This window comes from Lissotriton vulgaris, chromosome 12 (assembly GCF_964263255.1).
Source record: "Lissotriton vulgaris chromosome 12, aLisVul1.2, whole genome shotgun sequence".
Lineage (NCBI taxonomy): Eukaryota > Metazoa > Chordata > Amphibia > Caudata > Salamandridae > Lissotriton > Lissotriton vulgaris.
Window position 1 is genome coordinate 213327958 of NC_141700.1, and position 72089 is coordinate 213400046.

Consider the following 72089-nt stretch of genomic DNA (forward strand, 5'->3'; position numbering starts at 1 on the left):
CTTTCACTCTCTCTAGGAGGACTAAAACCAACACCTCCTCCATAACGTATCCTTCTTTTCCGGATCATCACAATCTTTGTGTTGTCCAGTGTTTGAAGGATTACGAGGTGAGTACCGCTTCTTTACGCGCTGACATGCAGGGTCAGTTGTTGATCGCCTTACAGAAGCCTTTCCGTCCTGTTGCACCGGCTACTTTAGCTCGCTGGGTGCGCTGGCTCATGTCCGAGGCGGGCATTGATGTTTCTGTGTTTGGTGCACATTCTGCTAGAGGCGCAATGGCCTCAAAAGCTTATTCCATGGGTGCTACTTTGTTTGACATCATGAAAGCTGCAGACTGGTCTTCAGACTCTGTTTTCAAGCAATTTTACTATAAACCAATTGTTACTGTTGCATCTGTTGTGGTGGACGAGCTTTAAACAAGCATAATCGGAGCCTCCTGTCCTGACATAGAATTCAAAATTTGCAAACATTCGTGACAAGAATTTTCAATTCTATTAAGGACTAGGAGGCGAGGATTATCCCACCCTGATTATCACTAAGTTGCATTTTATGTACTGTTTAATCATTTGCATACTGTTGCAGTTAGATATTTTTCCTTGTTTTTTCCCCCCCCTGTATTGCTTTAATTTCTCCATTATTGGGATATTACGGCTCTGTATCTTTTACAGGTTCAGACCAGAAATGATGTGGTTGCTGTGCCTCGAGAGTCTTCTCTGTCTCCTTGCGCCCGGATCCAGGATACCTCAATCTTCTGTTACAAGATCCTTTGGATTTCGGCGGCTTGCTTGGAACTTTTGCTGTTACTCTACATGGGATTGTTTTTTGATGTGGATCTGCTTACCCAAAGAAAGAGGAGGAAGGACTAGTATTTGGACCTTATATAGTGTTTCCTCTAAGGGTCATCCCAAGTGTTCATGGGATTTGTAGTTTTGTTTTTGATTGGCTGCTGAGCATTTCATTAAAGAAATGAGAAAGCATAATCCTCGCCTCCTAGTCCTTAATAGAATTGAAAATTCTTGTCACGAATGTTTGCAAATTTTGAATTCTACAGCTGTACTAACCTCAGGGACGAGGAAGATTCCACCCGTGCAGGAGAAGCCTGAGAAAGCGCCGAAGTCGGACAGAGCGGAGAAACCCGCAGCTAAAGTCACGGCGGTGAGTGCTAAGAAGGCGAGCATGGCAAAGGGAAAATTCACAGATGAAGTGCAGCCCCCATGTGTTACAAATGACGAGATTAGGAGTAAAGACTCTGGAAAGTCGGGTATTGCTCCGCAGATGGTTGATGGCTCTGTGCGGGGGAAAATAGTTACTGTCCTAGGGATGTTTACTGGGAAAGCTGCAGCCATTAAAACTTCAACTCAAACCTCGCTCGGTGGTAGCAAAGCTACCGGCACCCTTAAAAATAGCGAAGTGCCAGAAAAAGAAAGTGATGGGGGAGAAATGAATAATGGTGGGGCTGTGAAGCCCAAAATAGATAGTGGTGTCAAGACTGGGAACAATCTAACTGTGACACCTGAGGTCCTACCGATAGAATGTGCTGGCACAGAAGGGGCCGAAGGTGATTATGAGAAATCACCTCAAAGTGTGGAGATCGATTTTGGTAACACCCCTGCCTTTCAAACTCCTGTTGGAGGGAAACTTGATACAGGATCAGGCACCGGCAGTATACCTGATACCCAGGATGGCGATAGCTTCTTTTCCTTCGCTGAGGAGTCAGATATAGAATCTACTGTGGACTCTGATAGTGAATATCTTATCTCGGGCGAAGACAGTGGAAGCCCCCCCAACAACGGGTGACACTCTGAAAAGGGCTACACCCCGCCATAATAGATCCGGGAAGATACCCTTACATGCTTTAAGGAAATCTGAGAGCGAAGGCACTGAGGCAAGTAACAAACTTCAGTGGGATTATTCGTTGGCTACTACCCTCCTTGCAGGCGCAGGATGGGTAAGAGCTCAAGAAGGAGACTTGGGGGGGGGGGGCTGGCGATTAAACCAACCCAGCTCCCTTAAATACCCTGATTTATGCCATGCTCAAGTCCATTCAAAGCGAGGCTCGCCAGGAACATAAGAGAGCCCAGTTGGCTACGATGAAGATACAAGGGGCTAGTCGGAAAAATACCAAGGCATGCTCAGAGGTTATAGCCAGGACAGCAGCCTTAGAGGAACGAATTGTAGGACTCGAGGCTGGATTACAAAACACCAAAATAAAAACTACGGCTAATGATGAAAAGCTCGCAGATATAATGTGGAAGTTGGAGGACTCTGAAAATAGACTTCGGAGGAACAATTTACGACTTCTAGGGATTGAGGAGAAGGCTGAGGGACAGGATATTACAGGGTTTGTTTTGAAGTTATTCAAAACTGCAATTCCAGGACTCTCGCACTGGTGTTCGTAAACCGAGATACAGAGGGTGCATCAGTTTCCCATTATGCTAAAAAAAAATGCTGGCCCGAATTCAAACCCTGGGCTATATTGATATTTTTGGCAACTTTCTGCTGAGGCAACCTATTTTTGAAAAAGCCCGTCCGTATGCAAAAAGATCTGCAGAGGGCCACACATTTTTTGTGCGCCCAGACTTTTGCCATGCAACAGTGGAACGGAGGTGGCGGCTCCGGCTGCTGATCACCCCCTTTTAAAAAAAGAGGTGTGAGGTTTTTGTGGATGAATCCTGCACGGTTAAAGGTTATCTGTCGTGGCAAGATACAGGTTTTTTCTTCAGAAATCCAAGCTGAAAACTACTTGAAGGAACTTACCGATGGTTAATGGACCTTAGTTTTAGCCTGGAAATGTCCTTGTGGAGGTTTTCTTATATGGCTTCAAGCTGTTTTCTGTATTCTCTCCTCTTTTTTTGCTAAGGTCTTTTTCCTATTTTCTTTTTCTTAGGTTGTTTACATGGACAGGGAGTGGCCAGGGGACACTCGGGAAGTGGGAGGCATCACAAGGGTCTGAGTACCTTTTTGCCAGCTTGTTGGGTTGAGGGGGGTAGGGGGGTTGGGGCGGCCAGGGTGTGGGATACGCTACATGGAAAAGGAAGGCATGGATCGGGGTGTGGTTTTGGGAATAGACTAGTTCTGCCAGGATGGGCACAATTATTTAGTTGGTTATGTATTAGGAATGTTTTTTTAATGGCATGGCTAACATTAGGATAGCATCCATAAATATATGCGGGCTAAATGACCCAGTTAAACTGCGTCGGATTAGAGAGGATGTGCGTTTTTTGCGGGCAGATATAATTTGCCTCCAAGAAACTCACATCGAAGCCAGTCGGTAAAAACTTCTGGAGTTTGAGGGTTTTCAGCTAGCTTCATGGACTAAATTAGAGGCAAAAAACAAAGGAGTTGCCATTCTAGTTGGACGGGGAAGGGTCAATATAATTTGTTCCTCTCCTGATGTTTATGGTCGCTGGATCATTATACATGGCAAATTTCAGAAAAAAAAACCTTACATTATGCTCAGTATATGGTCCGGTATTAGATGACCCAGAACTATTTAGGTGGTTAAATACGGAGCTGGTCGGTTGGCCAGCTCCGTTTATAATATGTGATGGTTTTAATATAAATATTGAGTCTGAACTTATCCATCTATCGGGGGTAGTATATACTGGTAGAAAACCTAAGGCTTATAGGGCTCTACGGCAAATGATCAATCTTCATGGTTTGATCGATGCTTGGGCTTCTTTTAGAAGCAATGACCCTGGATTCACTTTTTTTTCCGCACCACACAAAACACACTCTAGGCTCGATTATTTTTTTATCTCTCCAATTCTGGCTCAAGGTTCTAGCATTACTAGATATCCGAGAGTAATGTCGGATCACAATTCGCTAGTACTCGAGGTCAAGATACAATCTAATATTAGTAAACCAGATGCATAGACGTTTAACCATGGCCTGTTAAGAGACAGCAAGTATATTGAATCTATGGCTTTATGGATAACAAGATTTCTAAATGAAAATATAGGTAGCACTTGTATACAGAATATGTGGGATACACTAAAAGCCGGGAAAGAGGAGAGACTAACCGTTTTGGGTGGGAAAGTCAGAAAAAGGAAAAAGTGAAATTACAGACACTATATAGAGATCTAGAAGAGGCTAAGATGAATCTGGCCAGGGTTGTATTGGGTGGTGGCGATAGTGACTTTGCTCAAACACAGATTATAATTGCTAAGTAAGCCATAACAGAAATATCACAGGCTAAGGCAGCAAGTACATTTTTAGCTTGGCGGTCGAAAACATTTGAGAATAGTGAAAGAGCGGGACATATGTTAGCTTCCAGAATTGGAGAAAGAGAATCTGCCACGCGTATTAAAAGTATTCTTGATCCAGAAGTAGGGTTAGTTACAGAAGAAGGTGCTATAGCTCTAGCTTTTCAGAAGTTTTATCAAAACCTTTATAATGAAGATATTAGCGAGAATGAGGCAGTTGAGGCTGAAATCCAAAGATATCTTAAGGAAATTGAGGTAGGGGGCCTATCATCAGAAGAGATGGATATGTTAGATGCGGAAATTAAAATAGAAGAGCTCTGGTTAGCTATAGACCCGCTCTCTAGTGGCAAGGCAGTTGGTCCAGATTTTTTACGGAGGGGAATTTTATACATTTTTTCTATCCCAGCTTAGTTCTGTTATGTTAGAGACGTTTCGTAGGGTTCAAAATGGGGATATGCCTCCTGAATCTTGGCGAAGAGCAAGAATTGTCACATTTCTAAAGAAGGGCAAGTTACCATCAGATACTGGGTCCTATTGACCAATAACTCTTATTAATAGTGATATTAAAATCTATTCCAAGATTCTTGCAAATCGGTTGTCAGGGGTGATTAAGAAGCTTGTGTCACCACAACAACATGGCTTTGTGCCTGGCCGCGAAACTATTGAACATATACACCGCACAATCGCGTTGTTTGATTATACTAAGGTTTCAGGAGACCCTATGGCTTTAATCCTGCTTGATGCGGAGAAAGCTTTCAATAGGATCTCCTGTCCTTTTTTATGGGCTGCATTAAGGCATTATGGTCTCGGGGAGAGATTTATTTGGGTGATCCAGAGCATGTATATACATCCTACTGCTCAAATCTCGGTTATGGGAATTCAATCGGATACAATCAACATACTGAGAGGAACAAGGCAGGGGTGCCCCTGCTCCCCTTTATTATTTGCAATTTATATTGACCCTCTGATTAAAAATATCTTTTCAGATGTACTAATACGTCCGGTGCGGGCTAAAGGTGGGGATACCAAAATCCTCGGCTACCCTGATGATTTGGCTATTCTGACAGATTCCCCACAGGTAGCACTACAAGAAATACAAACTATTACATCACAGTTTGGTACGATTTCTGGTTATCATTTGAATGAAGCCAAAACCCAAATAATATGTAATGACAAAATTATGTTGATGGATCCACGGGTTGTCTGTAAGGCTAAATATTTAGGAATAGAGATTAGCTCTAAACCTGAAGAGATAGTGGAGATCAATTTAAATCCTCTGATATGCAAAATAGAGGCCGATGCTCGTCGAATTAATAACCTTCAGTTAACACTGATGGGTAGATGTAATGTTGTAAAAATGATCTTCTTACCCAAGATTTTATATTTTCTCAGAGCCATTCCCTTATTGATTGACCAAATCTGGTTTAAAAAACTAGAACAGATTACTTCCTGGTTTGTAAATGTAAATAAATATAAATGTTTTGTACTTGTATAGCGCACAGCTACCCGTACCGGGTCTCCCGGCGCTTGTACTCATACCGCTAAGGAACCCTTCCTGGCTTTTCCCTGTGAAATGTCCCCTCCTGGGCATCCTCAAGGTGAAGCCAGGCATCCCAGCGCTGTTGGGGCCGTTGTGGAGATTAAGCAAGCTATTGCCCAGAGTTGCAACGTGGGACCCATGATCAGAATAGGCACCGAGGCGAGAAATCAGGTCCGAGCAATTTAGAGCTCAAGACCCCGCCAAGACCAGCCGAGGCGGGAATTGAACCCTGGTCCCAGGCCAGACCTCTGCATCAGGGTCTGACGCTCTAACCATTGAGCCACACTTCTCCACCTGGTTTCTATGGGCCGGTAAACGTCCTCGACGGGCCATGAAATATATGACTCTTCCAAGAGAGAGGGGGGGCTGGACGCTACCAAACTTTCAGGTTTATTATTGGTCGATAACATTAAGACATATCGCTGGATTGTTAGATGTAGAAGAGGAAGATCGCTCTTACATTTCAATCTATCATTTAATTTATGGGGAAGAAGCTAAGGGACTATTATTCATCCATATTGATTTTGCATATTTCAAACGTGTGAGGTTCAAGGTTCTGCTGGGGGCTTTGAAAGTCTGGGCGATAGTTCGGAAAATGTTTAATATTGGGAGAATCCACCTTTATTCCCCTTTTGCAGGGAACACTCTCCTCCCGGAAATTTTTCGGGATGGTTACTTTAAAGAGTGGACAGCGCAAGGGGTCATTGTAGTAGGGGATATTGTTTCTGAATCGGGGGTATTGACTTTTTAATCCATCAAACATAAATTTGGAATAGGTAATAGGCAATTTTTAAAATTTTTACAGATTCAAGACTTTTTTTCTAAAAAAACTGTTAGTTGGATTTGTATTCCGTTAGTGGATGCGATCAAGGGGAACCAATCGTCTATTTCTACTATTTATAAATTGGTTAACGCGAAAAGGAGTGATGATTTAACTAAGCATTTTAGTCGCTGGCAGACTGGGCTACACGCGGAACAAAGTGTGTGTGAAGATTCATTAGCTTATTGTCAATCTGCCAACAGTATCTACTATTCTTCAGGTTCAATGCTTCAAGACATGGCTTAACTTGTATATAACTCCTCATCGTATACATCAATGGGGCGGGGTGGTGGGGTAAAATGTCCCCGTTGTGGGGAGCTTGCGGCGGACAGTATTCATATGTTCGCATCTTGTCCCTGCCTAACCCCATTGCTTAGTAAAATAGAACAACCTTTAGAACAAGTTTTTGGGTATTTGATATTATTGACACCTCAGGTTATAATGCTGGGCATAGCTGAACAAAATATGATTGAATCGGAGAGGAAGCTACTTTTTGTTGCTATGGCGGTCTTGAGACTCTGTCTTGCAATAGTTTGGATAGACCCCCCCCCCCGACTGCACATGAATGGTTTAGCAAATTTCTAAATGTGTGCAAATAGGAATTATCTGTATTTAGGAGAAGAGGACCAAGGGCTCGGAGGGAGGGTGAACTGATCTGGGAGCCCTTAACTAATTGGCTGAACTTTGAACATTAAGGTTTAGGGCAACCCGGTAAAATTTGAATTCTTGTTTATGCTTTTGCACTTTTTCCTTTCTCTCTTTTTTATTTTATTTTTTATTCTTTTTCTTTTTCCCGATCTACCCTGTAGCAATCCATTGGGGGTGGGCGGGATGGGTGGGGGGGGGGCAGTACATTGAAAACAAGACCTATGACATAGATGTTTTATATGCTATCTTTTTTTTCCAGTATGATTTTATATTCATGTCATATCTCTAATAAAAAGTTGAAATAAAAAAAAAAAGAAAAGAAAATCAAGATGAACAAGTACTAGCTCTGTCATATAAGGAAAGTGAAACCATTCCTTCAAAAAACGACTTATGATTTCTGTCCCAGTCTTTGTTCTGGACGGTGGCAGTGCCCTGCTTCACAGCCTGTCCAGACTTCACAGTAGCTCTCCCAAAAGTCATTAAACAAAGCTTAACACACCTCAGCAGAGGCCTGAAGAAAGAAATATGACCACATCAACCCTCCCCAAATGGGACTCCACTGGATCTTTATGCAAGCCAAAACCAGTTGAATTACTGGCAAAGCCACCACCTCACCTATCTTGCAGACAAGTACACCTCCACTTACATGCTCTTGACACACCTGCAACCAGGAAACCATCAGATCTAAGAGGAAGACGTACATAAAAGTGAAACAATGCAACAGGCCAAGCCTATTTTTACATCAAGGATCTGGATGCCTCTGTATCCAACATTACTGTCTGATCAGTGCACAAATTTAAGAACGAGTTGAAGACACACACTTTAAATAACACCATGTGGCAATAAAGTACTATATCACCTCCACTCTCAGAGCCCAACTACTTCTTCAATAAACCATTGACTGTATCTTTCACCTTTGACCTTGTACAGCACTCTCCTGCCTTTCGGCTTGGTTTGCACTACACAAGTGCCACATACATACATAAAACATTGATGTGAAGATTGTTTAATCGCAGGGTTTACTATACTATTCAAATTGGCTGTAAGCAACACAACATAGGTTCCTGGAAACCTCTGCATGGTGCAGCTGGAAACATGTTGCTATTAGGGAAAAAGAGTTCACACTGCATGCAGCAGCTGCAACATCTTTTTAGTTTGTTGGAGGAACATCACATAGTCAGTCAGACAATCAGTGATGCTAGATGCCATCAGATCGGCACACTATAATATAAAATGACTTACATAGTCAAAAAAGAGGACAACATATCATCTAAGAAGAAAAAATATCGAACTGTGTAAAACCACCACAAAACTGTGAACTTACTTCACAGGTGTCAGACCCCAGGTGAGGAGGCAGGAGGGGGTCACTGGGAAGGCAGGGGTTACTGGGCCACAAAAGTGGGGATTGGGGTCATTTTCTCTGGTGTGTTCGGGTACTTGGCCACATACACCCTTTCTTAACTCTCGGGTAGAAAGGTGAGCATTAAAAGGCTTCTTGGTGAGGTATGGTGAGGGTAAAGAACAAAGAATGCAACTGTAAGCCAAAAGACACTATAATATGCTTTCCAGACCAGCATTCATCTTAGAAAAAGAGAAGCACTTTAAAAGCAAATCAAAATATAACAATGAATATAGAAATATAGCCCAGTTACAGGGTTCCCCAATGCTAAGGGTTTAGAGCCAACATGTATCCACTTGCAATCTTACAAGGTTTCTGTATGGGGTACACCAGTTTCTGCCTCACTAATGTTCTTTTGGGCCATGGCTGTAGCTCCCATCCATCTAGGCCAACTCACTACTGCGGGGACATTTAGGATTCAAATAGACTCAGGTGTGAGTACACTACTTGGCTGTTGTAGGTGATTGCCAAAGAGCAGACTTCTACAACAGTTCAATTCATATCTTACTCTAGAGTTCATAGGGTCACTCACGCCTCAGTTTAAGAAGCAGTTCGAATGCAAGACATAGACATGAAGTCTCTCAAACATGATTTAGTATTTTACCTGTCTGTGCAGGGTGCAGCTCGTACTGCAAAGATGGTGAAGTAACCTTCGTGTGTACACAGCAGTGCATCTAACAACTGGAGTAGTGTTGTGGTCGTGCCACTCAGGTCACATTGTCGCAGGTATGGCAGGACTGGATCTGGGGTCATTCTAGATTGGCATTTGTGGCCTTCAAGCTGTTCCAGAGTCTGCTGTTGCAAAAAAACAGTTTGTGTATTCTTTTTACCTTTTTGTATCTTTTTGAGGTCATGTATCTTTCACAATTCCCTGTACCTCAGCCTTAGGCTTGACTTGCAGTTCTGAGGGATAAGTAACTAAAGTGTCTCAATCTATGGAGGTACCTATTTTCAAAACGACTTTAGGTAGTTCATGCCCAGGGGTGTGCTGCATTACAGTAGCAAATGTAAAAACCACAGTTGATGGACAGAATACAGAACAATGTCATACATTCACCCCAGTACGGAGATCTGGGCCTAAATCCGTTTTTTTTGCACTCCACACCACCCCAGTTCAGACATGGCCATATGCAAATCAGTCTGACCCTGTGCCTCATGGGAACAGTCCAGCCCGAACTGCCAAGCCATGCCTTCCCTAGACCGGAAACAAGCTTCTGAGGACCGGTTTCTGGCATTCCAGCCGTCTTCAGCCTGGCTTGCTTGAATCCAGTGGTGTGGAGAGCATGGGACTCACGTCTGAGCATACCCATCCCACTCGGGGTGACAAATACAAAAACCACAGTTGGGCCCAGATCTCTGTACTGGGGTGAATGTATGACATTGTTCTGCATTCTGTCCATCACCTGTGGTTTTTGCATTACAGTACCAAGGCACTCGTTTTTTACCCATATTGTTGCATTCCTCAAAATTTTGCTAAAAGCATTGACGAGAGACCACATCAAAGTTTCCCATCATTTTCATACAAAATCAACCACTGGAGCAGCTCCATGCTCATTTTGCATGTTTTAGAACATCTGAAAATACCAATATTGAAAGTGTACCATGTATGATGATATATATGCTAGGAAATATCCATCTGCAGGTACACCAAGAGGACAACACATAGGGACTTATTTACATCACGGTGGATAGAATATGAAATCACAAACATGATGGATATCCTGTCTGTCACAGGATATAGTGGAATCATGATGTGGCGGACGGATGTATGACGTTACAACGCACACTTTTACAAAGCCTACCTTTACAACGCATTTTTTACAACGCAACATCCATTACAACGCATTCCATTACAACGCATACATTTACAACGAATTTTAAAAAACTACCTTTACAACGCATTCCATTACATCGCATACTACCTTTACAACGCATAACATTACATTGCATATTAGGTAAGTATTGGAAAGTGTAGGGGTAAAAAGTACTATTCTAACTCCAGGGGGGTGCAACAGTAGGGTAAGTGTTGGATAGTGTAGGGGTAAAAATTACTATTCTAACTCCAGGGGGGTGCAACAGTAGGGTAAGTGTTGGATAGTGTAGGGGTAAAAATTACTATTCTAACTCCAGGGGGTGCAACAGTAGGGTAAGTATTGCATAGTGTAGGGGTAAGAATTACTATTCTAACTCCAGGGGGTGCAACAGTAGGGTAAGTGTTGGATAGTGTAGGGGTACTATGTGTTGTGGTAGGGTGTTGAAATATCGATTACAAAAACATAGTTGACATAAATATAGTTGTAAAAATATCGTTTACAAAAATATCGACACCCTATACTTAAGCAGGTAAGTACATAAATATCTACTCAAAAATATCGTTGTAATAAATATAGATGTAAAAAATATCGACTTTTTAAATTAATTAAATTTACATTAAATAATAAATAAATATAAGTAGTATTAACAAAATACATTACATTACTTTTATTTTTAAACTATTGAAAACAAATTAACTACACTTTTTCATTATAAACTTAATAAATGTGTATATATACATATATTTAACACATTACTTTATATAACAACAATAATACATACATATAATTAAAATATACAATATATTATTAGTTAAAACATTTGATAGCGTAGGTGTAAAAATTACTATTCCCACTCCAGAGGGTGCAACAGTAGGGAAAGCGTTGGATTGCGTAGGGGTAAAAATTACTATTCCCACTCCAGAGGGTGCAACAGTAAGGAAAGCGTTGGATAGCATAGGGGTAAAAATTACTATTCCCACTCCAGAGGGTGCAACAGTAGGGAAAGCGTTGGATAGCGTAGGGGTAAAAATTACTATTCACACTCCAGAGGGTGCAACAGTAGGGAAAGCGTTGGATAGCGTAGGGGTAAAAATAACTATTCACACTCCAGAGGGTGCAACAGTAGGGAAACCGTTGGATAGCGTAGGGGTAAAAATTACTATTCCCACTCCAGAGGGTGCAACAGTAGGAAAAACGTTGGATAGCGTAGGGGTAAATATTAGTATTCCCACTCCAGAGGGTGCAACAGTAGGGAAAGCGTTGGATAGCGTAGGGGTAAAAATTACTATTTCCACTCCAGAAGATGCAACAGTAGAGAAAGCGTTGGATAGTGTAGGTGTAAACATTACTAAATGTATTTACTCATTTATAAAATAACAAATCGTTTTTTTTTATTTAATTATTCTTTAATTAAATAATTATTCAATTAAAATGTAATTAATTCACTACATTTTCACTAAAAAATTCCAGTACACACACCTAAAATTAATTAAACAATTAACATAATTAATTACATAATTATTTATCAATTAACTAATTGAAATTAATTAACTAATATTTATTACACTATTTATAATCATTTAAAACATTAATTAATCTATTATTTTATTATATTTAAATTACTTGCCATCCTACTCCCCTATAAACCCACAACCCACTACGGAACTATTAACACTAAATTCAACATAAAATACATTATTAACTAATAAAATACTACAAAAAATACTACTTTGACAACAAATACTCATTAAAAACACTACATTACTTATAATTATTTAAAAAACGATATTTTTGTAAACTATGTTTTTGTAAACGACATTTATTACAACTATATTAATGTTATCGATATTACTTACCTGTCTGTCGATATTCTGGTCAAACTATATTTTTGTCATCGATATTTCTTCCTGTAGATATTTTTGCGGCGATATTTAGGTTAGTCGATATTTTTACGACGATATTCCTGCTCTGTACCATGTGTTGTAATGCTATGCTTTGTAATGGTATGCGTTGTTTTGACTGCATTGTAATGACATGCTTTGTAGTGGTGTGCGTTGTAGTGTCATGCGTTGTAATGGTTGCGTTGTAAATGCACGCGTTGTAATGGATGTTGCGTTGTAAAAGTTTTGTTGTAATGGTAGTGCGTTGTAAAAGTTGGATTGTAAAGGTTGTTTCCCGTGGCGGACGGGATATCCTCCACCAAGATCTGAATCAGGCCCATAGTTTGTACCCTTTGCCTTTCTTGAGGGGGTTTATGAGGATAGAACTAATCTCAACTGATTACATTTGCAAGCAATCCAAAATTTTATTTCACCACACTTTTTAGGCATGTTGTCCATTATTACATTTATAGTTTGCAGACTTATCGTCTGTGGAGGCAGTCCATATGTTAAAATTAGAGTCCTAGTATAAGTCATTTCCTACCAGTGATATGTGCTGCCTAAGTCAATAGGTCTATAGTTCTAATGATCACTGTCTTAACTGATCTGCAGTCAGATTTTGTGTATCGTCTTGACTACGGGGTAATTGATGAATAATGACTTCTAATGCCTGAGAACACGATGAGCAAATTCACATATGCTCAATATAAGAGGCTCCAAATAGACATGTAAAGAAAAAAGATATGACCCTTTCACCTCTCATAGTCTTTCCTCAGTTTCACCTCTCCTCCATTTCACTCATCTATTCAATTCCCAGTCTCAGTCGTCGTGTTTGTTAGGGATCCACTCAGCGCCATGATACTCCTCGGAGTGATTGTTTGCACTTTACAAATTCATTTTAACATAACATTTCACCCTAATCCTCTTCTCCAATCATCATCTTCTGTCTTTTTATTTCACCGCCATGGCTCATCTTGCTATTTCTCTGCTTTTTCAACATAGACTTTTACACCTTGCCCTACCACTTTTCCACTCTCCTTCATAGATTGCCTACCTCCTTTTATGCCTTTCTAGTTGCTGTCCTGATCTCTATGATTTCCCTCTCCGTTGCCTTCCTCCCTTTTGTTCTCCTCTTTTGCCTTCCTTCTTTTCGTCTTCAGTTTTATATGTCCTCCTTTTCTCACCCAGTATTGTCTTTCTTATCATGAGACCAATGTCTCCTAGTGCTTGCTTAGGGCCATTCTTGCTTTCTCTAACAGCGACCCTTCACTTAACCCTCAGGAAGAGTCAACACAAAGCAGGCCACAGAGAGGTACTCATAAAAGAATACTGAGCAGCATCGTAAATAAATCCCAGCTGTTTCAGCGCATACCGGAGCCCGTCTCCTGAATTAGCTAAGGTGCCACTTCACTGTAAGGGCTACTGACTGCTGTGCAAGCAGACATATTGGCTTTGCCATTTGTTATTGCGTAAGGTACCTGAACACATATGAGAGGATTTCAACTTGTTTATTTCAAACATATGGGTGACGGTAGAAAAAATATTTCGACCTCTTAGCTTTTTCATTTTTCTACTTATACTATCAGTGTTGCTGAAGCAGTTTTCAGGGTGAGTGTGCTGGCCAACGGTGTCAGCTCAGGACAATTTTTCACTCTAAAAAATACCATTGTGCCACTGAGTGAGCAAGTGCAGTAAATAAACCAAACCTCTTAGCAGGGGATTGTGAAGAATGGCATCATCAAGATCAAGTTAGTAGAATTGTCCACTTACTTTATTTTCAAGAGCATATTTCTAGATAAATGGGCAAAACGTGAAATACATGGGGTAAGGCAGGATATGGCTATTCTTAGTGATCACACTCTAAATAAATATCACCATTGGGTGATAGCCACGTTTGAATTGTTTTTCTAACTTGATGAGCATTTTAGTAGATTGATCTGATAAGCTTTTCGGATTTATTTATGAGCTTTAACAAGCATTGGCAAAGTCAACAGGTCTCGCCAGCCATTGCTGTAGTGTAGCATCTGCAGGCAACAGTGATGCCCATCCCTGTACACCTCGGCCACTATTCAGGGAGAGCAGAGAATGCAATGCTCCCCCAGATAGGCTCAAGCATTCCCAGCAGCACCCCTCCTCCCCAACATACCCTTCCACCTGGCACCAACCCTTTGCACCTCTTAAGAGCATGTGAGAAATATTAGCTTTTTTGTTAAAATAGGGAACAAAACTGCACAGTAAGGAACCTGTTAAATCTGACTCCATATAGTTTCTCCCATTTGGGTTAAAAATTCATGATGCCAAAATTTGTTGTGTAGATATTGCCCACTGACCTAGATTCTGACTCTGGTATCTCTGTACAAAGTTCCATCCAACTCATGATCAAAAACCTGTATGTCACTTTAATCCCAATGTTTCATCCTTGTTACCTATAAACATTTAGACAAATACTGAATATTGGCATATTCATAAACATGTTCAAGTAAGAATTGTCTTTTTTGGATTGGCCTGTTCATTTCTTCCAATCTTGCCCAGATGCAATGATCAGTCAGCAAGTTTCAGCACTCTGTATATAAACCACGCCCCTTCCATTAAATGCTGCAATCACTTTATTCTTGTTAATACGCAGATTCACTGATGGATCTGCTCGTGAAACTGCTAAGACGCACTAGAAGTACTGTTCTACATTGCCCAGTGTTCATGCAGCTTAGCTCTAGGTAATGCCAAGGATGGCTTAGAACTCTGTTCTTGCTAATATCAAGATGGGCACAGACCGCAATCCTTAAGAACTCTGTTTTGTTTAAATCTTGACTTACTCAACACTCTATTCTACATAAAAACAGACTTGCACAATAGTCTGCTCATGATACATCATAATTCGGCTTATTTTGTGGCGAGACATTACCTAAGACCTTTTGATTTTCCTAAAATTGTAGATATTATACACTTATTCAAATGGGCTTCCAGCCAGCCCTCTTTATCCATTTTCCATTGTTGTTGTCACATTCATTTATTCTGTCACTGCAGCATACAGAAGGGGATAATGATCATCCCACTTCAGCCACTGACTAACTTCACTTGGAGTGACAGTTTTCCAACATTTGTTAAGAAGCATATCCACACACAAGGTAGTTCCCTTCAATACCAACGACTACTATGGTAATGTGTACTTTTGAAATGAAAAAATATATTTTTGCTTTTAGCCACTGTTTTTTTTTATGATAGATGAGTTGCAGGCAGCTTCCAGAACAAAAAACCTTTGCAAACACTATGATAAATTAAAACAAAGACAAAGCCAAAAGGTTGACAGCCAAAGCCAGGCCTATTGTCTTTGCTAATGCTTGTTAAGTATTTCACGGAGGCAGACCTAGTTCCAATGAACAGCTAAACCAACAGTTATATTGTACCTGCAGCATCTAAATGATGAACACACTATGGCATGTTCAAGTTTCAGTTGTGACTGTTGTTTTTTATTTGTGAACCTTTGGACATTTTGTGTGTTTATTCTCTGGTGCTGTTCCTTAACCTCATAGGAGCGTCGAATGTTCAGCGCCCAGTGCTGAACGTTCGAAGAACGAATGCTGGCCCGTCGGCCAACGGTCGTGCGCAGCACTGGCAAGGTAGTGCTCGCGACGACCGTTGGCCGACGGCAGCACTTAAGGGGTTATATACAGTTTATATATGGGGATATCGCCCTGTGTGATTCAAAGTGTACCAGTATTCCTAGACATAACATTACTGGGTGCGAGAGTATCTGACACAATATTAGCAGAATCAGAAATGTGTCCAGTAATAGCACCAGGGCTTTGGGGCAGGCAGAGGGCAAAGGTGCAGTCCGGTCTGGACCATCTTACTTCACGGGGAAATTCCATCATTCCCCACCCAATACAACAGCACCTGACACCTGAACCTGCCCCCACACCATTCCATCCTCATGGCCCTCCCAGAGAAACCCACTATGCACCCTCCTTTAGCACAGTTATTAAATCCAACAGAATAGTCCCTGGAAAATGTGTGTTTCTTTACCCGGTAATTCTCCATTTATGGGGAGTAAAACTTTTAATAGTTGGAAAGTCATGGAGTCGGAGTCCCACAGGGCTTAGTGTTGAGCCCGACTCTTTTTAACATCTTTATGACCCCTCTGGGGGCACTGTCGGAATCTTTCGGGGCCCAGATCGTTTCCTATGCCGATGTTACCCAGCTCCTCTTTACCTGCGGGAAAGGAGCAGATTTTGACGGAGAGAGTATCCGGGGTTGCCTTGGGGCTGTTTTTAATTGGTTCCAGTTTAACAGCCTCAAGTGCACCTCGGATAAATTGGAGGTACTCTTCTTCGGCTGCAGATTGGACCCAGATTGGCAGGAATGGTGACCGGCTAATATGTTTCCCCCTGCAGGCTCTTCCCAGTTAGCCAAGAACCTGGGGATTAAGATCGATAATGGTCTGACGCTGAGATCCCAGATTCTTGGTCTCACTGGCACCTGCTTCGGCCTCCTAAGGATGCTCCGCAAGTTTCTTCCTATGCTCCCGGAGGATCACAGGAAGATAACGGTTCAGGCTATAATCGGCTCGAGAATGGATTATTTGAATATCCTTTATCTCGGCCTGCCGCAGTATTTGTTGCAACGACTGCAGGTGGTCCAGAATTCGGCAGCACGGGCCATCTTTGGACTACCCGGCCGAGTTAGAACCTCGGGCCTCCTGCAGTCACTCCATTGGCTGCCCATCCGGAAGCGGATAGTCTTCAAGGCCTTGACCCTGGCCCATAAAGCTCTACATGCTTCAGGAGCAAAATATCTCCAAAAAAGGCTAGCTTTTTACCATCCTGCACGGTCCCTGAGATCGGAGTCTCTGTTTCTCACCGTGGTCCCTTGCATAAAAAGGGCACATATAGGGGGTCGATCTTTCAGACTGCTGGCTCCGCAGCTCTGGAATACTTTACCATTGACACAGCGCAGTACCTCCAATCTGTTGGCGTTCAGGAAGGGCCTAAAACCTGGCTTTTTACTCTTTAGATATGTGTCTTGACTTTTAGTTCAGGGACTTCTCATTTTCTGCTTTTTTTCTCTGTTATGTTTTTGGTACAGGTTTGCAGTAAAGCGCCGGGACACTCTCTGAGTAGCCGTGCACTATACAAGACAAATATAACATAACATAACATAACATAAAATACTGGCTCTAATTGTTAAGGCCGGACTTGGTGTCTCCCCACAATGTTTATGTTCAACTCTGCAATAAGGACAAAGTAGAAGCACTATTTCATAAAGGGCGCTGAATAAACCTAAATAATTCGAAAATAAATCAAAAAAGATGTTTGGTATGAAATAAAGCACTTATCCAAATATGATACTAAATGTATCACTAGGCCTGATTTAGATCTCGACGGGCAGGTTACTCTGTGACAACGGTGATGGATATCTCGTCGGCTGAAATATAAATCCCATAGGATATAATGGGATTTATATTTTGCTGGACGGGATATCCTTCACCGTTGTGACCGAGTAACCGGTTAGCCGAGATCTAAATCAGACCCTTTATGTGCATCGAAGCCTCCCCAATACCACCTCAGACTATGCACAACACCTGAAGGTATAAACATTGCCAGCTAACTGTTAGGTATACCCAAGGGATACAAGTTTATCAGATTGGACAGACCATTAAACATGGGGGGCGACATTGCTATTGTACAAAAAGACCGCATTAATGTTACTACGCTGGATCAGTGTTGCAATGCTGTTATGGAAGTTCTAGTCTTCAGGATAAACATCTCCTCTCAAGTTAGCTGGAAGGGGGCCCAAGTCTATCGACCTCCAGGGCACCTAGCCGAATTTTCTCTACAACTTACCGAATTACTAGCTCCCCACGTGATTACATGCAGCATCTTTCTACTACTAGGTGATTTTAATATTCACAGCAAATGCCCCTCCAATGCTGATGCACAGATACTTCTGGCAGACCTAGCCCTCTTGGGCTTATTTAAGCTTAATGAAGGCCCGACCCACATAGCTGGCCACACACTAGACATAGTTTTCTCTAACTCTTCCAGTATTCAGTGTGAACTCCCCCAACAATTAACCTGTACTGATCATTTGTCAATCGAATTTTTTATCCAGGGTCCAATGGAGTTGAAGAAACCCAAACCGGTCACATTCCACACTCGTAGGCAGACAGCTTTCAAACCTCTTTTTAAATGTCTTGGAATATTGCATCTGACAATATAGAGGAAGCCTTGGCTATATATACTTCCACTGTTTCTATGGCTATTGACCATCTTGCACCACTAAAATCATTCCCAAGCCATCCCATATCCCCACAGGCAGCCTGGTTCTCTCGTCAGCTGCGAGTACAAAAACAACTCTGCAGGAAATATGAGAGAAACTGGTGCATTACTCAAGACGATAAGGACACACATTGGTTTCTCACCACCCTGTCCAGCTATCATAAAAATATAAAAATTGCTCAGAAAACTCACATAGCATCATCATTACCCAGGCGAGTAATGCCCCTAAAACTCTACATCATATTCTCCAGTTTTTATTAACGCCATTTCCTGTGAAAATTCCGAGGTACCCACATAAACGCTTTAAAATCGTTATTGTTCTATACATTTCGCAGAAAATAGAGCTTATCTATGAAAAAAAAAATTCGCCGGGAAATCAGCCTCTGGTCCCAATGGCATCTGACCAACCAGAATAGACAACTCCTCAGTTCTTAGAATGTTGACAACTACAGAGGTGGAATTATTGATTCATAAGATTAAATCAGGGTCCCCCCTGGACCTTATCCCGGCCAAAGTTGTCACTTCCTTGGCCAACCAATTGTCTCCCTCGTTTGAATCTCTCCTTTACCTTTCTCTGAGAGAAGGCCATGTACCGTCAGAATGAAAAGCAGCACAGGTCAGGCCCAGCCATACGAACACTAAAATCCCTTTGATGGATCTTTCCAATTTCCTCCCGATTTCACTTCTTCCGTTTCTGAGCAAATAACTGCAGAAAAATATTAACACTCATCTCCCCAAACATGTCAAACTTACTGGTTGTTTAGACTCTTCCCAGTCCGGCTTCAGGCCCAAATACTGCACCGAATCAGCTCTGCTAGCGGGCACGGATAACATCAGGATGACCCTAGATAAAGGCCATTCTACGATCTTGATGCTGTTGGACCTATCTGCAGCGTTCGACACGTGTCACATCAGATATTGCTCAGAAGACTAGAGGAAATTGAACTAAGGAAATCTGCCCTGGGGTGGATGATGAGCTTTCTATCTGCTCGCTCCCAAACCGTTAATTTAGGTCCGTATCGTTCGGCACCTATGGAACTGTCCAAGGGAGTACCTCAGGGCTCATGTCTGAGCCCTACACTGTTTAACATCTATGTCACTCCCTTGGCCAATCTCCTTAGGACGCATGGGTTAATTCCTATATCCTATGCCGACGATACTCAGTTGCTCTTTCCATTTGACAAATTTACTCCATTTGTACAGTCGGCCTTCTCTTCGGGTATGAGAGCTATCTCACACAGGATGAGGAGTAGTTTTCTTTAGGTAACTTTGAAGTCTCCACAGCACGATTTGGGCCATTTCCTGTTGCAGCCACTATGTCTACCTACACAAGTGAGGTACCATTTTTATTAGGGGACCTGTGGAAACGCTGGGTGGTAGGACATTTGTGGATCCACCGAGATTTCAGAACTTTCCCACACAAAAATGTGTGAAGAAAGTAATTTTTTCAGCTAAATTTGAGGTGTGCAGGGGATTCTGGGTAGGAAAGCATTGGGGGATCCACGCAAGCTATACCTCCCTGGAATCCCGTGGGTGTCTAGTTTTCAGAAACATGTGGGTTTGGTAGGTTTCTCCATCGTCCCCCAGGGGGGCAGAAAGGCTGTAATGGTGGGGGCATTGGCGTGCCTGTTTCAGGCAGCCCCCACACTAAAAACAAATGTGCAAAAAGAATCCCTGGCATTTAGTGGGCTTTCTGCCCCCAGGGGGGCAGATTGGGGGCCACTGCCCCCTAGGGGGTCAGAAAGGCTGTAATGGTGGTGGGGGGTGGGGGCATTGGCATGCCCATTTTGGGAAGCCCCCACCCTAAAACAAATGCAGCAAAAAAATCCCTGTTGTTTAGTAGGCTTTCTACCCCCGGGGGGTAAATTGGGGGCTGCTGCCCCATCTGCCCCCTAGGGGGGGCAGAAAGACTGAATTATGCCCATTAGTTTATGGGGGGAACGAAGGCCCTTGCCCAAAGGGACGCTCCGCTCTCCCTGGTGTCTAGTGGGTGGATCCCTGCTTGGGGATCACCCTCCTGGGGCTATCCCAAGCAGGGAACTACTGGAGAGGGCTACCATTAGAAAGGGGAGATTCTCCCTTTTCCAATGAATTCTCTCCCATCTTTTTACGTTCTCAGGGGGCTGAGATAGCCCCCTGAGTACGTAGAAAGTGAAACTGAAATCACTTTCGGTTTCTGTGAAATGACGTCAGCATGATGTGCGTGCTGATCGTCAGTTCACAGAAATGGCGGGGGCCTCAGGAGCTGGGGAAGCTCTTCCCCAGCTCCCAAGGCTTTGGGGGAAAAGAGGAAATCCCTCTGCTGTCTGCAGAGGGATTTCGTACCCATGTCCTCATGACCCAATGGTTCCATTATGAGCACAGGAGCACCGATGCTCATGACGGAACCATTCCGCCATGAGCATCGAAGGGGTTAAAGGTCAGGTAGATAAACTAAAAGCAGCATGAACATATGCACACAACATTTTCAGGTGATCTCATAAAATCATAAAGTCACAATGTGCTAGGATAGCTCACAGTTGTGATATGTTCATACCCTGGCTAGCAGCCTTGCCCAAGAGCTAGGGTGGGGTTTTTATTCCCTGATTGTCACTGAGCCTTGCTGTTCACGTTTTCTAGGTTGCAATGTTTTTTGTATTTTAGCATACTCCACTGTCTGCCCTGTGGGCTGATTTCAGGCTTTCCCTCAATTTTTTAGGTCTTGCCTATTCTTTCCCAAGGGATTGATAGGCGAGATTATAGTAAGCGGTCCGAAAAGTCCACCTAGCTGTGGATCGCGTACAGTTCATGTGAGCCAGGCGCGTGCACATTATCGCCAGCCACGTCACACATCACACACCACCATTTGTCTGTGCCTCGGCATCAGACTTCAAAGGCTGCCGCTCCCCCGCCCGCATCAGACTTGATAGGAATGCACTCCCCCGCCCCCGGCTCAGCAATGCCTGCTCCTGTAAATATATTCCTTGTTTTAATTTGAAGATCTCTCACAGTAGGATAGTGTTTCGCTAACCTCTGTTTTTGTGTGAGCTTAGGTTCCATACTGCAGAGTTGTGCGTTTTTCAATGTATATCAGTTGTAAGTCCCCCATTTACGAATAATCTGCTTTCGTTGTATTAGTCAATTGATTCGATCCCTGATCAGTTCTTTCTAAGCCTGCTCGTCACCCCTCCCTCGCCAGTTCTCACCTTCTCCAGCTGCAATAACATGTCCTTGTCCAATGCCAGACCCCCCCCGCAGCCAAAGTAAACTGCACTTTCCCGGTGCCACCAGTCGCCTTCACTCCATCCAGCTCGTTTCTCTTCGCCACTCCCCACCGCTTTCTGTCTCCCGCCTTCTCTCTCTTTCAGTCTCTCTACAGTCCCCTACCCCCACTACCTTTTCATCTCTTTCCTGTCTCCCACATTCATCTCTCTTCCCCCCTTACTCGTTATCATTCAATGTTTTCGGTACCCCGTCCTTTTAGGTCTCCTCCCCTCCCCCTTCCTCTCCCGCCCTTTCCTGCTCCATCTCACCCGCCCAGGCCTCCTCACAAACGCTGCCCCTGTGTTCGTTGGCAGCTGCTGTGTCCAGGAATGTCGGTTCTTTCAGGCCCTGCTATGAAACAAATGGGCCTTTTGGATGTGGCCAAGGGCGGGGGCCGCAATGCCTCCCAGCATCCTGTGTATGCTGCATGCAGGCAAAGGGCCAGATTCCAAAAGTGATATTGCCAAGGAGACGTGATGTCGAATCAATTATACATCCAATGAAAGCGAAGCTCCAGTTACAGCGCACTAGTTAGCTTACAAAGTATCTGTTTACAAACACACACCTGCTGCCTTGCACGTAATAATTACCAGACCAGTGTTGTCAGGTATTCCTGAATGACACAGCAAAATAATGTGCCTTCATGTTTCAACGCATGCCATTGCAACAGTTTGTTTTTCTTATCTGTTGGAGGCCTGCATGTATTATCAACAGAACACAGGCCAAGATTCTATACCTGCGAAAACTGCTGTTCGTGCAGGAATCAAAATTCTGACCTGTACGATAACTACATCACCTCAGCTGTTTCTGCTGGTGAATTTCAGCAGGTCAAACCTACTAAAATATACTCAGTTAAAACATGCTGTGTATTTTGAGAAGTACAAGTTCTCATGGAAGACACCACATTCCATATGTAGTATCTCATCATTATATTGATAGCAATTCCTAGTAGGAGGTATTTAGCACTCCCAGTAAGCATTGCACACAGCAGGGTTATCATTTATGGGGTGCAATAAAGGAAACCACTTGGAGTATTGGCTGGTCTGTATAAAAACATGTAATGCCCATCCAGCCATTTTTGTGGTTTTTGGGGGCTTTTGAGCCTCTCAGCATTTGACCTGGTGAACATCGAACGGGGCTGAGAGCCTCTCTCCACACTCACACTTCAAAGAAATTCTCAAACTTCAAAGGAATTTGCTCCCCCACCCCCCTCCGCGCAATTTCGAGAGCTTGTTGTTTACACACAACACCCCAGCTGCTTTTGATCCGGAATAAACGTAAAATCTGTAGTGTGATTGAACAGGCCACTGATCTGTGGAGAAGCGTGGCTCAGTGGTTAGAGGCGGCAGACCCAGAAGCTGAGATCGGCCGTGGACCAGGGTTCGATTCCCCGCCTCGGCGGGTCTCGGGCTCAAAATTCCACAGAGTCGACAATTCTCGCTCCGGTGCCTACTCGACTCACGGGGTCACACTCTGCGACTCTGGGCAATAGCTTGCTTAATCTCCACTACGGCCCCTCGCGGCGGGATGCCTGGCTCTCACCTTGTGGATACCCGGCCGGGGTATCTCACAGGGGAATACCAGGACAGGTTCCCTAAGCAAGCGCCTTGAGACCCCTGGGTTAAAGTGTTGCGCTATATAAATCGAAACACATTTACATTTACACATTTACATCTGTTTACACTTTGTTGCAAGCACATACTTTAAGATGTTTTCAATGTATGGTAATGTGAAGATATATTCTCGCATTTTCTTGGTGAATTAAGGAAGTGTAATGAATAAGTCGTCTTAGATAAAGGACCTCCTTAACTCTCTCTATACCCCTCTCTCTAGACCCCCTCTCTCTACACCCCCTCTCTCTACACCCCTCTCTCTGCACCCCTCTCTCTATACCCCTCTCTCTCTATACCCCTCTCTCTCTACACCCCCTCTCTCTACACCCACCTCTCTACACCCCCTCTCTCTACACCTCTCTCTCTACACCCCTCTCTCTCTACACCCCCTCACTCTACACCCCTCTCTCGACACCCCCCTCTCTACACCCCCCTCTCTACACCCCTCTCACTCTACACCCCTCTCACTCTACACCCCTCTCACTCTACACCCCTCTCTCTCTGTACCCCTCTCTCTGTACCCCTCTCTCTATACCCCCTCTCTCTACACCCCCTCTCTCTACACCCCCTCTCTACACCCCTCTCTCTACAGCCCTCTCTACATCCGTCTCTCTACACATCCTCTCTACAACCCCCCCTCTACAACCCCCTCTCTACACCCCTCTCTCTACACCCCTCTCTCTCTACACCCCTCTCTCTACACCCCCTCGCTCTCTACCCCACTCTCTCTACATCCCTCTCTCTACACCCCCTCTCTCTCTACACCCCCTCGCTCTTTACCCCACTCTCTACACCCCTCTCTCTACACCCCTCTCTATACACCCCCTCTCTCTACACCTCTCTCTCTACACCCCTCTCTCTCTACACCCCTCTCTCTCTACACCCCCTCGCTCTCTACCCCACTCTCTCTACACCCCTCTCTCTACACCCCCACGCTCTCTACACCCCCCTCGCTCTACACCCCTCTCTCTACACCCCTCTCTGTACATCCCCCTCTCTACACCCCTCTCTCTCCACATCCCCTCTCTCTCCACATCCCCTCTCTCTCCACATCCCCTCTCTCTACACCCCCCTCTCTCTACACCCCCTCTCTACACCTCCCTCTCTACACCCCCCTCTCTAAACCGACCTCTCTACACCCCCCCACCCCCCCTCTCTGCATCCCCTTCTCTACACCCCCTCTCTAGATCCCTCTCTCTACACCCCTCTCTATACTCCCCTCTCTCTCTATACCCCCCTCTCTCTAGACACCCCTCTTTCTACACACCCCTCTTTCTACACACCCCTCTTTCTACACACCCTCTCTCTACACCTCTCTCTCTACACCTCTCTCTCTACACCCCTCTCTCTCTACACCCCTCTCTCTCTACACCCCTCTCTCTCTACACCCCTCTCTCTCTACACCCCTCTCTCTCTACACCCCCTCTCTACACCCCCTCTCTACATCCCTCTCTCTACACCCCTCTCTCTACTCCCCTCTCTCTCTACACCTCTCTCTAGACACCCCTCTTTCTACACCCCTCTTTCTACACCCCTCTCTCTACACCCCTCTCTCTACACTCCTCTCTCTACACTCCTCTCTCTACACCCCTCTCTCTCTACACCCCCCTCTCTCTACACCCCCCTCTCTCTACACCCCACTCTCTCTACACCCCTCTCTCTGCCCCTCTCTCTACACCTCCATCTATCTATCGCCCTCACTCTATCTATCTATCTATCTATCTATCTAATCTAGCTATCTATCTATCTATCTTTCTATCGCTCTCACTCTATCGCCCTCACTCTATCGCCCTCACTCTATCGCCCTCACTCTATCACCCTCACTCTATCGCCCTCACTCTATCGCCCTCACTCTATCGCCCTCACTCTATCGCCCTCACTCTATCTATCGCCATAACTCTATCTATCTATCGCCATAACTCTATCTATCTATCGCCCTCACTCTATCTATCTATCGCCCTCACTCTATCTATCTATCGCCCTCACTCTATCTATCTATCGCCCTCACTCTATCTATCTATCGCCCTCACTCTATCACATCACCACAGCATCACTCAGCACCACCACAGCATCACTCAGGGGCACCACAACATCACTATGCGCTACCACAGCATCACTCATCGCCACCACAACATCACTCAGCGCGACCACAGCATCAATCTGTGCAACCATTCAACAACTGCTTCAAATATGTTCTCTCAATGTTTCAAGCTTTATTACAAATGTCACAATAAAATACACTGAGCATAATCTTCACAAAAGTTATTTACAGAAGTTTAAGCTATTGCCATTATAAATTACAATAACTTTTATTTAACCTCTTTTAAGTTTTGCCGATTCAATGTCAGAAAGATGAGTTTCCTGCAAGAAAGCTACATCAACATTCAGCTTAGCCAAGTGGGACAAAATCCGCTGGCGCTTGATTGCAGAATTAATACCCTTAACATTCCATGAAATTATATTCAATGACATGTCATACAAGATAACCTATAATAAACACAGTAGCAAAAATAGAGAAAAAACCCATGAGAAAAAGCAAAAGTACAGGAAAAAAGTACTCCTAAGAAGCGAAGAAAAGGAAATGAAGGGAAGAGGCAATAAACAGAGAATAAAGAGAGGGAAGGAGAAGCAAGTAAAAGATGAAGAGAGGTATAAAACGCCATAGAGTGAAGACAGTAAAGATAAAAGAAGGAGCAAATCCTGAGGGAAAGAAGTCATCACCCGTACACGGAAAGGGAAGAAAAAACATAAGAGGAAGAATACATAGAAGGAAGGAACAAAAGAACAACATACCTGCAAAAGGAGAGAATGAGAAGGAACTGAGGGGGGATGGGGCCACACGGGTAAGGCAACACATCCGATGTCAGCTGGGAGGGAAGCCGGGGAGACATCAGCGGACAGGGAAGGGTTCCTGCGGAGGAAAAGAAGGAGAACAAGGAAGTAAGAAACAGACAAAAATGGGATCGTAAGCGTAGACAACAGTGAACGTCAATACAACGTAAAGAAGGCTAGATTCTAAGTTCTAGGACATTTTAGAAAACAGAGAAGCAAAATGCAACAACATTAGAAATACTAAGATGAATACAGCTCAGCCAGTGAAGGAAGACAAAGGTCCGGATGAATCCATGGCAGAGGTTTTATGCTCGTTGATGAAACTCTGCAAACAGATCGGGTGTTCATAGGTGGTAGTCTTGTTATTATAGGTGACTTTAAACAAGCAAGGATGATAGAGGCCATATCTTGCTCCCATCGAACGAAGGTCTTCTCTCATGCCTAAGAAGGCCTTACGACGGTTAGCCGTAGCTTTGGCGTAGTCCTGGGCGAAGAACAAAGAAGAACCAGACCATGTCAATTTTGGAGAAGATTTGGCAGCTGTCAGGACTTTCAGAAGATCAGTGTACTCTAAAAAGTATAAAATGACGCCTCTAGGTCTCTGTGTAGGAGAAGCAGAAGCAGATGGGCGACCCAGTCGGTCCGCTAGCTGAATGTTGAGATTCGTGCCCTCCGGCAAACTGAGTCATTTGGGGAGGAACGATTTGAAAGAGGAAAGTGAGTCTGAGCCTTCAAGTTCCTCTGCAAGACCATATATGCGAAGATTGTTCCGCCTATTTCTGTTTTCCAATTCCTCCACCTGCCGCTGGAGAGCAGACACCTGAGAGTTCAAATTAGATACTGTGGAGCAGGTTTCCTGAGGAGACGTGACGGAATGCTCGACTGAGGACACCCTCGTTTCCATCTGTGACCAATTGTCTGTTAGAGCCTGAAGGACAAAGGGATCAAATTTCCTCTAAGAAAGGATGAAAGGATCTGATTTCATCCAGCAATAACTCCATAGAGACAGGTGTAGATGATTTGAGAGGCGAATGGGATCCTTCTTCAGTCTTTTGGTATTAGCTTTCCCTGACGTAGGGTGAGATGATTCCATTGTCGTATCCGAACCAGACGAAGTGAGGGAGTCCTCTAGTTTGGAGAAGGCAGAGAAGATTTTAGAGTTTTTAATTAATTTAGTCTTTGTTGTGAGAGGTAGATGGGACACAGACTTGAGCCTTTCCATAAAACACGTGAGATAATGTAACAATCATGCAATGTGCGTAAGACACACAAAGGAGTGAGTGGTTCCACAAGGAACATTTCAACTTAAACAGGGAGAGCAACTTGAGTGAAAGGAGAATCAAATGTAGTACTGATGCAGTTTAAACATTACAAAAGGTGCCAAATGTACATAGCAGACAAGGCAAGCATTGTAAGATATATTAAAAAGGAAAGTGTGATTCATGTCCTACAACTGAATAAAGGAGAGTAAGTAGGGAACAAAAACACAGAGAGGAACATCTCACAGCTGACACAGAAGGCCACAGAATAACTAAACTGTTTGACCTTTGGATTTCAACATGCAATGTTCCCTTGGCGGCAAGTAAAACGGCTGCAGTCCAAAAGGTACTCCCTACTATATGAAGAAGGCATCCATGCTTAAATAACAATAAGGCAGATGCGTGATGAGTTGTTGAAGAACAATGTCGTAAATCACAAAGTCGACAACAAGTCAGAGACCTCACTAGCCAGCTTTGAAAAGGTAGGGAGACAACTTCCTGTGTCCAAGAGCTGCATGGGCCTTCAAAGAGGAGATAGTGAAAAGACAGTTGAGGTACCTCAAAATGGTGGCCACAGTAATGATGGAGTAGCAAGTAATCTGCAACAATCACATGGAGGAGGGGATATGCACATAGCTATGAGGCGCTGACAAGGAAGAGTTCCATGAGGCAATATATGGGCCAAGCAGAGAGCGGACTGAGTTGTGGAAAAGTTCCCTATGCCGGTTAAAAGAATAAAAGAGGGAAATGCGTCAGCTGACGCAAAATGGCGGTCGTGCTAACAGCAGAACTGCTAAAAACTCACTGTGTCAAGGTGCTCATTTGGTGAGATGTGAAAAAGATCTCCATACGCCGCCAAGCCATCTGGGATTATCTTGGCAGATGTATGAGTCCATGCGCCTGTGAGGGGAGAAGGACGCGTCAGCTGGCAGGACGACACAAGAGCGCAAAATGGTGGACGCGATGTCAGCGAGGCCGCAGAGACTCACTGCTTCTAAATGCTCCATCTGGCGGGCAAGAGAAGAGCTTCCAGGCGTCGCAGGTTCATCAGAAGGTGTCCCGGTGCAGTGGCATCACCTCGTATCAGGAAGAGACGGTCTCCAACCAGTGAAGCTCCCGGAGCCGCAGCGGAGCCTCACTCTGACGCCGCCATCAGCCTCGGGCGCCAACCCACGCCCCCCTCAAAGGATCTAATCTTAATCAGGGGCACAACAGTGTTCTGGAGTAGTAATTCAGGCAATACTGGACTGAAACTCGGTCACTAGACTAAAGAGTAGCTCGCGTGTAGACCTATAATATGCTAAGAGATTTAAAGATTTATATATTCTTGATTGTTGGACACTTGTTGCTGCTGTGCCAAGACTCGCAACTATAAACCATTACACCTGGTAGAAGGTACACAAATTCACATTTTGGAAGAAATCCTTATTAAACCACTTTTCGTTTACTACTGGATTCCAAGGAGCTCAACCCATATCAAAATGCTCCAGTGATTACGGCTTTCAGCACAAAACAATGAGGGACCTCGCTAAGAAAGTAATTAGTAACTTTTTAAATATTGCCATCTATGTAGCATTTTCTCAGCCCTTACAATCCACAGATGTTAGATTTATACTTATGACTTTTGCAAGACCCAAACTACAAAGCAGCAGAGTTTCTGAGATGAAGAAACTGCTTGTCCTACACTGACAAGCACTTTTCTGCTAAACTTCAGTCCACCCTATTGCCTCTCTCCTTCATTATTGAAATTCAACACTGTCATCCCCTCTTCAAAATATCTCACATGAGAAAATTTTGGCATTTTCGTTCAGTGAGATAAAATACTTTGAAAAGCATTTGTCTAACATTACGTGGGATTGCAGCAGTAAAAGTGAAAGTCTGACCTCAGTAAAAATTCAGAGGCCAAGATTTACCATTATTTTGAACCAGTGCGACACTATGCAACATAAAGCAGGTGAAATGGCAGCGTTGAGCAGCTTTGTTGTGCAAATGTTTTTAACGGTGAAAAGTTAACCTCCTCCATGCATCGGACGGATCCCGGCCGTCCGACGTCTGCTCACGCATCAAATTCCACGGCGCCCGGCAGACTTTGCGCTGTGGCGAAGCGGTTAGTGCGCACAAACCCAAAAATTGCTTTGCATTCTGTAGCATCAAATCCCTGGTAATACACCTAGGGGACGTAACAATGCAGGAGCCAAGAAAAGCCAGAGGTACTAATGTGGTACGAACTGGCTCTGGGAGAACTCCTAGTCCCATATAAAAGCAGGAGTAACCAAAAAGGAACAGAAATATAATTTTCCTATCTCAAATACATGTATTTTTAGTTTTAAATTACACATAACCGTGCCCTTTGAATAATAATAATAATGAACGAGAAATGGAATCATTAGTTTTCAGGAAACCTTGTTTACAACACAACAATTACTGAGAATGGAAAGTTTGTTACTTATGTCTGAAAAAAACAACATATGCAGGTTAAACAAAAGTGATATCTAGAAAGGAAAAACAGGATAATTATGAACGTGATTTACTCATTAGCTGTTGTGTACATGTTCAAATTTGTACAACAAGGTGTCCCTTGAATACATATCTCTAACACAACACCAGTTTCTCACATTTGCTCTAGGCCCAGGCGGAAAACTCCACTTCACTTGTGGACTTTTCGAATTCAGGCACTATGCGCTCTGTGACGGAGCACGGAGTTTCCTGCATTTTGCCTTCCCGGAGCGAAGCAGCTATTTTTTTTCTGTGTGCATGCTCAAGATTTGTTTTGGCACTCCATCTTGAGTGCCACGATATTCTCCGGCCGCTAGCAAACGCGTGTGAGACTTTGCGTCCGCTTGCATGGCTTCCGACCCGAAGGCGCCAATGTAGTGACACTCGCAATTGCACCACTTGATTAGCTTTTGGGATTAAAAAGTGGCTAAATCTACAATAAGAGGTTTTGAGTGGATTTTCTTTTCCTATGGACCGTTTGTGTTGTTTTTTGTGCGAGAAACCTTTTTTTAAGCTTTTTGTTTTTCGAACAGGAAGGAAGTGCTCCAAAGACTCCAACTTCCTGTTCCTGTCCTGTAGTCTCCTCAGAGTGCTTTGTCCATCTTCTGGGCACTGTTTATTTGGATTTGGAGCTGGAAGGATCATTCTTTTTTTGTCTGGTGCATATATACCATTGGATTTAAGTCCTTTGTATTTAAGATTAAACATTTAAGATAAAAAATCTTGTATAAGGGTGATGTTTGTTTGAAAGAGTGCAAGCACCAGTATTTTTCTGAATTTTCAAATGTATTTGTGGAGCGTGGCCTGCAGTTTCAGTAGGGGCCTAGTTATTTATGCATTACATTTCTCTTCTATTGTAAAGGAACATTTTTGTTCAGTTCAGAACATTTTCTCCATGTTTCTTACATTTGCAATCTTTAATTATTTTACTATGTGGTCTAGTCTGCCAAGGAGCCATCCAATCAGTAGGCCCAAGCCAGTGTTAGTCATCGGTGCATGAAACAACTGTTTCTGTGGTATATGTTTTAAAACATCATTTAGGACTGGGATGGCATTGGATTAAATCACAAATGTCACTTTTTTTTTAAATACAAAAAGTGTATATGTGGGGTAATATTTGATACCTTGGGAGGATGTGTGTTATAAAATTTTTATAACTCAGTTAATTTTGTTTTCTGCAATTGTTGAAATAATAGTAGTGTTTTATTCAGTGTTACCATGCCTCTTTTAACTGACCACTGAATGTGCTTGCATAGGCCACCATTTGTCTTTGTTCAGGGGCCATTTTGTGGAGTCTGTGTCCGTAGCAGTGGTTACTTTGTAAAAAAAAATAAGTGCCTGTGCTCTCATCAGGAGGAAGCTTCCTCCAGCACATTTTTCCTGTTAGCACTGCCTAAAACAAAATCAACTACTAACCATGAAACCCTAAAAGTGGGGAGATGATGTGGCGTAATGGCCAGAGCTGCCAACTTTGGAGCTGGGGAACCTGGTTTGAGTCGCGGAGTCGACTCAACATACTGTGATTCTGGGCAAATCACTTCATCTCCCTGTGCCTCTCAAAAATGAATGTGTCCTTCTTGGTGCTCCAGCGCCAGTGTTGATGATTAAGTGCAGGTGCAGAACACCGGAAACCACAGGCTCAAATTAAGCACTGGAGCTCTCAGATGGTAGTGGCACTAAGCTGCAATCAATCAATCAATCAATCAATCATTTGTAAAGCGCACTACATACCCGCAAGGGTCTCAAGGAGCTGGGGGGGCTACTGATCGAACAGCCAGGTCTTGAGTATCCTCCTGAAGGTCAGCAGGTCTTGGGTCTGTCGTAGGCTCAGTGGGAGGGTGTTCCATGTCTTGGCGGTGAGGTGGGAGAAGGATCTCCCACCGGTGGTTGTTCTTTGGATGCGCGGGACGGTGGCAGGTGAGAGGTTGGCGGAGCGTAGCTGGCGGTTGGGGATGTAGAAGGAGAGCCGTCTGATGAGGTAGGCTGGGCCGGTCTTGCGGAGCGCCTTGTGTGCGTGGGTGAGGAGCTTGAAGGATATCCTCTTGTTGACTGAGAACCAGTGTAGGTTTCTCAGGTGGGGGGTGATGTGGCCGTGGCGTGGTACCTCGAGGATCAGTCGTGCTGAGGTGTTTTGGATGTGTTGTAGTCGTTTGATGAGCTTGGTCGGGGCTCCCGCGTGGAGGGCATTTCCGTAGTCGAGTCTGCTGCTGACGAGGGCCAGTTCTTGAGGTCTTAGGTTTTTTGAGTAGGGCGGTGATCCCGGCGTGTTTCCAGATCTCTGGGAAGGTTGCGGTCTCGAGGGAGAGATTGATGACGTTGCGCAGGTGGGGTGCGATGGAGCTGCTTGCTCTGTTGAAGACGTGGTGCGGGAAGGGGTCTGACGGAGAGCTGAGATGGCTTGTGCGTATGGTCTTGATCGTGTCATCGATGCTCATGCTGGCCCAGGCTAGCAGGGGGTCATGGTCTATGGTCTGTTGTGTTGCTGTCTGTTGGAGCTGTCTGGGTGTTGAAGCTGTCGTGGATGTCTGCTATCTTGCGGTGGAAGAAGGTGGCGAGGGAATGGCACAGGGCTTGCGACAGCAGGATGTCGTTGGTGTTGGAGCTGGGGTTGGAGAGTTCCTTCATGATGTTGAAGAGCTCCTTGCTATTGTGTGCATTGTTGTCGAGGCTGTCTTTGAAGGAGACCCTCTTGGCCTCCCTGATGAGGTGGTGGTTGCCGATGGCTTTCTTGTGTGCTGCGTGTCTGTCCGGATATTGTTCACTGTGCCATTTCTTCTATAGTTTCCGGCAGGCTTGCTTGGAGGCTAGGAGTTCTAGGGTAAACCAGCTGGCCCTCTTGCGGATGCCTCTGTGGGGGGGTTTCTTCAGCGGGCGAGGGTGTTGGTGCAGTCATCTATTCAGCGTCTGAGGCTGTGGGTAGCGTCGTCGGTGTTGGAGGGTTCGGTGGGTAGGCTGAGAGCAAGGTTTGCGTGTAGTTGGTCTTCGGTGATTTTTCTCCTGCAGCGGCGGGGGATCTGTTGGGTGCGGTGGTGTGTGGTGGGCTTGTGGAAGGTGAAGAGGATGCAGCGGTGGTCGGTCCAGAGGAGTTTGGTGGTGTGGCTGATGGAGACGTGCAGGCTTGAGGAGAAGACGGGGTCGAGTGTGTGGCCAGCGGAGGGGGTGGGCTTTGTGATGAGTTGCTTCAGTCTGAGGTTGGTGAGGTTATCGTTTAGGGTTGTAGAGTTGTTGTCGATGTTGTTCCCAAGGTGAAAGTTCAGGTCTCCGAGGAGGATGTAGTCGGTGGAGGTCAGGGCGTGCGTGCTGATCAAGTCTGCAGAAGTGGAAGAGATTGGAGGACTGATGTAACTGTACAGGCCTTCTGTTTGGCAGTACTTCGGGTGATGTCTCTTCTTCTCTTGTCCTCCTAAAAGCAAGCAAGCAAGAAAAAAATTTCATGAAACGTGGCATTGTTGAGGTTTGAAGTAGTACAGAGAGAGGCAATATTATTGTGGCTTGTTACTTAGGTAATACTAAATTAGCCATTTTAAAGTCAAACCATAATACCATAAAATTAGGGGTGGGTGGCCAGCTACGCTCCGTGCACGGAGTGTGCGTAGTGCCGTCTCCTACGCATTTTGTGTAGCGGGCGTAGCCAGGCGGCACTACGCACGCTCCGCAGACGGTGCGTAGCCGGCCGCCACCCGCCTCCCTCCCGCCCTCCAAAAATACTTCAATAAAGGCTAGAAAGCTTTTAAAAACACTTACCTTGTCCGCCACGTCCCCGGGGCTCCCTCTCGCCGTCCCTGGATTCGCGCCGCCATTTTGAATACTAATGCGCATGCGCGGGCGGCTGCGCATGCGCATTTCTCACGAGAAATGCGCATGCGCGGGCCCCCGCGCACGTGCATTAGTATTCAAAATGACGGCGCGAATCCAGGGACGGCAAGAGGGAGCCGCGGGGACGCGGCGGACAAGGTAAGTGTTTTTAAAAGCTTTCTAGCCATTTATTGCAGTATTTAGGGAGAGCGGGAGGGAGGCGGGCAGCGCGTAGTGGGGCTACGCGGAGTGCGCGGGTGGGCGTAGTTTTGTGCCCACTTCGCGTAGCTCTGCGTAGCCCCGCTCCGCACACTACACCCAGGGTTACATAAAATGTAATTTCAAAACAGAATAACACAACATACTGATAGAGCTCTTTCCTTTATGGTCATATATGCTAATGGAGACACATGTGTCACTCAGGGAACTGCATGGGTAAAAGGAATAATAATCATTAAAATACCAAAATTCGAGTTTAGTTTGCGCCTATGGCAGGCAACGTGGGCCAGGGGGAGATTTAATAATTATTAAAAAATGAATGATGCTGATGTGTCTGCAGTGCACCACAGCCAGGTCGTCCAGGAAGAAATGGAATTGTACTAAACAAACTAAATGCTGTTGCAGGGATGTATGCCTATGGTGGATGGATGTATGGGTCAATCAAGGCAAAATGCACACAAAAAATAAAAAAGAAAACAATTAAAAGAAAAATGAAAACAAAAGAAAAAAATTATAATGGAAAAAACATAAAACATTAATGTGACAGCAACACATGACTACAGTTCTGTTCGCAGTAGCTCCTCTCCCATCTAAAATATAACTTTGGGTATTTTACAGGTTGACAGTGCCAGAAAGGCCAGTACGGAAGCCAACCATAATGGAGGGTCAGAGATATGATGCCTGTGAGTCATTTAAAATGCTATGAAGGGGTAGAATACATTTGTCAATAAAGGACATATGGTTTTGGTTGGCAAATGCAACGGGCTGTCCTCATACTGCTCTCTTGCCATGCTGCACTGTCATTAAAGCTCCTGGGATTCTGAATAACACATGCAACACAGCATTGTGGGGGAGTCATTATAACCATTGCCACTCTCTTATTATTTAAGCTTGAGCAAAAAATAGAAAGCCTTCTCACACAAACAAGCGTAGGAGAGCTTGCTTGGTTCTGCAAACTCTACATTCTTCACTGTAGACTATCTAATCTAGTGTTTTAGTCTTACAGTGCGAATCTACAGGGTATAATGTTAGGGGAGAGGGACAGCATAACCAAGCAGAAGAAAGCTTAATCTACAGATTAGGACAGACCCAGGAGGAAGTCAGCTACAGAAACAAGAAATATACAAAAAAGGATAATGCAAGTAGAGATAAGTAACAAGAATAAACATTAAATAAAACAACAAGCATTTAAAAAAAGTCACAATATAACAGAAATTAGGAAAACTGTATCTAATGGGGAGAGGGAAAATGTAGACAATTTATAGAACTTACTGGGTCCAGTAGAGCCGTCTGCTACAGCCCTGGTGGTGGCGGTGGTTCTTCCACACGCTGCAGCACTGGTGATGTCACCCTCCTCGGACTGACCCTCTCATGCCTTGTTCTTGACCTTGGATGCTAAAGAAATAAAAAAGATAACAGTAACATATTTACATTATACTTTTCCTAAAACAGAATGCCTCTATTATCCAGTTGACCTATTCCTAATTTCTGAAACCTTACCTAAGCCCTATTCCGAATTTCCTAAACTACATTTGGAAATACTTGATTTTTCTACACAAATATAACCCCCCGATGGGGCAACTCAGTCAGTTTCCCTTTTCAATGTATAGATGCATATTTTGCATACTACATCACTCTAATATTGCTTTAGACTGCACAAGTTACATAAAAAGAAAGACACAGAAACCCCTAACTCACTGATAATATATCACTACTACTCCCAGAGTACCACAATATTAGTGACAGGAGGACAGAGGAGTCAGCATAACTTCTTAAATAATCAGGCCAAGCGAGCACCTACAGAATTGAGCAGAATTAGGTAGAACCGAGCACCTGGCTCGCTCAAATTGGATCACATTACATTTGGGTTTTTTTAAGTTCAAAATTATTTTATTGAATTTTTGCAGAGAAAAGACACAAAGCAGTTGATCAAGAATAATTATAAATAGGCAGTCATAAAAAAAGTACAATACAATGCACAATAGTCAACCAAAGGAGAAACCAAAATCAGGAAAGGAAGGAAGGAAGGAGGGGAAGGGAAGAAGGGAAAGGAGTAGAACATTTCATAGCATAATAAAGTTAATAAATAGAGTTACCAATAATAAGCTAAAAAAGAGTATAATAATCAATAAATAAGACAATAACAATGAAAAACATGAGTCACAACATTAAATATGAATCAATAGGAGACCAAAAAGATTGAAAATGCATAGAATTATGATGAACACCTTGTAACGATAATTGAGCACCTCTTCTTGTAAAGATAATCCAAGACCACCAAGCATGAACTGAAAGAGGAGTAGCATCCTTCCAACAAAAAGTAATCTAAGCATGGGCGAATTTTGCGAATTCGCAATCCGCGAATTTGCGAATTTGCAATCCGCAAAATTCGCGAATTTGCGATTTTTTTTATTTTTGCGAGTTCGCGGGTGTTCGCGGGGCACTTTGCGTGTTCGCGGGTGTTCGCGAGGCGCTTTGCGTTTTCGCTGTTTTTTTTTTTTGCTGGTTATTCCCTGCCACTCTCTCGTTTTTTATGCCCATCTCCCCTCTGTACCACTCGTTTCTGTGCCTTTCTGCCCTCTGCCCCACTCATTTTTTGTCCCCTTCTGCCCTCTGTCCCACTTTTGTGCCCTTCTGCCCTCAGCCCCAATTAGAATGGCACTGGCAAGCTGCCAGCGCCATTCTAAAATAGCTGCAAATAGCTTCAACAGGAAGCACTAATAGATAAAGTAAAGCAGGTGCTGGAGTTGAAGGTCAAATTAAGTTACACAATCATTAATCACCCCAAGTTTGGGGTGATTAATGATTGTTTAACTGAATTTGAGCAGCACATGCTTTACTTTATCTATTAGAGCTTCCTGTTGAAGCTGACTTTTGTAACTATTTTTGAATGCCTCTGGCAGCTTGCCGGTGCCATTCTAAAAGAGTTACAAAAGTCAGCTTGAACTTTTGACCCAATCCGTTCCGCTCGCGGATTTTGCAGGAAATTCGCGAATCTCGCGGATTGCGAATTTACCGAAAATCCGCAAAATCCGCGAGCGGAACAGATTTTCCGCCCATTCTTAAAGTAATCGACTTTAACGCAGCTGAAACCAAAAAATTAAATAATTTTGCCTCAGCATCTTCAAGAGGGTGTATCAAAACAACTGATTTGCAAATTAATAATTTATAAGAAAGTAGATCAGAAATAGGCAAATTTTTCAATATTACATTCCAAACTTCAGACCAAAATGTCATAATAACAGGACAATCAAATAACAAGTGACGTAAAGATCCAGGATACAATTTACAGTGCCAGCAGAGATCTGATGGTAAAAATTTAGCACAAAATAAACGTAGTGGGGTCCATAAAGAATTAAACAAAATGTATGCATTAGTTTGATAAAGTGATACTGGTAACCATCCAGAAATACTATTGGTCAAAATTAATGACCAAGAGTCAACAGATAGGGAAATGGAAAGTTCAGCATTCCAAAAAGTTGACATTACATCAATGTAGGAGCCCAATGAAGAGGTAAGTTTTTTATAAAATACAGAAACTGCTTTAGAAGATGCGGAAACAGTATTGAGGTAAATAAAAAATCAGCTGAGGACATAGATGGAATACCATTTGGGAAGGAGTCTAAAATGGAGTTACACAAAAATTGGTATTTTAGCAAATCGGACTTTGGCAGGCTGAAGTGTAATTTTATTAAAGCACTGTGCCATAGTGACAAACGTACCGTAGAAAGTAAAGGAGAGGCAAAATTAGAATCCAGATCATTAAAAATTAATCTGGATGCTTTGATTATGGACGAGTAATGTACAACCTTAGAGGTATGAGACATAGTTAACAAGGAGGGTAGTGGAAAAGGTTTTACAAGTGATTTTTCGATATGAAACCAGATAGAAGGTTGAATAACAGGTGAAATATTAAACCACAACGAACTCTGTTTTAAGATAAAGGCCTTATGGTACATATAAAAATCCGGGACGGTAAATCCAGCTTGGCATTTAGGAATCTTCAATTTTTTATAAGCAATACGAGGAGGTTTATTATTCCTAAGAAATTTGGACAATAGTTTATCAATATCTTTATAAAATTTGAGCGGGAATTGAGTGGGTATCATGGCAAGGGAATAAAATATTTCAGGGGCAATATTCATGTTTATAGATTCCATTCTCCCCCACCAGGAAAGATGAAGGGAAGACCATTTAGAAGATTTCTGCTTGACATAATCAAATATAAAATTGCAATTTAATTTTAAAGTAGCATGTAAGGAGGATGAAAATAATATGCCAAGGTATTTCAACTTGCTTTTTTGCCAAACAATATCAGGTGAAGGTAACATATCCGGAGTACAAAGCATATTTAAAGGGAAACATTCAGTTTTACTAACATTTAATTTATACCCTGAGACAGCTGAATATTTGGAAATAATGTCAAGTAAAAATGGAACAGAAGAAATTGGATTGCTAATAAACAATAACACATCATCAGCATATACTAAAGTTTTAACAGTAACATCTTTAATGGTGATACCCTGAATATCCCCACACCTACGTATGAAATTAAGAAAAGGCTCCATTCCTAATAAAAAGAGAGGGAAGAGGGGACATCCCTGACGTGTGCCTCTAAAAAGGGAAAATTGAGTAGAAATTTGACAGTTAATAAACAATCGGGCAGTGGGAGCATGATATAAAGCCGAAACCATACGAATAAAAGAGGGGCCAAAATTAAAAGATAATACATTTTTAAATAAAAACTGCCAATGGATTTTATCAAAGGCTTTCTCTGCATCCAAATCCATAACACCAGCAGGGACAAGGAGTGTAGAACTCTGTTCAATGACATGTAATAATGTTCTAGTGTTGTTAGCGGAGTATCTATTCTTCATAAAACCAGATTGATCTGGCTGAATAATGGAATGAAGGATAGGAGCTAATCTAGAGGCAAGGATTTTAGCATATAGTTTACAGTCTTGATTAATTAAAGAAATGGGACGGTAATTAGAGACAAGGGTAGGATCTTTATCAGGTTTAGGGAGTACAAAAATTAAGGCTTCTGAAAAAGAGCCCGAAATGGTACCTGAGGAACCAAAATGTGAAAAAAATTGGTACAAATGAGGCAATAGATGAGATTGGAATTCTTTGTAAAATTCAGCAGGGATGCCATCAGGACCTGGAGATTTATTCTTTGGGAGTGATTTGATGGCATTCAGGATTTCATCATTAGTAATTGGTAAATCTAACCCAAGTCTGTCAGAAGGAGAAATGTGAGATAAATGAGATGTGCTTAAAAAAGCATCAATTAAAGAATTATCACAAAGATCTGGTTTGTTATATAGGAGTAGAAGTGTAAAAATTCCTGAACAATATCATTATGGGAAAGTGCAACTTTCCCTTGAGGGCCCCGAATGGAAGTAATTTGTGTTTTATCCATTTTAATACGTAAATAATTTGCAAGGAGTTTCCCAGACCTATTAGAATTAAAGCGAAATCTAGCATTGGATTTAGAGAGTTGGACCCCAGCCCTAGTACTAAGGATAGCATTGAACTCATATCTAAGTTTTTGTAGTTTAAGCTTATATTGAGGATCATTGGTAGTAATAAATAAATGCTCAAATTTAGCTATTTGCTTCTCAAGAAGTTTGATGTTAGAGTTACATTGTTTATTCTCATGGGCCATAATAGAAATTGTGGAACCTCTAATGTAAGAATGAACGCATCCCATCTATTGACAATAGACGTAGAGCCTTCCGGATTGAACATAAAGTAATCCTGAATCGCTTGTAATAATTTAGGCTTATGAGTGTCATTGAGGACAATGCCAGTATTCATACGCCACCTCGTTTGCTTAGCAAAAGTGGACGAAACATTCAAAACAAAAGAAATCAAGGCATGGTCAGAGATATCAATGGTACCAATGATAGGATTAGTTGCAGATTGAATAAGAGAAGGGGAAAGCAAAAAATAATCAATTCTCGAATGGGAATTATGAGGGTTGGAGAAAAAAGAAAAATCTTTACCAGTGGGAAAGTGTAATCTCCAAATGTCAGCTAATTTGGTGGCATGAAGAAAAGCTTTAAAGGCATGGAAAACCCTGGACGGTCGAAATCGAGTGGTAGATAACCTGCCTAGCAATGGGTCAGCAATAACATTAAATACCCCTCCAACAAGCAATGGAACTTTTCCCAACTTAAAACTTCAGTAGTAATAGTAGCCCAAAATACTGGATCATCTGCTGTAGGGCTGTAAAACAAAAAGAAAATAGAGTCACAAATTTTGATTTTAACTATAATATATCTTCCTTCAGAATATGAAATCTTACTGAGAATTTGACAATGTAATCTTTTAGCAAAGGAAATAGCGACCCCATTTTTCTTACCTTTGGCAGGCGAGGAGACAATAGTATCTACCCATTTTTTATTCATGTATTGTAGGATCTTATCTTCAACATGTGTTTCTTGAACAAAACAAATATCGGCTTTGCAACTACCTAGATAATCTAGAATTTTCGCACGTTTTATTGGATGTCTCAAACCCTTTACATTAAGAGAAACAATTTTAATATTATGAATATTAGCCATTAAGACTTAGAAGGAAGGAAAGAAAGGAATCAGAACACGAAGAAGGAAGAAATAGCCAAGTTAAAGGAGTAACTCTGTATAGAAAATATGAAACGGAGGAACAGAAAAGAAAGAGGAAGGAACAAACAAGAAACATAAATAGAGGCAAGGAAACGCACACCCGTTCCACAAGTATGGCCAGGAACCGTTGAAGCCCGTGAATATAAGATTACATAAAGATGTGACAAGTGAAGTCAGACTAGGCGAACTCAAGTATTAGGATCCTGAGTGTCCATAGATGGAGGAGCTTGCTGGTCAAGAAACAGCCGAAGATCTTCAGGTCGTTGGAAAGATTTGGAGACATTGTCTTTCCACACACGCATCGTAGAAGGATCAAAGAGTCCATATTTAAATCCAAGGCTTCTCAGCTGCGGACGAAGGGGCAGCCTTTTGAATGGGAACCAGATGATGATGACGCAGGACCTTGAATATCCTTTGCCTGGGTTTAGTATGTCGAGGATTCCGATGCAAAGGGACTCTATGGGCTTTGTCAATCTCAAATTTTTCTGCAAATTTAATATTCAAAACACCAGGTAGAAGAGATTCAAGATATAATCGACAATTTGTCCCCTCAACATCCTCAGGCAAATTAAAAATACGAAGGTTGTATTGCCTAGTATGATTTTCCATGTCCAACAGTTGAGTATGCATTGGAACTATTTTGGCCATTAAAGGCGTGAAAGCGTCAAGTTTATTTTTATTATCTTGAATTTTAATGTCATTATCAGAAACCTTCATTGACATAGAGGCCATATCTTTACGGACGTTTTTGACTTCTGAGGCAATAGTATCAGTATTTAGACGCAGTGCTTTAATTTCCTCCAAAATTAGTGCAAGAGAAGCTTCTGAGGATTCTACCACCTTAGATTTGGTTGGAGGAGGAGAAACCTGTTGCTTCCTTTTATTAGTAGTTGAATTCTTGGAATCCATTCTGAGATGAAAAAATTCTCAACAATACGTAAAAATAATAAAAAGAAGAAAACAGCCTCAAAATGTGAGAAAAATTATGTAATTCGTGAAGAAAACAACAAAAATCTCTTCAAAACTACAGGTGCAGCAGCTAAAGTGGACTGTAGGCGTGGCTAGGCCCAAGCTAGGCTCTGTCATAGATATTACTCCGCCCCCAGGCACTCAAAGCCGGTGATACCTGCAGGTGAAGCTGGGAGCAGGAACCATGGAGCCACGAAGAACACTTCCGTCTGAGGAAATCATCCAAAAAACACTCCACAGGTAGGAATTAGCAAGTAGAGGCAATCGCCGCTATTTTCGCCGACTTCTTGACACAAAATTCGTCGTTACAGGGAAATTCGGGCCGTAGTAATCACGGAGCTCCGGTGGCGGCGGCCATCTTGGTTGACGCGTTCGCGCGTCTTGGATCACATAATATTTGTAATGTTACATTACATGACGTTAACTTACTTTTGAGTGAGAGCAGCACACAGTTAGGAAAAATAATTAGCATTATTGGATAGGACACAACAAATAAGTAGCAATTAATTACTAGAACTCAACAAGCCCCGCAACCTGGATACCGAGCAAGACAAGCAGGTCCCTCTCCGGGTCCAGGATGTCAGCCTAGGGGCGCATCAGCTGCTACTGGGGGCGCTGAACCGAAGCGGATTGGACGAATGCAATGGCAAACCCTCCCCCCACAATACTTCTTAGCACTATGAAACAACAGCTAAATGTGTGTGTGCCTTCAATTGTTTCATTTTTATAAAGAAAATAAGGAGTGACCGGCCCAATAACCCTAGAATACAGGGCAATATACCAAACATAAACATACAATGACTCCTCCAAAGGGAGCCAATGTATGTTTCTGTTAGGCAATCATACCATTGGCACATTTGTAAATATGGCACTGTGCATTTTTTAGTTTTGTGCAAAGTGATGCTGAAGAATTTCATACAGCTCTGCACTCTGTTGCACAACTTTTTGTCAATCTGTGCTACAGCTTGTTAGAGGACTAACACAATAAACCAACAACACATATAACAGCTTCTCCTTTTCTTGAGTACTGTATCACACTATACAAGCCCAAAGTATGTGCCTTTCTGAGATCCTATAAACTGCAAATTAGTATTTTGAAACACTTGGATATTAAAAACAAAAAACAATGACTGCTTCTCCTTCTGTTTAAATCAAAGCACTAAAGAAATTAAATCAACATGTTTGGGTACAAAAGATGGATACGTTTGATTTGGCAATTGTAAAAAATATTAAATAAAATAATTGAACAGTTTCTGGCATTTACAATAAATGTTACTTTCAGGGCACTGTAAAAGCTAGAGTCCAATCATTGGAAATTCAGTAGGTGTCATGCAGTATCTTGCAAGCTCTAAGGAATGGGAATATGTGCGTCTATTTTCTTGGGCATACACAGTGAGCTGGGTCTTTTAACGCTTTTAACATCTTTGAGTGATGTGAATAGATGCCATGGGAGCAGTGCACTTTCTCTACTTATCTCAGTATTTCACATCTGCAAGACAGTTGGGGAATAATGGATACAAATATGACCGCCATTAGGTTTTATCTAACTATACTACACTCAGCCCATTCGCACAGCCATGATGAATCCAAATGTCTGCCACAGAATGGTTTCAATTTTGTCACTGAAGGTCATTTTTGAATGGATTCTAACACCAAGCAGCAAGGAGAAAAAAAATGCCGGAGATGAAGTTGATATAGGGACGAGAGAGACTAGGTTCTATGGGAATTGATATCTCGTTTACAGTATATCTGATGAGCACTCTGAGTGCAGTGTATGTGAGATACAGGAAGAGACAAACGCCATAATCTGCCACTTTTGAAAATATAATAGCTACAGCCCAGCTTTCGAATATCTATAATGCCTAATGTTATTTGTAAACATTAAGTTATCCAAAAAGTAAAACTATTCATAAAAGAGAAAAAACAACTTACAGTGTATCAGAAAAAAAGTAGATGTTATTAGAAATATTGAAACACTCACTGAACTATCTAATCATAACTTCAAACAGTACTGTGATAAATGCAGCTGAAAGCTAAAGTGGTGGATAAATAGACTGTTGGGCAGACACAAAACAAAATGTAGAGAGCAACTCAACATGATGGGACAGATTTACTAACCTTTCACGCAAAGCAGTATAGCAAGGCAACTTGCTGTGGTGCGTTGCATGAAAGGGAGAGAGCAGAAATGCACCATGTCTACGAAAATATGGCATAATTCCGTTCTCTCATAGCACTGGCCCACTTGAGGCAACCTAGCACCATCGCAGGCACACTTGCACCATGGTGCAGGGGTGCCTTCATTACTAGGGGAATTGCTTTCTTCCTGCACAAAAACAATCTCTTGAGACATTTCCCTCATTCTATGTGTGCTGCAGATTGCGTGAAATCCATGGGTGGCTGCATGGGAACGCCCTTGTTCCTCCCAGGGAATGCCTCTCAGAATGAAATGTAACTCAATGCAGTGCAAGCTGCTGCATTGTGTTAAATTTCTTTTAAAGTCAGGCAAGGCAGCGCACGTCGCCACCTTCATGTCTTTGGAAACGCCTATGAGAATTTTACGCAATGGATGCACCACAAAAGTAGTGCACCCTTGAATCCAAACGTTAGTTAATCTGGCCCGAAGTCACTACTGATGAAGAACAGATTTTTTAACCCTTTTCAATCACATGAGTTAATGGCTCCTGAATCCTTCTTAAATAAGATGTTAAGTCTCTGCACTTTTTTGTAACTGAAATGCTAGAGATGTGATGACTACTCTTGTAAAACTATGTATAATGCTGAGCAAGTAAACATTATAGTTTCTACAAACATCACATCTATTACATAAAATAAAGGTAAACACTATAAGGAAGTGTTACCTAAGTTTTTTAGGACCAGTACCCAATTTTTAGAAAAACAAATTTCTGCGGCCCATCTAACTTTAACATACATGAGGTGAGGGAGGTATGTTCATTGTTAATGTAATAGAAAGCATGGTTTCAAAATTCTATCAATTACCAAAATATCATACTCTTTACAATGTTTTGCACTCTCCTCAAACAACAATTATATGTAAATGTCACAACCTTGACTACGCCCTTCGATATGTCTTTACTAAACTGTGGCCAAGATATTGATCTTGCCATAAAAGTAGCAGATGGTAAACTACACTGGATCTGGAACACTTTTCAATAGTGGAGTGCCCATGGCATCTGTTCACTAAAATCAGAGGGCTTAAAAAAATCTTTGTGTTGGTACCAGTGATTTTAGCAAATATGAAAAACACTTTGGCAGCACAGTATGGGGTAATTTTTGTGTTAGAAATAATCACTGCGGTGCATTTTGGACTCCTTATCTACATTATAGTTTTATATAGCACAAACGATTCCCAGGGACATTGAAACATTTTACCAAGCACAAGAATACCTTAAATACGGTCAGATTCATGTTATTTTAAGTACAGGAGATAAAGTAATTTGCCCAGAGCCAATGCTGGGACTAGAACTTAGGGGCATATTACCAAGCAATAGCGATAATTATATTTAATTATATATATATATATATATATATATATATATATATATATATATATATATATATATATATATATATATTTATTTAATAATTAAGTCAGCGATATTCAAGCATTAGCGAGCTACTGCTCTTAGTCATGTTATCCACCTCCCATTGCATAACATGGCTAAGAACTGCTCAGGGCAGGTGTTAGCTTTTGGAGATATTCGCGCTTAGCGTGAATATCTCCAAAAGTTGGTAATAGGAGATGGCGATGTTAGCGACTGTTTCCAGTCGCTAACATCTTGGGCCCCACTTTGCATGTCATTAGTGATAAATATCACTGACATGCAAAGTGGGGCCCAAGATGGTCGCTATCTCCTACTAGCTGTCGCTAACTGGTGTTAGCGACAGCTAGGTAATAGGGAGATAATTTTATCTCCGCTTTCTTGTCTTTTAAAGCCAAAAAAGCGGAGATAAACCCCCTTGATAATATGCCCCCTAGTTCACCCAAACCAAAGTTGACAGCTCTGGACATTGAGCCACACTCATAATTCTCAATGTATTTGTGAAAGTCATACACAAGTGGCATGATTGTGTATGTCTGCTTATATTAAACACACCCTCTGTCAAAATGGCTTTGTGAAGTAAATAAAAACACAGTAAAAAAACTGGAAGGTTCACCCAGTGTTTTGCTTGGGGATATTTGCAAGGGGTTATTTTGAAACTGGTCTTATGGAATAGTACATCACCTTTGCATCAGTGGTGCTGGAACAATATTTCGACTGGGGAAGCTGACATCAATGTTACTTTACTGAAGTCATAGGGATTGTGAAAATAGTGTGACACAAAGTGTAGTAAATGTATCCAGCAGCAGAATGGTAAGTGTGTAGTACGTAGCTGTTTTTGCGTTTTGAAGCACACTGTTGCAAATTTATTACAAAAGCATCGTGCAGTGGCAAACCATAATTTTAAAAATAGCACATTTTCCATTGAAATAGCCACTAAATTTGCACATATTGAAATAGCCACTAAATTTGCACATAGTTATATCGCAAAAACTATATAGCAGACAAATAATAATGGGTACAAATCAGTTTTCAGTGAATATTTATAATCTGCGCATCTCCAAGTAAAAGTGTCTTGATTTGTTTTGATCCTATTAAAATCTTTGTTTCCATCACACTTCAGAATTACAAATATATGTGCTTAATTTTTGCTTCGGTAACTGAGGATATATTCTGAAATATGTCTGTCTGGTTCATTTACAGATACTTACATTTTGTTGTGTGCAAAAAAGAATGACATCCTAGAGCCTTTCCTTTCACCCCTCCATGCACACCAGCAAGGATGTCACATAGTTCACTGGAAAAACTTCTCTCACTTTGCGGTCAATGAAAGAAAAGTAAGCACCAGTTCCCAAGTTAAAAGAATAAGCAGCAATTTGTCAGAAGGCATAGTCTGACATCTGATCTCTGTCTTTGAAGCACAGCAAATGCGACAAGATAAATACAAAATATAAAGACACTTTTATTGTTCTTTGTGACCCACCAGAAATCATCTGGTGACCCACAGTTTGGGATGCTCTGCTCTAAGGGTCTGTGGGTCTCCAGGGCATGATGTAATTATTGTCACAAAGTTATCCCTGAGGTGGGTTCCACCAATGCACCTGGGGCATCCATGAAAACCAAACATTTGCTGCATGTTGGAAGACTTTAAATGGGAGGGGCCTTCATATGCTACTGAGTTGGATGTATAGGTTCAGTCCTACTAGCTGCCTGATAGTCCATTCGCTAAACAATTACTTAACTCCTATGAAGGTAGCTTGATGTCTGGAAAAAATAGAAAAAGTCCAGTGTGCCTAACTTTGCCACCACCACAATATTACAGAAGTAGTAGAAGTACATTTCCTGATTGTGAGGCTTTTACCAGCTCCTCAATTGGGAAAGGCATCAAACAGTGCTGGTCTTACTGAAAATGGCTTTGAACAGGCCTGCTTATTTTAGACTTGCCATGGGATGTGAGAAACCTTTCAGAATTTCAGGAAAAGGTAATCCTGGTATTGGAATTGAACGCTTCGTCAGAGTTGTTGATGGAGTCTTTTGAATGAGGCAACTCCCGCCTTGGCGAGGAAGCCAGTTCAGTGTGGAAGAGAACTGCTGGGATGCTGGAGAAGTTTAAATGAGATGGTCTTTTTCTTCACATGGGAAGGAGATGTTTTCCTGGATGCTTTAAAACCACTTAACAATAAATCAGCCGTAAAATATATTAATTATTGTTATTATCATCAGAAAAATCTTGTTATGTCATGGTAATTCCACAAATTTCAACAACTACAGCAGCAACCAACTAACAAGATTATGTTACCCAATAGTCATCACTTATGTTTACTGAGTGAGAATAAAAAAGCACATATTGCAACATACCAGGATTGTTTGCCCATTTCTAATTGATTGAATCATGTGTGTGTGTGTGTGTGCGTATGTGATAAATTCACACACACATACACACAACATTCAATGCTACAGATTTGAGGACCATGCTCATTAGGGGAACAGCTAAATCTCTTACAAATCATTTTGCATGCCCCCCTCCCTCTTATCAATGGTTGCTTGTGATGTAGAGTTTGGTGAAAGATCCTCTTCTGTAAATATTCACCTATCAATAAAGCTATTGCACTTCTATTTGTGCTTTGAAGCCAACAATAGCTAGAATGTATAGTGAATATTTTTTTTCTCCAAATGCTTTTGGGAAGCAAGGAAATCTGCTTTATTCCTCTTTAATCATTATGAATGTTAACATGTTATTCTTGTTTCTAGGCGTTTTAAATTGAATTGATTTGATTGACTTTGACACCTAATGTCTTACTCATGTCTCAATAGCAATGTTTTAAAGTGAGTTTGGTCACCCAAATGGCACATCGCAGGCAACAAAATAGAGCAGACCTGCTCGTACAAATATCTGGGAGTAGTTGCCGATGCCAGGTGGACTCTGATAGATCACCAACTGTATAGAAAGGCACAGGCAAATAAACGTTGTTTTGCCCTAAACATATTAAAAAGGAAATTGAACTGTCCATCCAACTCGCACCTGTTGAAGGTGATAGCCGCCAAGTTTTTACCCTCGCTCACTTATGGTTCGGAATTGTATAGGGGTAAAGATGCAAATTTTCTGAACACACAGCAATCAGAGCTGTTCAAATATATCTTTAAGATTCCGAGGTTTGTACCTCAATCATTGATTCGCCTGGAATTTGGTCTTTCAAATCAGCATCAAGTCAGACAAGCGGCCATTCTAAAAACATGTTGGAAACTAAGAGCAGCCCAAGAGGACACGCTTATGGGCCTCTGTTGGATTGAGATGAACAACCAGACCAAGTCGAAAAACGCTTGGAAACCAGTATGGGAGAACGCCCTTGCAAGTCTTAAGTTGGAGAAGGCATGGAATACAAATCTAACCTTTGCAGCTTTTAAAAAAGTAACCAACGGAGCAGCAAAGCAAAGATCTTGGCTAACAGACAAAGCTGCAACAGCACAGAAAAAACACAGTTGGACAGTCCTGGCCACATATGTGAAAATGGAACCTCAACCGTATTTAGTTAATCACATATCCAATGCCGCCCAAAAAACACTATTACAATTGCGGCTGGGCACCACCATTTTAAAATTGGAAGCAAACATGGCCGACCCCTGTCTGCAGACTATGTGGGCAAATGGAAGAATCAATGTTGCACATATTGTGCATCTGCCCATCTTTGAAAATGTTGAGACGTTATTATCTACTGCATGTATTCCGTCTTTTTCAGATTAGATCATGCCGCCCAGCTGTCATGCTAGCACTGAATAGTTACCATCTGCAGACAGCTTGTAGGGCCGCCAGATTCTGTAAAAAGGCATTGCTGCTAGTAGTGAAGACTGAGAAAAAAGATTACTGAACGCTCGAACACGGATGCCCGAAGTGTTATGAACAGACTCTGAATCCCCTCTCATAAATATACCAAATATATAGACATTTTAGAAAGTTATTCTTTTTGTGTTTTTTTTAGCGATCCTCTAAAGTCGTATATTTTATTCTTTAAACATGTGTTTTAATGTAACCATATTGTAAAGGTTTTAATTAACTATATACAATAAAAAAATGTACTTACATACTTACTGAGTTTGGTCACTCATAGATCTGGTGTAAAGAATCCCACTTGTAGTCTCATTAAGAGTGCCATATATAATTCAGCTGAAAAACACTGGGAGAAACTTGAGAGGAACGTGATGTAAAACTGAGTACAAGCATGTGTGCAAATAATGTTTGTGCCCTATTTTGTTCAGCGTAGAACACTTAGGGCCTTATTACAAGTACGGCGGTTCAGAGGACCGCCGTACTTGCAGTGTATTAAGATTGGGGTGGTTGAACTGCCACAGGACCGCCGCATCCGCTAAGGATCCAGGATCCTGTGGCAGAATACGCAACGGTCAGGAGCAGGGTGGTGGGGGCACTGCGAACCATATTCTGAGTTGACGTCTCACTGCTCTTTTCAAGGTGGTGAGGACACCATGAAAAGGATGGCGGGGAGGCAGCAATGGGGGCCTTAACATGGCCACTGTGCAGCTCCTGGGCAAGGGGTGAATGCAGGGAGGCACATATTGGGCACCCTAGAATTGCACACTGTTCCAGCACAGTGTGGGATGCATGCCACACTGTGCAGGAAAGTACTGCAGGAGCTGTCATGGTGGCGGGCTGCATGTTAGTCTCTCTTATAAGCCTAAAATCCCACTGCCATGGGACTGCAGCACCCCTGTCCGCCTGAGCAGGCGCACCACGGCTATAGTGTTTGTCCAGCAGACGGCGCAGTGGCGGGTGATGCTGGAGGACCATAATAAGGTTCTTAGTATGAGACTATTTATGTGTGCATGTGTATGCCCTTTTTAAAGCATTAAGAAGCTAATAATCTTTAAGCTCTTTTCCTGAAATCTTACACTCCATTCAGAAAGTATAGCGGGGGACTTGAAGTCCCAGGAGGCAAGAGGCAGCTTCCACAAATCGCCCTCAACTGAGCCTGCAGGGGGAATAAAAGCACCTCGCCGCTCCTGCTTCCCGGGAGCCGCAGCGCCATTGTTTTGCCACGCACCAGGAGCACAGAAGGAATATTGGGGGACTCGAAGTCCCAGGAGGCATGAGGCAGCTTCCACAAATCGCCCTCACCTGAGCCTGCAGGGGGAATAAATGCACCTCGCCTGCAGCGCCATTGTTTTGCAACGCACCAGGAGCACAGAAGGAATAGTGGGGAACTCGAAGACCCAGGAGGCCATAGGCAGCTTCCACAAATCACCCTCACCTGAGCCTGCAGGGGAAATAAAAGCACCTCGCCGCTCTCGCTTCGCAGGAGCCACAGCGCCATTGTTTTGCCATGTACCAGGAGCACAGAAGAAATAGTGGGGGATTCGAAGTCCCAGGGGTCCAGAGGCAGCATCCAGAAATCGCCCTCACCTGAGCCTGCAGGGGGAATAAAAGCACCTCGCTAGCAGCGCCATTGTTTTGCCACACACCAGGAGCACAGAAGGAAGAGTGGGGGACTTGAAGTCCCAGGAGGCCAGAGGCAGCTTCCACAAATCGCCCTCACTTGAGCCTACAGGGGTAATAAAAGCACCTCGCCGCTCTCGCTTCGCGGGAGCCGCAGCACCATTGTTTTGCCACGCACCAGGAGCACAGAAGGAATAGTGGGGGACTTGAAGTCCCAGGAGTCCAGTGGAAGCTTTCACAAATCGCCCTCACCTGAGCCTGCAGGGGGAATAAAAGCACCTCACCTGCAGCGCCATTGTTTTGCCACCTACCAGGAGCACAGAAGGAATTCGGGACTCGAAGTACCAGGAGGCCAGAGGCAGCTTCCACAAATCGCCCTCACCTGAGCCTGAAGGAGGAATAAAAGCACCCCGCCGCTCCCACTTCACAGGAGCTGCAGCGCCATTGTTTTGCCATGCACCAGGAGCCCAGAAGGAATAGCGGGGGACTCAAAGTCCCAGGAGGCCAGAGGCAGCTTCCACAAATCGCCCTCACCTGAGCCTGCAGGGGGAATAAAAGCACCTTGCGCAGGGCCATTGTTTTGCCACGCACCAGGAGCACAGAAGGAATAGCGGGGGACTCGAAGTCCCAGGAGGCCAAAGGCAGCTTCCACAAATCGCCCTAACCTGAGCCTGCAGGGGGAATAAAAGCACCTCGCCACTCCTGCTTCGCAGGAGCCGCAGCGCCATTTATTTGCCACGCATCAGGAGCACAGAAGGAATAGCGGGAGACTCGAAGTCCCAGGAAGGCAGAGGCAGCTTTCACAAATCGCCCTCACCTGAGCCTGCAGGGGGAATAAAAGCACCCCGCCGCGCAGCGCCATTGTTTTGCCACGAACCAGGAGCACATAAGGAATAGCGGGTGACTCGAAGTCCCAGGAGGCCAGAGGCAGCTTTCACAAATCGCCCTCACCTGAGCCTGCAGGGGGAATAAAAGCACCTCGCCCGCAGCGCCATTGTTTTGCCACGAACCTGGAGCACAGAAGCAATAGCGGGGAACTCGAAGACCCAGGAGGCCATAGGCAGCTTCCACAAATCACCCTCACCTGAGCCTGCAGGGGAAATAAAAGCACCTCGCCGCTCTCGCTTCGCAGGAGCCGCAGCTCCATTGTTTTGCCACGTACCAGGAGCACAGAAGGAATAGTGGGGGATTCGAAGTCCCAGGAGGCCAGAGGCAGCTTCCAGAAATCGTCCTCACCTGAGCCTGCAGGGGGAATAAAAGCACCTCGCTAGCAGCGCCATTGTTTTGCCACACACCAGGAGCACAGAAGGAATAGTGGGGGACTTGAAGTCCCAGGAGGCCAGAGGCAGCTTCCACAAATCGCCCTCACCTGAGCCTACAGGGGGAATAAAAGCACCTCGCCGCTCTCGCTTTGAGGGAGCCGCAGCCCCATTGTTTTTCCACGCACCAGGAGCACAGAAGGAATAGTGGGGGACTTGAAGTCCCAGGAGTCCAGAGGCAGCTTTCACAAATCGCCCTCACCTGACCCTGCAGGGGGAATAAAAGCACCTCACCTGCAGCGCCATTGTTTTGCGACCTACCAGGAGCACAGATGGAATTCGGGACTCAAAGTACCAGGAGGCCAGAGGCAGCTTCCACAAATCGCCCTCACCTGAGCCTGAAGGAGGAATGAAAGCCCCCCGCCGCTCCCACTTCACGGGAGCTGCTGCGCCATTGTTTTGCCATGCACCAGGAGCCCAGAAGGAATAGCGGGGGACTCAAAGTCCCAGGAGGCCAGAGGCAGCTTCCACAAATCGCCCTCACCTGAGCCTGCAGGGGGAATAAAAGCACCTTGCGCAGGGCCATTGTTTTGCCACACAACAGGAGCACAGAAGGAATGGCGGGGGACTCGAAGTCCCAGGAGGCCAGAGGCAGCTTCCACAAATCGCCCTAACCTGAGCCTGCAGGGGGAATAAAAGCACCTCGCCGCTCCTGCTTCGCGGGAGCTGCAGCGCCATTTATTTGCCACGCACCAGGAGCACAGAAGGAATAGCGGGAGACTCGAAGTCCCAGGGGGCCAGAGGCAGCTTCCACAAATCGCCCTAACCTGAGCCTGCAGGGGGAATAAAAGCACCTCGCCGCTCCTGCTTCGCGGGACCTGCAGCGCCATTTATTTGCCACGCACCAGGAGCACAGAAGGAATGGCGGGGGACTCGAAGTCCCAGGAGGCCAGAGGCAGCTTCCACAAATCACCCTAACCTGAGCCTGCAGGGGGAATAAAAGCACCTCGCCGCTCCCGCTTCGCGTGAGCCGCAGCGCCAATATTTTGCCATGCACCAGGAGCACATAAGGAATAGCGGGTGACTCAAAGTCCCAAGAGGCCCGAGGCAGCTTCCACAAATCGCCCTCACCTGAGCCTGCAGTGGGAAAAAAAGCACCTTGCCGCTCCTGCTTTGCGGGAGCCGCAGCTCCATTGATTTGCCACGCACCAGGAGCACAGAAGGAACAGCGGGGGACTCAAAGTCCTAGGAGGCCAGAGGCAGCTTCCACAAATCACCCTCCCCTGAACCTGCAGGGGGAATAAAAGCACCTCACCACAGTGCCATTGATTTGCCACACACCAGGAGCACAAAAGGAATAGCGGGGGACTCGAATTCCCAGGAGGCCAGATATACCTTCCACAAATCGCCCTCCCCTGAGCCTGCAGGGGGAATAAAAGCACCTCGCCGCTCCCGCTTCGCGTGAGCCGCAGCACCATTTTTTTGCCACGCACCAGGAGCACAAAAGGAATAGCGGGGGACTCTAATTCCCAGGAGTCCAGAGGCAGCTTATACAAATCGCCCTCACCTGAGCCTGCAGGGGGAATAAAAGCACCCCTCCGCTCCCACTTCATCGGAGCTGCAGTGCCATTGTTTTGCCATGCATCAGGAGCACAGAAGGAATAGCGGGGGACTCAAAGTCCCAGGAGGCCAGAGGCAGCTTCCACAAATCGCCCTCACCTGAGCCTGAAGGGGGAATAAAAGCACCTTGCCGCTCCCGCTTCAAGTGAGCCGCAGCGTCAATATTTTGCCATGCACCAGGAGCACAGAAGGAATAGCGGGGGACTCGAAGTCCCTGGAGGCCAGAGGCAGCTTCCACAAATCGCCCTCACTTGAGCCTGCAGGGGAATAAAAGCACCTCTCCACTCCCGCTTCGCGGGAGCCGCAGCGCCATTGTTTTGCTACGCACCAGGAGCACAGAAGGATTAGCGGGGGACTCTAATTCCCAGGAGGCCAGAGGCAGCTTCCACAAATCCACCTCCCCTGAGCCTGCAGGGGGAAAAAAAGCACCTCGCCGCTCCCGCTTCGCGAGAGCCGCAGCACCATTTTTTTGCCACGCACCAGGAGCACAGAAGGAATAGCGGGGGACTCGAAGTCCCAGGAGGCCAGAGGCAGCTTCCACAAATCCACCTCCCCTGAGCCTGCAGGGGGAATAAAAGCACCTCGCCGCTCCCGCTTCGCGAGAGCCGCAGCACCATTTTTTTGCCACGCACCAGGAGCACAGAAGGAATAGCGGGGGACTTGAAGTGCCAGGAGGCCCGAGGCAGCTTTCACAAATCGCCCTCCCCTGAGCCTGCAGGGGGAATAAAAGCACCTCGCCACTCCCGCTTCGCGTGAGCCGCAGCGCCAATATTTTGCCATGCACCAGGAGCACAGAAGGAAAAGCGGGGGACTCGAAGTTGCAGGAGGCCAGAGGCAGCTTCCACAAAAGGCCCTCACCTGAGCCTGCAGGGGAATAAAAGCACCTTGCCGCTCCCACTTCATGGGAGCTGCAGTGCCATTGTTTTGCCATGCACCAGGAGCACAGAAGGAATAGCGGGGGACTCAAAGTCCCCGGAGGCCAGAGGCAGCTTCCACAAATCGCCCTCACCTGAGCCTGAAGGGGGTATAAAAGCACCTCGCCGCAGCGCCATTGATTTGCCACGCACCAGGAGCACAGAAGGAATAGCGGGGGACTTGAAGCCCCAGGAGGCCAGAGGCAGCTTCCACAGGCCTGCAGGGGGGAATAAAAGCACCTTGCCGCTCCCGCTATGCGGAACACGCGCAGATGCCGGACGAATCCCGGGCCAAGGGCAGGCCCGTTTGAGCCCGTTCGAGTACGGAAGAGGATGGGCGGGGTCCCCCCTCTAACCTGCCACATTCGAAAAGGTTAGTTTACACTCTCTGATCAGTCTGCAAATGGTATCAGCCTAGCTCTGGTTCGTTCAACTTTTTTGGCTCATCATTGTGGCAGTGAGGTCCTTACGATGGCTCTTGCTGGTGAAAATGGGAAGAATCCGCCTATGAGCGGGTCCGTCACCGGCACCTTAGACCAGTTCTAATCAGGGCAACTTCGATCCTGGCCCACGAAATAGCAATGACCGAGCAGAGACTATCTCTGGAGTCAGTACACCCCAAACGTTCATCTTTGGGAGGGCTGATGCATGTTAGGTCCCAGAGAGACTCATGGATGGGGCCATTGAAATTCCTGCTCGGGGGAGAGTTATTGATCAGCTCCAGCATGCTCCAACAACTATATCCGAGACTACACCCATTCTTTAACTCCCAGTTAATCCTAATCCTGTGGTCTTAACACAAATAGCCTCCGACTGTATCCCACTACCACGAGAATCAACGAGGTCAGCATGTAGCTCTAAGCCTCAAGTCACGGACCATGTACCCGAATCTGCAGTAAAGAGAAAACGGGGTGGGGGTCCTCAGAGTAAGAAAAATGCGAAAAACCATAAACCTAATTGGATTGGCATTTCCCAGCCACTCACATTGTCTGCCTCTCCTGAAATTAGTTCACTCTCCACTTCTCTGGGCTTACCATCGATCGATATGGCTGGGGTCCTACCTTCCCAAGTTGACGAGGCTTTTTAGAACAAGTTGGGTGTGTTACTTACCTCTTCATTGACTCCTATCATTGAGAGACTATCGCTCATTGAGGACAAACTCCTGTATCTTGACTCACTTTCTGCACTAAATCATCCCAATGTGGATACATCTTTGCATTCCCAACGGGGGCCCCCAGCTTCAATCGAGAGTACTTCCTGTAACCCTCAGAGCAGCAGCCAGCAGCCATGTGCACCGTCCAGTCTGCCATCCATCTTTCCTACTGGGACTGTTGCGGGTGGCACCACCCTGAACTCTGGCATTATGTCAAATGGGGGGGTTCACTGAATAATCCTTTGTGACCAGGGTGACATCCACCAGGGGGAGACTTTGTGGCCAATCCCCCTCATAAGTTTAAATGCAATGACCACCGGCCGCCCCACTCTAGCCTTAGTGTAGTGACTCATTGTCTCCCAAGTATTGACTTACCCCCTGCCTCGACCCCATTCGCGGTTGTTTTGGTAAAAGTACAGAGGTGGATCAGGGTGTTGTGGAGACATATACTAAGCTAAAAAACAAGTACACTCATTGTTTAAATACGAACAAACCACTACCTCCACAGGTGCTCAGTGAAATTTTATTTGCTCGAAGAATAAGCTGGGTGGGCCAAGGCATGAAATGTTATGAGGGATACTGTATTGTGATTAACTTCAGAGATAGGAGGGTGGTTGACTATATAGGTAACTGGCACCCAAGGAGGAGGGCCGCAGGGATGCAGTCACTTTCCCTAACTTTCTTCCATCCTCATCAATTAGCCCACCCTCCACCAGTGAGGAGAGTTAGATCATGGGAAAGATGAGACATCCCAGCCCAGGCGGGTTGTGTAAATTCCTGGAGCCATAACTTTAATAGTTTCCCTATCCCCTCTCACTGTAAGCAATAGGTTCAGTGTTTTGGACCAGGTGGATTGACTGACCCATGGATACAACCTTGGTGCTCGGACCCACCTATCAGGACCCTGGATCGGTCATGAGGATGCCTACCTTTGCGGTGGTACAGTGGCCCGCCACGAGGAGGAGGGGTGCGGGGAACCATCCAGGGGGGTTGCTGAGACCTACAGTTTGTTAGTACTTTCATGTCGGGAGGGGGCCAGAACCTCTATATTTACATAGGGACTTATTGTTAGTCCACAACGGGTTGATGAACCCCAGAGGCTACAGGATGGTGAAGTTTGTGATCAGCCACTGATGATGTTCGCTCCCCCCCCAAGAATTAGTGAATGCTGTAGGGAATGTAGTTTGCCACTCCAATGGTAATGAAGAACTTAGTGGTGCTGGCGAGATAGTGAATACATCTGAGAACATTGATCTAGGTCCCCTTATTGCAGTTACGCAGAACCACAAGATGGCAGTGCATCAGGGTCTAAAAATCTTGTCCTGGAATGTAGCTGGTCTAATTGCAAAGATGGATCACCCGGACTGGGGTGAATTCATTGACACCCAGGAGATCTGTTTATTCCAGGAGACCTGGTCCCTGAATTCTACACATAGAGTAGGGTTTGCCACCTTTTGTAAAGCAGCCATACAGGGGCCTAGGTGAAGACCGTCGGGAGGTTTGAGTATATGGGTTGGTACACACCTTGAATGTGAAGTTAAATCGATAGAAACCCGCTACCCGGATATTCTATGTATTATGGTCTCCCTTAATAATTTTCCAAAGTTGGTCATCATCAATATTTACTCTCGTCCTGTTAGGCATGGACAGACCTCACAGACAGAAGGAATGGCAGGGGACTCGAAGTCCCAGGAGGCCAGAGGCAGCTTCCACAAATCGCCCTAACCTGAGCCTGCAGGGGGAATAAAAGCACCTCGCCGCTCCTGCTTCGCGGGAGCCGCAGCGCCATTTATTTGCCACGCACCAGGAGCACAGAAGGAATAGCGGGAGACTCGAAGTCCCAGGAAGCCAGAGGCAGCTTTCACAAATCGCCCTCACCTGAGCCTGGGGAATAAAAGCACTCCTGAGCTCTCGCATTGCGGGAGCTGCACCGCCATTGTTTTGCCATGAACCAGGAGCACAGTAGGAATAGCCGGGGACTCCAAGTCCCAGGAGGCCAGAGGCAGCTTCCACAAATCGCCCTCACCTGAGCCTGCAGGGGGAATAAAAACACCTCGCTGCGCAGTGCCATTGTTTTGCCAGGAACCAGGAGCACATACGGAATAGCGGGTGACTCGAACTCCCAGGAGGCCAGAGGCAGCTTTCACAAATCGCCCTCACCTGAGCCTGCAGGGGGAATAAAAGCACCTCGCCCGCAGCACCATTGATTTGCCACGAACCTGGAGCACAGAAGGAAAAGCGGGGGACTCGAAGTCCCAGGAGGCAAGAGGTAGCTTCCAAAAATCGCCCTCACCTGAGCCTGCAGGGGGAATAAAAGAACCCCGCTGCTCCTACATCGTGGGAGCTGCAGCTCCATTGTTTTGCAATGCACCAGGAGCACAGAAGGAATAGCCGGGGTCTCAAAGTCCCAAGAGGTCCGAGGCAGCTTCCACAAATCGCCCTCACCTGAGCCTGCAGGGGGAAAAACGCACCTCGCCACTCCTGCTTTGCGGGAGCCGCAGCTCCATTGATTTGCCACGCACCAGGAGCACAGAAGGAATAGCGGGGGATTTGAAGTCCCAGGAGGCCAGAGGCAGCTTTGACAAATCGCCCTCACCTGTGCCTGCAGGGGGAATAAAAGCACCCCTCCGCTCCCACTTCGTGGGAGCTGCAGCTCCATTGTTTTGCCATGCACCAGGAGCACAGAAGGAATAGCGGGGGACACAAAGTCCTAGGAGGCCAGAGGCAGCTTCCACAAATCGCCCTCCCCTGAACCTGCAGGGGGAATAAAAGCACCTCGCCGCAGTGCCATTGATTTGCCACACACCAGGAGCACAAAAGGAATAGCGGGGGACTTGAAGTCCCAGGAGGCCCGAGGCAGCTTTCACAAATCGCCCTCCCCTGAGCCTGCAGTGGAAATAAAAGCACCTCGCCGCTCCCGCTTCGCGGGAGCTGCAGCGCCAATATTTTGCCATGCACCAGGAGCACAGAAGGAAAAGCGGGGGACTCGAAGTTGCAGGAGGCCATTGGCAGCTTCCACAAATGGCCCTCACCTGAGCCTGCAGGGAAATAAAAGCACCTCGCCGCTCCCACTTCATGGGAGCTGCAGTGCCATTGTTTTGCCATGCACCAGGAGCACAGAAGGAATAGCGGGGGACTCAAAGTCCCCGGAGGCCAGAGGCAGCTTTCACAAATCGCCCTCACCTGAGCCTGAAGGGGGTATAAAAGCACCTCGCCGCAGCGCCATTGATTTGCCACGCACCAGGAGCACAGAAGGAATAGCGGGGGACTTGATGTCCCAGGAGGCCAGAGGCAGCTTCCACAGGCCTGCAGGGGGGAATAAAAGCACCTTGCGACTTCCGCTATGCGGAACACGCGCGGATGCCGGACGAATCCCGGGCCAAGGGCAGACCCGTTTGAGCCCGTTCGAGTACGGAAGAGGATGGGCGGGGCCCCCCCTCTAACCTGCCACATTCGAAAAGGTTAGTTTACACTCTCTGATCAGTCTGCAAATGGTATCAGCCTAGCTCTGGTTCGTACAACTTTTTTGGCTCATCATTGTGGCAGTGAGGTCCTTACGATGGCTCTTGCTGGTGAAATGGGAAGAATCCGCCTATGAGCGGGTCCGTCGCCGGCACCTTAGACCAGTTCATAATCAGGGCAACTTCGATCCTGGCCCACGAAATAGCAATGACCGAGCAGAGACTATCTCTGGAGTCAGTACAGCCCAAACGTTCATCTTTGGGAGGGCTGATGCATGTTAGGTCCCAGAGAGACTCATGGATGGGGCCATTAAAATTCCTGCTCGGGGGAGAGTTATTGATCAGTTCCAGCACGCTCCAACAACTATATCCGAGACTACACCCATTCTTTAACTCCCAGTTAATCCTAATCCTGTGGTCTTAGCACAAATAGCCTCCGACTGTATCCCACTACCACGAGAATCAACGAGGTCAGCATGTAGCTCTAAGCCTCAAGTCACGGACCATGTACCCGAATCTGCAGTAAAGAGAAAACGGGGTGGGGGTCCTCAGAGTAAGAAAAATGCGAAAAACCATAAACCTAATTGGATTGGCGTTTCCCAGCCTCTCACATTGTTGGCCTCTCCTGAAATGAGTTCACTCTCCACTTCTCTGGGCTTACCATCGATCGATATGGCTGGGGTCCTACCTTCCCAAGTTGACAAGGCTTTTTAGAACAAGTTGGGTGTGTTACTTACCTCTTCATTGACTCCTATCATTGAGAGACTATCGCTCATTGAGGACAAACTCCTGTATCTTGACTCACTTTCTGCACTTAATCATCACAATGTGGATATATCTTTGCATTCCCAACGGGGGACCCCAGCTTCAATCAAGAGTACTTCCTGTAACCCTCAGAGCAGCAGCCAGCAGCCATGTGCACCGTCCAGTCTGCCATCCATCTTTCCTACTGGGACTGTTGCGGGTGGCACCACCCTGAACTCTGGCATTATGTCAAATGGGGGGGTTCACTGAATAATCCTTTGTGACCAGAGTGACATCCACCAGGGGGAGACTTTGTGGCCAATCCCCCTCATAAGTTTAAATGCAATGACCGCCGGCCGCCCCACTCTAGCCTTAGTGTAGTGACTCCTTGTCTCCCAAGTATTGACTTACCCCCTGCCTCGACCCCATTCGCGGTTGTTTTGGTAAAAGTACCGAGGTGGATCAGGGTGTTGTGGAGACATATACTAAGCTAAAAAACAAGTGCACTCATTGTTTAAATATGAACAAACCACTACCTCCACAGGTGCTCAGTGAAATTTTATTTGCTCGAAGAGTAAGCTGGGTGGGCCAAGGCGTGAAATGTTATGAGGGATACTGTATTGTGATTAACTTCAGAGATAGGAGGGTGGTTGACTATATAGGTAACTGGCACCCAAGAAGGAGGGCCACAGGGATGCAGTCACTTTCCCTAAATTTCTTCCATCCTCATCAATTAGCCCACCCTCCACCAGTGAGGAGAGTTAGACCATGGGAAAGATGGGACAGGCGTGTAGTGTAAATTCCTGGAGCCATAACTTTAATAGTTTCCCTATCCCCTCTCACTGTAAGCAATAGGTTCAGTGTTTTGGACCAGGTGGATTGACTGACCCATGGATACAACCTTGGTGCTCGGACCCACCTATCAGGACCCTGGATCGGTCATGAGGGTGCCTACCTTTGCGGTGGTACAGTGGCCCGCCACGAGGAGGAGGGGTGCGGGGAACCATCCAGGTGGGTTGCTGGGACCTACAGTTTGTTAGTACTTTCATGTCGGGAGGGGGCCAGAACCTCTATATTTACATAGGGACTAATTGTTAGTCCAGAACAGGTTGATGAACCCCAGAGGCTACAGGGTGGTGAAGTTTGTGATCAGCCACTGATGATGATCGCTCCCCCCCCAAGAATTAGTGAATGCTGTAGGGAATGTAGTTTGCCACTCCAATGGTAATGAAGAACTTAATGGTGCTGGCGAGATAGTGAATACATCTGAGAACATTGATCTAGGTCACCTTATTGCAGTTACGCAGAACCACAAGATGGCAGTGCATCAGGGTCTAAAAATCTTGTCCTGGAATGTAGCTGGTCTAATTGCAAAGATGGATCACCCGGACGGGGTGAATTCATTGACACCCAGGAGATCTGTTTATTCCAGGAGACCTGGTCCCTGAATTCTACACATAGAGTAGGGTTTGCCACCTTTTGTAAAGCAGCCATACAGGGGCCTAGGTGAAGACCGTCGGGAGGTTTGAGTATATGGGTTGGTACACACCTTGAATGTGAAGTTAAGTCGATAGAACCCCGCTACCCGGATATTCTACGTATTATGGTCTCCCTTAATAATTTTCCAACGTTGGTCATCATCAATGTTTACTCTCGTCCTGTTAGGCATTGACAGACCTCACAGACATTAGATTGTCTGGCGGCCTTCCTTACTACGGTGCCCGAGCAAGTTTTTCTCATCATTGGGGGGGATTTTAATTGCCATTTGGAACCTCTAATTGGCTTACCCCACCCCATTACGAGCGAAGAGGATAAAACTAGGGGAATCCCAATTTGCAATCATTACCCAATTAAGGCTTGGACTCCCCTAGTTCTGCAGTTGACTACTTCCACTCTTAACTACTCTTTAAGGGCTTGTAACGGTTGCTTACCTGGTGGTAACCCCAGCAAGTTTTCCTTTGGGAGGATTGGTCAGAACTCAACCATAGATTATGTCTTGGTAAATGTGGATTTTTGGTATAGGGTCACAGACTTTCAGGTGCAGCTGCGCACGGAAAGTGACCATAATCCTCTGGTTATAACTTTGGACTGGTCTAAACAGGAACCAGTCCAGGCTGACATTAGTTTACCTCCCCCAGACTTGCTATTAACAGACGGGGTAGAAGGATTCGTTGGGCAACTTTTACACAAACTCCGGAGGCAATGGCATTCCTGTACAAATCTATTATCCCTTTCCTCGAAAGGGCAAGCCTTATTATAGAAAATGGTGATGCCAGTGATTATCTCGAGGAGTTGGGGAAAAACCATCTGGATTTGGTCAGAAATTTGGCAGGGTTCTTCTTCAACGAGTCAACCTCTAAAAGGAAAAAAGATAGATGCACCAACCCCTGGTACGATAGGGCTTGTAGAGATGCAAAAAGTTCCCTTTTGTTAAACCTTCGTGAGGGGGGGTAATCTGAGCATCAAGGCAGCATGGGCACAATTTAAGAATACCATTTTAGTTGCAAAAAGAGAATGGGAAAATGACAAGTGGCAGGCCATAAAGGCTGCCCTAATTGATAAAGATTCAAGAGGCTTTTGGAACCTGGTGAAGACAGGTAAACCTAATGCAGGTGTGTCATCAAACTGAACCTCGGAAAGGAGGTCTGGCATTCCCATTTTAAACTTTTATATTCAAAGAATCAATTGGGAAATACAGTGACAGGCTCCCCAGCCATAGACCGAATGGAGGTTATCCCTGACGATATACCACCATGCACGCTGGTGGAAGTATCAGTGACTTTGGCCAAAGTGCTGCCGAATAAGGCCCCAGGCTTGGATCGGGTTCCAGGAGACCTGTTTAGATCCGAACAGACCATTTGGACCCCGTATTTGCAGTCCCTTTCTGATGTTGTCCTGCGTGGCATGAAGCACCCTCCAACTTGGGCGGGGGCGGAGATCATCCCAATTTTTAAAAAGGGGTCTCCCCTAGAACCGGCAAACTATAGGCCCATTAGCCCAATAGATGTAACTCGAAACATCTTTGTCTGTGTTCTTTTGGGAAGGTTGCAGGCTGGATGGAAGACTACAATATTTTGACTCCCCTACAAGCAGGTTTTAGGACACAAATTTCAACAATTGATCAGCTCTTTAGATTACAGTTGATCCATTGGAAAACTATAATATTGGAAGGGGGTTCTCTCTACCTTACATTCGTAGACCTCAAATCCGCGTTCGATATGGTGGATCGAGCCCAGCTGTGGACCTTATTGCTTGAGATGGGAGTACCAATTTACCTCTGCCAACAGCTTAAACGACTCCATGATGGCACTTTTGCCCGGGTAAGATTTGGAAAAGGCGGTAAACTTACAGAGCTGTTCCTGGTTGAGAAGGGGTTGAGACAATGCTGTGTCCTTGCACCTACACTCTTCTCCCTCTTTCTCAACCGTTTAATCAAGGATCTGTTAGCTGTTAGGGACATAGATTCCCCAAAACTTGCTAATTGCAAAATCCCCGCACTGATGTTTGCGGATGACACGCTGTTCCTCTCTAAAACACCTATGGGGATGCAGCGTGTCCTTGTAGCATTTAGCATGTTCTGTAAGAAAAGAAATCTGGAGGTCAATATGAAAAAGATAAAGTACATGGTCTTCCAGGCGGACTCCACTAATTGTCCCCACCCAAAGTTGGATTCTAAGCCCCTAGAGAGGATCCGGTATTTGATTACCTGGGGCTCACTATAAATGATAAAATGGAATGGGGGCCGCAGATTACTAAGGTAAATCTAAAACTTACTCAGGCCAGTGGGGGCATTTTAAAGTCCATAGAAGTTGCGCCGTAAAAGTCATTGGCCCTCTGTAGAAATTTACAAGGTTCAAGCTAGGGGGGCCACTGTGTACGGAGCGGAACTATGGGGCCACTGTCCTAGTAAATCTCTGACAGTGACGGAAAACAACTTTCTAAGGCAACTTGTGGGTCTCCCCAAAAGTACCCCTTTAACCCTACTAAGGCTGGATCTGGGTGTCGCCCCTATAGCTGACTTGATTGCTCTCCGCCCAATCCAGTACTGGCGACGACTTTGGAGCACGCCAGAACTGGAAAATTTTAAAGAGGAGCTAAAATCAGTCATGTTAATCAGGGGGGTGGGGAAGATACCTTGGTTGATCTTCATTCGGGATGCATTCCGCAAAATAGGGAGAAATGATCTGTGGATGGAACCCGAACAGGCTTGCCTAGCAACTTCTAAACAAACCCTAACTCTGGCCTGGACTGGACATAGAATGGAGCGCCTAATCCAGTCCATTGACTCATCTTGTCTTACTTCTAGGTTCCTGGATGACAAACAGGGGTACAGTTTGGAGCAAGGCCTTGACATCATCCAGCCCTTAGCAGCCAAGAAATGGTTTCTCCAATTTAGGCACGGGACCCTTGCGCTCTATGAGTTTTCAAATAGTTGGGCGGAGGAAAAAAAGTTATGCCTGGTTGAAAAATTGTGGAAGAAACTGAGATCCATGTGATCTTTTTCTGCTCTGCATATAGGATGGCTAGAGCTAAATGGATCCTCCAACTTTGTAGGAATCTGGGTATAAGAACTTATAATGTGGCCTATAGGTTATTGAAGTATGATACCTGCCTAGTCTTTGTTGTCACAATCGCCAAGTTTTTTTTTGCAATGTGGTGTAAACGCAGGTGTCATGTGACAGGCTGAGTGGAGAGCCTTGACGCTTTTTAATTCTGATATGATTCATTATTCTGATTTACAACGCCCCCTCGCATTTCTCGATTCCTTTTAAATTTTTTAGCTTAACTTATTTTTTTAAATAGTCTATTTTAAAAGAAATTGATGATTTAAATGTTGCCATTGATGCCCTCAAATGTGACACTAATGTACGTATAAAGGTTTTATGCCCTATCTCTGCCCGGGTGTTTGTCGCTGCATCTGCAGCTATGTAGTTGGGATTGTACCTGTTACCTGAAATTTTAAAAATTTTCAGAGAGTTTATGTTCTTCACATTCTTCTTTCTTTGTAATTCTTCAGGCTGTTACTTTTATGATGATGTTGATATATCAACAATATATTGTATTATGTACCTTTATGGCTGTAACCTGCCGAAATAATGTGTTTTGACTGACTGACAATCCATTAGCAAGAGCCATTTGAGATATTTTGCTCATTACTACATACACCAAAAAGTAATTAACAATAATGCCATAAAGATCATGTGGCCCCCAAAGATAGCAACAATTGACTCATGACAAATAATGTAAGAATCACTGTGATGCTGACCGATTACTGTCATACCCAGTCAAAGGTTCAATGGGATTTAAATAAAGTTGATCTCCATGACCCCAGTTAATTACAAATCCCCCAAGACAACCCAAGGACATTTCACCTAAATTTTGACTCAGAAGTATTATCGCACTGTAATATTGAGGTCAAAATATCGAGACAACACATGTTTTGTGGACATAAATATCTAAGGTCTGTAAATTTGTTCGACACTTTTACGGTCATAGCAATGGTTAAATATTGTTTATTATTAAAAAAAAATTATTGAGTTTTGGTATTGCACTTTTTTATATATTTTTTTCATTATTTATGATTTTGGGAAACTTACTTGTGATGATTTTTTTTAAAACAATATTATAGTGATTTATAGTTTGTTGTTTTTTGAGGATTTGTTAGGGCATTGGATAATTTATATTTTAAAAATTCTATGCTAATTTGTATTTTTTGAGATGGCAATGATTTACTAGTTTTTAATTGTTCATTATTTGTTTAGATTTTTTAAATGCATTATTATTTATGAAATACATTTAAATTTCACATTGTGCGGTTCGTTTGGGGACTGGGTGGGGAGGGCTTTAAGTAAAACATTTATAAATTGCTATTTATTGATTATTCTATTCATTATGCAATTGTATTCTAAACTAACTTTTTATGGGCTGTCAGATGTATTGGGGTTTGTGTGGGTAGTGTTATTTCAAAGTTTCTTTTAGTTAATGTTAATTGTTCAATATTTTGTTATTGAAAGGTTTGGCATTAGTTTTCATTTGTTTCAATGCTCTATAATTTTACAAATGTTTTTATTTGTTGGGGTGTGGTATTTGGTTGGCTATTAGGTGGTTAGTCTTTTTTTTTAAGTCCTCATATTACCTTGGATATGCTACCAACATCACATGTTAAACATCTCAACCACTATTCTAGTTTCAAATTCCATTTGTTTTTAGTATTTCACTTATTCAATGCACAAAGTTACATCTTCAAATTACAGCTGAGTGCCAGTGCTAGTCCAGGTCACTGGACTGTATATCTAAACTCTATGGTTTCACTCAAAAGTAGTCCTCATTTTCCTAGCCATAATCTTAGAAGTTGCCTTATCCAGAATGCATATGTGCCTAACTGAGTTTAGCCACTCTAGAATTGTCTAATTTGTGGCCATTTTCTATAAATGTCCTTCTTTCCAGAAAAATCAAATACAAAAATGACTTACTGTAACCGGCATTAAATACACCTTCCTCTGACTCTTTACTCTAATAAGAAAAAATGCCAAGATGGAACTTACCTGGATATCAGAACCTATGGATTGTTGACTATACTTTACCAACATCCTGCCTGAAAGAATTTGTAACAAGAAAGTCCAAGAACATATGTAAATCATTTGGTTCCTGGAGACCACATCTCTTACACTCACACTCCAAGTTTTCCTTTAACTTCTCCAGCTTTAACTGAGTTCAGTAACACATTTTAATAGTAAAGAGGGTGTTTCTTCTTAGTGCAGTAGATTTGACTGTAGTATACAATAGTTTCAGAGATACCAGCCATAATTTCTTTGCCTCCATTTGAGGCAAGTCTTTCACCCAGACTTCATGTGGTGGCTTCAACTTCTTATACATTGCTGTAACTAAGTACCAGTAGCAGATGGCAACTTTGTTTGTCTTAAGACTAGTCTTTTGCAATCCTTTTTCATCCTGGCTAGTTTTGACTCAGTCTTGACAGTTAAACCATGAAGTAATTTGACTATATTTAAAATTTAAAATTAATCCATAGGAGGTGATCTCCAGCTTTTTATATTAAATGTCTTTCCTCCACTCTTTCTTGCACTTTTACTGCCTCATTTGCACTTTTCTCTCTCTTTTTGCCTTTTTCCTTTTACCTTTTTCAGCCTGTTTTTCCCGGCCGCAGGTGTCCCTGCAGGCCCTCCCCCCCACACGACCAGTGCGACCAGCCCAATCCAGCTCCCCTCCCCGCTCCCTCCACCCAGCTGTCAATCCCTCCCCGACCCCTACTTAATGGCCGCCACTGCGGGAACAGGCGAGCAAGACCACTGACTCATTGTCAGTGAAATTGCTCTCCCTCCCTCGCCGCTCCACCATTAAGTACCCCTTAGCCCCTTCACTCTTGAGTGTTGGTGTTCGAGGCCCTCCTCCTCCTGCAGGTTTCACTTGTGTCTCATCCCTGGTGGTCCAGTGGAATCTGTCTCCATTCTCTCGCTCTGCTTTTTCTCTCCTTTTTCACTAGTTTTTTCACTCAGTTCTATATCCCCCTTCACTCTCCTTCTGGGTCTTTCCTCCATTTTCTGGCAATTTCCCCTCATTTCAAGCTCCCCCTTCACTCTCCTTCTGTGTCTGTCCTCCGTTTTTCACAAATTTTTTACACTCATCTCAATCTCTCCCTTTCACTCTCCTTCTGTGTCCTCTGTGTCTTTCCTCCACTCTTTCTTGCACTTTTCCTGCCTTATTTGCACTTTTCTCTCTCTTTTTGACTTTTTCCTTTTGCCTTTTTCAGCCCGTTTTTCCCCGCCGATGCTGCCCTGCGGCCCCACTGCCCCAGAACGACTAGTGAGATCGGATCAATCCAGGTCCCCTCCCCGCCTCCCAGCTGTCCAGCCCTCCCTGACCCCAACTTAATGGCGGCCGCTGGCGCGCCAAATGCAAGCCTGTCTGCGCCCGTCCGCGACCCTTCTGCGACCAGTGCCAGGGACCCTGGATCTCTACACCGCCAACTCTAGGACCCAGCGGCACTCCAAGCTCTCAAATGCTGCTGGCACATCTGCAGCACTGCCAAGACTATGTACCCAGCACAACCCGCCCGCAAGAACCTGACCGAACTGAAGACCCTGCAATGCATCCTCCTCAATGTCCTCTCCCTCCACAAACACACCACCGAAATCTGGGACTTCCTGGACAGCATACCCCGGATGTAGCATTCTTTACTGAAACCTGGACCAACACCACTTCGGGACCGGACATCGCCATCGCCATTCCCCAAGGATACAGAATCTCCAGGAAGGACTGCCCCACCCACCCGGGAGGAGGAATAGCCTTCGTTCACAAATAAACACCAACAAAACAGAAGCATTCATCATGGGCCCAAACCCCGATGCCTGGAACGACATCTGGTGGCCCCCGCCCTCGGAAGCCCACCCACTTCCTCGGACCACACACGCAACTTGGGAATCATCCTGGACTCAGAGCTCAAAATGGACCACCAGATCAACTCTGTCTCGTCCTCCTGCTTCCACACCCTCCGACTCCTACGTAAGATCTTCAAATGGATCCCCCTCGAACACAGAAAGACCATCACTCACGCCCTGGTCACCAGCAGGCTCGACTACGGCAACGCACCCTATGCCGGAATAAACAAAAACCTCACCCGCAAGCTACAGAACATCCAAAACTCCGCCGCAAGACTGGTCCTCAACCTGCCAAGTCACTACCACATCTCCCAGCACCTGTGCACACTCCACTGGCTCGCCTTCAAAGCTAGAGTCACCTTCAAGATGCTAACCCACACTCACAAGGCCCTCAGGACCAGCATACCTGAACAGCCGACTCAAATTCCATGCACCACATAGGACCCTACGATCAGCCCAGCTCTCCTACGCCGTGGTTCCCCGCACCAGAAAGACCAGATCGAGAGGCTGCTCCTTCTCCTTCTGCGCGGACAGAGCCTGGAATGACCTTCCGCTCCACCTCAGACAGATAGCACCACCCCCCATCTTCGCAAGAAACCTCAAAACCTGGCTCTTCGACACACCTCCTCCTTGATGGTCTGAAATCTGTGACTCACCCACCCCCCAGCGCCTTGAGACCCTTACGGGTGCGTAGTTGCGCTTAACAAACACTTGATTGATTGAAATGTTCTAAAAGAGGTAGTGTTATCAGCAGACTGTTATATAAATATTCCAGAGAATCCACCTGATTGAATAAAACCAAGAACAATTCTAGTGAATTTTTTAATATATGATAGGATAGGGGTTTCACTTATGTTAAAATAATTTCAAGCACAATAGGTCTCTTTCTACATACGATCTCATATGTACAAAATAACACAGGACCGGAAAAGAGAATTATGTACACGTATTGATGGACTGAAGGAGTTGGGGGATAAGGCTCAAATAAAAGTGTCAGCACTAGAAAGTGATGCACACGCAATGAGATGTACAGTTTCAGAGAGTCAGACGAAGTTGAGCAGTTCATCACTCAATTCAAGACAAATTAAACAAAATGAAGGATCATACTTCAGAAAATAAATCTCTGCAGACAAGCTTGAATTATGATGTTAGGATAATGTCAAACAGGGTGAGGAGTATTATTATTATTATTATGTTTCTTATATAGCGCCTGAATCGACCCCCGAAGGGGTATCTCCACGCTTGCCTTGGGAACCCGTCCTGGCTTTTCCCTGTGAGATAGCCCCTACAGGGCATCCCCAAGGTGAAAGCCAGGCATCCCGCCGCGGGGGGCCGTTGTGGAGATTAAGCAAGCTTAATGCCCAGAGTTGCAGAGTGTGAACCCATGATTAGGTCAGGCACCGAAGCGAGAATTATCGAGTCCATGGACATTTGAGCTCAAGACCCTGCCGCGTCGGGAATTGAACCCTGTCCCGGGTCTGACCTCTGCTTCAGGGTCTTCCTGCTCTAACCAGAGAGCCACACTTCTCCAGTATAATGGGGAAAATAAAAAAGATGGGTCTTGAATTATTTTTAGATCATTGCATACTTTAGAGAGTTCTAGACTTTTTAGAAAGTTAAATCCAAGATGACCAGGATAGAAAAAAGGTTTGGTCGCTATTTGGCATTCCTACCATGGAATGTAAATGGTTTTAGGATGATCTGAGCGCTGCTTTGGATACTGTGTCCCACCGTATACTGATTCAGCGCCTCGAGGAAGCTGGAGTTGCAGGAACCGCTCTTCAGTGGTTTCGATCTTTCCTTTCAGATCGAACCTTTAAAGTGGCTATACCACACTGCCAATCCACCATTCATCCCTTGGAGCTGGGGGTCCCACAGGGCTCCTCGTTGAGCCCCACCTTGTTCAACCTCTATGTGAAACCGCTAGCTGCAGTCGTCAAACAGTGGGGTTTGACGATGACCTCATATGCTGACGATACGCAGCTGGCGGTGACACTGAGTGGAGACCCTGAAGTGGAGGCCCCCAGATTCCGAGCTGGACTTGTGGCAGTAGCGAGTTGGCTACGTACCAATTGCTTACAGTTGAATGCCACTAAAACTGAAGTGTTGGTCTTGGGGAAACATGTTGAGCTATGGGGAGACCAGTGGTGGCCTCCAGAGCTGGGCATTACTCCCATCCCAGCTTCCGAAGTGAAAAACTTAGGGATCTGGCTAGATCCTGCGCTCACCTTCACAGGTCACACGAAGAAGGTTGCAGCCACCTGCTACGGTATCTTGCGAGGCATAAGGCCGGTCCTGAAATACTTCGACCCTCCCACCCGGCAGCTCGTGATCCAAGCCTCGGTGTTATCCCGGCTGGACTATGGAAGTGCGCTGATGTTAGGGGTAAACCAGGCTGAGGCATCCAGGCTTCAAAGAGTACAAAACGCCGCGGCGCGGGCTATTGTTGGTCTTCCCAGACATTGTTCTGTGTCGGGCACCATCTCTGCCCTTCATTGGTTACCGGTCAGACAGAGAATTAAGTTTAAAGCGCTCTGTCTGGCCTTTAAAATCATGAAACTTTCTTCGCCGCCGGCTCTTGCTAACTTGCTTATTCCCTACATCCCTTCGAGATCGTTAAGATCAGAGGCTCATCATCTAGCAGTCTGCCCCCTTTTTAAACTTAGTAGAATGGGTGGCCGCTCCTGCCGGGTGCTTGCTGCAGGGCTGTGGAACTCGCTCCCGGTGCACATCCGAGCTCTGAACGACCTGTCCGCCTTCACTCGTGCTATTAAAACTTTTCTGTTCCCTGTCTCTGAGTAGCCGCTTCCCCCTTTTCTTTTTTGTGTGTTATGTTATAGTACCTGTCTAAGCGCCAGGACGCCCCTTTGCTGGGGCAGCTGTGCGCTATAAAAATAATAAAACAAAAACAAAAAACATGAGGGGAAAACAACACTTAGTTATTCGGCATCTCAAAAAAAAACTGCTTCTATAATGATTTTACAGGAAACTCACTTAAATGTAAGCACTTTTCAGTAAGCAGAGCTGGATTGTGTAGATAGTTTGTACATCACAAAAATGTTGCACGAAAGGGGTGGCAGGATTGGTAAAGCAAGAGTCAGGAGTAGAACTACTGTAATCTAGAGTAGATGAAAATTATAGGTGGGTAATAGTAAACATTAGAGTACAACAGAGAAAATCTGTCTGTGTAGGATATATGGTCCCAATATCAGGGTATACACAAAACATTTAAGAAGTACGGGCCCGTCTCCTGATTGGATTACTTTACGGGCAGGAAAGAGGCATATGATAGAACATCATCATATACATATATTTGACCATGCTGCTGTATATCTGGAGCTTGGGGTACATGTCATTGGGAGGAATTAAGATAGACTCTGGACGGAAGAATTCTCCTGGAGGAGGACATAATTTAAAAATTAAAGAAGCGCACAGAACTTTATTTTTTTCTGAATGTAGACTCGTTGAGTATACTCATTTTGTGGGATACATAAAAAGCCTGTTGAGAGAAAAAGTAACAAGTTTAAACTTTCCCATTTCAATACTTTTATTGAGGTATTTACAAGGTACAGTATACAATCATAAGAAAAGAAATGCGATAGCCCAGAAACTGTAGCAAACAATTACTGCTATTCAAAATAAATTGAATGCTGCAAATTTGGATGAGGCTGAGAGATTGCAATTATTATGAGCATTCCAAAACTCTCAGGATGCTTTTGAAGAGTATATAGAAGCACATATTGTGACTAAATGGGAGTTCAGTAAGGTCTGCCATTACAAGTAAGGAGGGAAATGTGGTCAAATGCTGGCCTGGACAATAAAGAAGGGTCAGAACAGAAATCACATTAAGGAAATTCTAGCTAGTACCATAAATTCTACGTTTAACACCACCAAAGAAAT